Genomic DNA, 71,889 nt, shown 5'->3' on the forward strand with positions numbered 1-71,889 from the left:
ACTGGGCGTGGCTTCAACCGATTTCGCCCTTTTTCACAGGAATAAGTTATCGTCCCAGAAACTAACCCCTACCAAATTTCCCAAGGATTGCTAAATTTTTGTTCGACTTATGGCATTAAAAGTATCCTAGACAAATTAAATGAAAAAGGACGGAGCCACGCCCATTTTGAAAATTTCTTTTATTTTTGCATTTTGTTGCACCATATCATTACTGGAGTTGAATGTTGACATAATTTACTTATATACTGTAAAGATATTAAATTTTTTGTTAAAATTTGACTTAAAAAAAAAAATTTTTTTTAAAGTGGGCGTGGTCGTTCCCCGATTTTGATAATTTTTTTTAAGCATATATATAGTAATAGGAGTAACGTTCCTGCCAAATTTCATAATGATGTCTTCAACGTCTGCCAAATTACAGCTTGCAAAACTTTTAAATTACCTTCTTTTAAAAGTGGGCGGTGCCACGCCCATTGTCCAAAATTTTACTGATTTTCTATTCTGCGTCATAAGTTCAACGCACCTAGCAAGTTTCATCGCTTTATCCGTCTTTCGTAATGAATTATCGCACTTTTCGGTTTTTCGAAATTTTCGATATCGAAAAAGTGGGCGTGGTTATAGTCCGATATTGTTCATTTTAAATAGCGATCTCAGATAAGTGCTCAGGAACCTACATACCAAATTTTATCAAGATACCTCAAAATTTACTCAAGTTATCGTGTTAACGGGCGGACGGACGGACGGACATGGCTCAATCAAATGTTTTTTCGATCCTGATGATTTTGATATATGGAAGTCTATATCTATCTCGATTCCTTTATACCTGTATAACCAACCGTTATCCAATCAAAGTTAATATACTCTGTGAGCTCTGCTCAACTGAGTATACAAATTTTAAGCATACCAGTACAACAATCAGACGTGCCGTTGAGACTATAGCCCCGTTAACTTGCAAGCGTCTGTCCTACAATTTTTTGTAGAGACAATTTTTAATCAAACTACGTTTTTATTTTTTTATAACGTTTTATTATAGACATATGTTTGCACGTTAAACTGTATTCAATTGAGTAATATGAGTATAAATCAGCAATTCAGTAAAAAACAACAACGACAACAACATTAAATACATACATCTAGATATAAAAAGTCAAATTGAGCGATTTTACCATGGTGGTCAATAGTGAGGGACGTGGGTACTTTTAACTACCCGTTTATAATTTTCTGGGTTTGTCTCCCGTATTATTGTCTAGCAATAATCTCCCATAATTTCTTCATTCCAAAAACCCTGGTAACGCTTTTCAAAAATCATGAGGTCTTGGTGAAACCTTTCACCTTATTCATCACTTTCAGCACCTAGGTTTGCGGGAAAATTATCCAAATGTGAATGCAAAAAATGCATTTTTAGGGACATGTTGCATTTCATAGCACTGTAGTTTTTCAACAAGGCCTTGACCATCTCTCTATAGTTGGGATATTTGTTGTTGCCAAGAAATCCACTAACGAATTGCTTAAAGCTGTCCCAAGCTGCTGCTTCTACTGATGATAAATGATTCGCAAAATTTTCGTCTTTCAGCAACTTTCTAATTTGTGGACCAACAAATATACCTTCTTTTAATTTGGCTTAAGTTAGTTTGGGGAAAAATTTCGTTAGATACTGGAAGGATGGCGCGTCCTTATTTAAAGCCTTTACAAAATTTTTCATTAATCCTAATTTGATGTGAAGTGCTGGCAAAATAACTCGTTCGGGATTTACTAAAGGCGGGTTTGCGATATTGAAGGCGCCTGGTTCGTACTCAGCTCTTGGTGGCCAGTTTTCCCGAATATAAGGGGTTTCTCTAGCACGGCTGTCCCAAAGATAGAGAAAACAGCAATAATTAGTGAAACCTCCTTGAAGTCCGAGAATTATAGCTACAACCTGGGATGTATTTCATATACTATTTATTTTAAATTGTACCACCAAAACTGCTTACCTTTAAGTCCGCACAAATTTTCCAATTAAATTGTTTATATTGAATGAGCTGAAGTAAATTGGATATGCTTAAATAAGTTTCTTTAGTATTCTCAGAATGTGCCACTGGTATTGACGGTAACGAATTTCCTTTATGGAGTAATGCTGCTTTTAAACTATGCTTTGAACTGTCAATAAACAAGCGCCAATCATCCACTTTATTTTCTAATTTTAGTGCTTCAAATAAACCTTAAACATCATTACAGTAGCTAATATTTTCACTTTTAGTAAAAAAATAAGAGAAAGTCTTGTGTCTATTTAGAAATTTGGAAGTACTTGCCGAAGGGCCCAGGCTGCCCCATTGCTGCAAACGAGATCCTAGAACTTCGCTATCAAATTTCGATAATTTCAAATCCCTGGCCAAGTCATTAAGTTCGGCTTGTGAGACTCGATGTGGGATCTCTCCTTCTTGTTCACTGTCTGAATTATCTGCTTCGGAGTCACTTTCGCTTGAGGCTTCAAAACTTATAGGCGGCCTAGGTATGGGTAAGGTATGGTCATGTAGTTTTGGTTTTTTAGCTGATGCCACATTTGGATAACTTATTAATTTCCTCTTTTTTCTCCTTTTACCTTTAAGGTCTATTACGCAAAAATAGCATTGGTCGTTGTCAAAGGGTTCAGTCCACATCATTGGAACACTAAACTTCATTTTATGACCTTTACCCGATACCCATCTCATTAAAGTTAATCTACAGGAGGCGCAAATAAAATGAGGTGTCCAAGATTTATCGAGATTTTTTACACGGAAACCGAAATTATGAAAGTATGCATCTTGGACAGAATTAGTTATTTCCCGAGCTGAGTTTCCGAAGATATAATGTCCGCAAATAAAGCAAAAATCATCCGGATTATTTTTACATTTAAAATCTCTTTTGCAACAAGCCATTTCGTAAACAAATCTACCGATATAGTATGTATAAATTTGCACTACAATTTGCAAAACAAAATTCACAACAAACGGTAGTGACAATTAAATACTTGATATCTTTTTAAATTTATTAGACCCTAAGGTAGAGTGACCAAATGAAATGTCTCGCCAATTTTATCAAAGTAATACTAAAATTTTAGGATAGACGCTTGCAAGTTGACGGGGCTATAGTCTCAACGGTACGTCTGATTGTTGTACTGGTATGCTTAAAATGTTCGCGTTAAATTACCTAGAACATAGGAGGGTTAGCTTTTTTTCGTCCATAGAATTTTTCCGATTTTAAAGTGGTTAAATCTGAAATTTTGTAAAAAATTTCTTTTTTTTCTCAAAATTTTATCAACGTTTTTTGGCATAGTGACTGAAGAACTGAAAGGAGGTGAAGGCAAGAAATGTTTATGGGAATTAGTATAATGTATAATTCAACAGCTTAAAACGAAAAAATGAAAACTACAAATTTTTGCCCTGCCTATATAAAGTAGTGCTCTGCAAAAATGGGAAATGGGCCGATATCTCGGAAACTAGATCTGCCACAGGAAAATGGAAGCCAAATTCGGAATCAGGAGAAAATTTTACTTTAAGAAAGGCCTATTTTATTTTTGGAAATTTTTTTTGTCGAGTAGTGTAATTTGAAAAGTCCTTTTCCTTAAAATTTAAGAACAAATATTTCATTTGGCAGCTGGCTCAAAACCATTCAGGTTCCGCATCCGATTCGACTATTGATAATGATTTTTTGCCTGGGCCTTCGAACAGTGAGGAGACAATAAAAACATCAAACAAAAATGTATGTTTACATGAATCCGAAATCGTAAAGTTTCGTGGTGACACTGATGACACTTCAAAAGGTCTTCCAACAATACCACCAACTCTGTATCAAAGTCCAGATTATTTAAAAGACTTCGACATCGGTACCGTGAATAACGAGTTTTTGCGATCTGAAGATGTCAACGAAATAATTCGTCGAGGTCATCAAAAGTGTCCTGTTATTTGTCCACGTGCCAGAGCAATACTTTTTATTGCTTACCATGCCGTCTGTTAAGCGCCAATACTTTAAATCGACCTAAAATTTGTTGTCCTGTCGGATATTCGAAATTGCAGGTGTGGAAGAAGCTATACGATAAACTGCCAGCACAAGAAAATACCCAAGATCACATTAAATGTTATATTCATTGGCGATCTTTACAAAATTTAATTCAAAAGGAGGAGGCACCAGCTAATCACTGAAACTCAAAAGTGGAAAAAAATTTTATATAGAATTTTGGACGCTTTTTTTTTTTTGGTGAAAGAGGCCTAGCTTTCAGAGGCGAAAGTATATATCTTGGTGAACGAAACAATGGAAATTTTTTGGGCATCTTAGAACTCATAAGCCATTATGATCCGATACTTAGAGATCATTTGGAGAAAGTTAGGATTTCACAACAGCAGCACAAATGTTTACAAGTTCACTATCTTTCCCCAGACATTTAGAACGAGTTTATAGAAATTTGTGCAACACACGTGAAGGAAACTATATTAGATCAACGCAAGAAAGCCAAGAATTTTGCTAATATCGTTGATGCTACGCCCGATCCTGGTCACGTTGAACAGCCTACGTTGATTTTGCGCTACCTTCATTTCAGTTCGAAAGCAACAAATTTTACAATTCAAGAACGGGTTTTGGCTTTAGTGGATTGTATCCAAAAAACTGGTCAGGAAATCGCTGATTTAATTTGCCATACTTTAGGTAAACATGAAATCCCATTAAAAGATTGTCGTGCACAAGGGTACGATAAAATGTTTTACTATTTTCAGCAGCAGTCCACAACGACAGGACATCCTCAAAAAAATGTACCGAGCTCTCTTCCCAGTCTTTCAGACACTAGGTCTAGGTCGGCTAGAATTGAGGCAATTAGACCATTCGCAAACCATGTTCCAAGATTAAAACAAGCACTAAACGCATTATTTAAGCTAAATTTGACTGCACAAGAATACGGAGTTATTACCGGCATTCTCAAGTACATCAACAAGTTCGAATGTATCTTGCTATCCTCAATTTTGTTCAAAATACTGACTACCATTAATGAAAGAAACGTCGTACTCCAAGCTAGAGACGCCACCATAGATGTTGAGGTCCGACATCTGGTTCCCCCCATAAATTCAGAAAACAAAAATTCGGAAACACATTTTTTCAGAAAACATTAGTCAGAACCCTTTTTTCAGAAAGCCAAAATTCAGAAGTCAAAAATCTGGAAACAAAAATTTAGACATCAATATTCAGAAGTCAAATTTCATAAGTCAAAATTAAGATGATGTAGTTCATTTTTTTTTTGGTAATTGAATTAGTCAGTTCGTTAGTGTGCACAATTTTTTTTTGTATGGCCTACTTGTGTAGACTCACTGGTGTTACCCTTCTTTCTTGAATCCCACGGCAATGGCTGAAACTCCGGGCTGAACAACGAGCAAGGTGCACACGGTGGGGTAACACTGAGAAGGTGGATGTCTGTAGAGGAGCTTTCCAAGCTGCACAGGAGGGATCCATTACAAACATTTTTTTTTGCTGTCTGATTTCTTTCAGAATTTTGACTTCTGAAATTTTTTTCAGCCTGGAACACAGCAACGTCGAAAGAAGGCGTCATATCTCCCCCAGCGGGTTAGGGGGGGTCAGAATATACCCGCGGTAGGTATGCCTGTCGTAAGAGGCGACTAAAATACCAGATTCAAGGGGCTGTGTAGCGCAACCCTGCAGGTTGCCAGCGCAACATATAGCTTCTCCAAACCCAATTGTCAACCTCACCTATCAGCGGCGAATCCTGTTTCACTAACAGACGAGGCTCTGGCGACCCTAAGCTCCTTATGGAACTTGGGGTTGGGGAGGGAGGGGATGGCCTGAAGGTTTAATGTGGCCACATAAATCGTTCCCGAGATGGTCGGGCCAGCACCTTAATGGTGCTGTGGTACCGGAGCGTACCGGATCTGTATCCGGCAAAGGACCATCACATCGATAACACTCCCCAAAGCCTTCGGGGAGCAACCTTATCGCTACAACAACAACAACAACAACAAGGCGTCATATCCAATCGAATGCTATCTAAAGGTGGCACAACGTCATTAGAAGTGCGTTTGGGAGACACCCTAACATATTTAATTTCATAAATTAAATAAAAAACGAACATGCAATAACAGAATCAAAACTGCAACAATTTTCAGCTGGAGGCGAGCCATATCGGAAACGCAAGATAAAATATAAGGACTTCGCTTTTTATAATATTGTAAATTGATTTGAAAAAGATAAACGCGAAAAGATTTAATTAATTACATGCTTGCTATTGCACACAATATAAGATTTTCCGATTTTTTTATATGTACCTAATTCCTTCCAAATAAATAAACGTTTCTGAATTTTGAGAAAAATTTAATGTTTTTTCTGTCGTCTGATTACTTTCTGAATTTTTCACTTCTGAAATTTGACTTCTGAAATTTGACTTCTATGTTTTGACTTCTGAATTTTGTCTTTCTGAAAATGGGTTCTGACTAATGTTTTCTGAAAGAATGTGTTTCTGAATTTTTGTTTTCTGATTTTATGGGGGGCACCGCGACATCTAGATGCCTTATAAGCTGATTTGAAGTTGATCAGGAAGCAATTGGAGACAAACGAATGCAAAACAGTTGCTATTAAATTGAACATCTCGACAAAGTTTCCGGACGGTAAGAGAAACCCCAAAAGACGATTTGAAGATAATGAAAATGAGATGATTACGGATGATCCAGAGTCTGATTTCAAAAACAGTACATTCCTGGTGATCGTTGATTCGGTAATCACTGGCATTACTGAACGATTTGCAGCTATGAGAAATTTGAGCGAGACGTGTTGCTTTTTGTGGCAATTTGAAGACATGGATGACACAAGTCGGACATTTCTCAAAGCTTAAAATGCAAAATAATTCACTTGGAAGTCAATTACGAAGCAAATTTTGATAAAAGTCTGTCACCATTGTAATTGCTAAATGCACCTATGTTCAAAATCTGTATACAATTTTCCCCAACATTTGTGTTGCTTTACGTATCTTTTGCACAATACCTGTCACTGTAGCTAGTGCAGAACGTTCTTTCAGTGTCCTTGCAAGAATCAAAAACTTTCATGTATCGTGTTCATCTCAAGAGCGAGTTTCAGGACTTCCCACGCTTTGTGTTGAATCCGTTTTGGCCAGACAGTTAAATTTTGATATTATTATACAAATTTTGCAGCGAAAAAAGCAAGTAAAGCCACTCTTTGATATCCGAACCTTCTATATTGAATAATTAAAATTTATAATCATCATTATATTTATCAGAAATGTTCTAAAATAATACCAAATACATAACTAGAAAAGTTTATTTGAAACAGTATGTCGTTGTTAAAATAGAATTTTATTTCTACGTTACAATAAAACAGTATAAATTGTAAATATTCTGTGTTAATTTTATTTTCAGCTCTTAGTCCAAAAATCATTTAATTTATGTGGCAAACTTTTTTTTTTGATGTAATCCATCAATATTGATTCATGAATGAGACGTCATTAATTCAAATTAATCAAATGTATTAGTGGTTTTTTTATAGGGGGCCCGTTAATTGTTTAGTCCCGGGCCCGGATTTTATCTCAACGGTCCTGTCTGTGTGCAAAGCATTTTGACTGTTCAAACACTTGTGCCTACTGGCCGCTAGATGCCAGTACCGGTTTCTTATGCATACACCGATATTTAATTGTGTAGAGCAAGGATTTGTATTCCATAGCACAATTTTGCTCACATTGCTCTGCCTTTTAAATTTTTGGAGTCCCCTGGCGTAGAGAAAGCTCTACCTTATCCGAGTTGACTCTGATATCAATCAGATTGTCCAGAAATTATAACCTTACTGTCATTAGAATGTACTGCTCAGCTTGTTGGTGCTTATGGATATCTTTCAACTTCTTTCCCACCAAAGTCGGACTTGTGCTTGCTAATGAAAAACTCGTCAGCAGCAATTTCGTACCTATATCCTTATCATTTCCTACATATGCATGTTTCAATTTATCCTCAATAGGGATAATGTGCCACCTTTTTAAAAAATTTGCAAAAAAAATATCAAATTTATATTAAAATTTCCATATTATCAAAATAAAGCTTAGTACTTAAATAGAAGAAAATCCTTACCTGTGGTTATTTTTCCATGCTAATACATTAGAAAAACCTTTTACACAAAATACACATAACACACTCACAAATGCGCACAAGCTCTCTGTCATATTAACGCGAATCACTAAGCGCTTCTAGCGCTCTTGTGCAGCCGCTCCAAAGTAAACACTTCTTTTACCACACAATGCTAAATAATCTTACCTGTAGTGAAATCAAATAGTTGTTAACAACCACATAGCTGGGTTGAAAGATCACTTACACCGTTTAAACGTGGTTGGCCATCTAAAAATGTGTTCTATTTTTTTTTTTTGCCTTCTGTCACCACTCTTGCTTCCTATTCTGAACTTGGTCTTTCCAATGAAGTGGAGCCTCCCACTTCCGCTGCTTTCAGAGGCGGATTTCAATAAGAATAGCTTATGGCCAGGGCATCTTCATCCATGACCTCGCTAAAGCAGCCGGTCTCCCTAGATTCGCTGAACTATGTCAGTTCTGAGTAAATTAATCTTTCTGAGCGGATGCAATGAAAACACGTAAGAACTGAACTTCCCTCACCGCGGTCCAACGCAAAGAGGCGCTGCTAATAGTTTCGGTTTACCCGGTCTCTGCTGAAGCTATCTTGGTCGTTGTGGGAGCCATACCGATATATCTTCTCCCTGAGGAAATAAAAGGAAACGGGTAGTGCTGCTGTTACCATTCAGTCACGAGAAGAATTGATTTGACGCTGGCAATAAAAGTGTCATCAATAAGATGACCTGCTGAAGCGACAGATGGGATACGCCTCGACTATTAGCGTGAGAGTAGCCGTGGTGCTCATGGAACACGCACCCGTACCCAAAATAATTCCAAACTCGGTCCCAGGTACGAGGATTGCACGGGTCGTGGGAGCTTAGGTTTTAGTGGGTAGCCCTTCATGGAAGAAGAAATCCCCACACTCGGAGAATCTCACAGTGAGGCTTTCATATCTCGGTCAACATAAAGCATTTTCTCCTTCCACGAAACACAAACAAAAAAATTTTTTTTTTTAATTTTTCTGTCCGTACTATTCATACCGCTGCATCATCTAACGAAAATAAAATTAAATTAAATTATATTCAAATAAATTAAATTAAACTAAATAAATAAATATAAGCACAAAACTAACAGGACGGAAATCGAAGCAGCCCATCCAAAATCGAAACCGAAACTGTATCCACACCCGATATCGGAGCGCAAGTCGAATTGAAGCCAAAATAAGACAATTAAAATCGATTAGGTTCCATGTAAGCATTAATGAGAGCCGGGAACTATGCTTTATATAATACTGATTTAACGCTCAATCTGACATTATTCCGCTATCACAGACAGAACCCCTCTCCTCAGTAAAATTCGGAATACAGGGTGGTTTTAAAATAAATCTAAGATATAGTTAGATCGTAAGTAAGTAAGTTAGATCGTTTTCGAACCTGCAGCTGAGATAAGGTGACCTTCTACTTAGCCGACGATGTAGTACATAATAAGGCAGTTTTAGTTCTAAATATACTGTGGCGAACTTTAGCATCACGAAGCTGTTAGTAAATAAAGGCACAACAACAAAAACATTAAGCAAGCTGCCACTCTTGTGTACATGAACACATCAATTTAATCATTATTTACACACATACATGGCAAGCGACGAGAAGTATATGCACACACATAACCAGCAGCTCGAAGTGAAGAGATATCTCACACACACACACATGTAGTCATCAGCCGAAGTTCTTACTCACACATACACACGCATATATGCGGACGAGGCAGCAGAGAGTATAAAAGCAGCGCAAGCTGGGGAATGGCTAATCAGTTTGATTTAAAACACGCTATTGTGAAGTGAAGTATAATTGTTCTACTCTCAAAGTAGTCTAATAAAGCCCATTTGCAATACTGAATATTGGAGTTATTTATTCGACAGTTCAGCGATGCGAACGTTAGCAGAAGGTGCATAATAACCAGGATTTCCCTAAATTCGTTACAATACTTTTCCAAAAACATTGCTGTGAGTGTTTTCGGTGGTGAATTTCCTTGGAGGCATGCTGAAACGTGTAGACGAGTAGATCAATCAAACAAACTCTATACAGACTCAAGATAGGAGCATCCCACAAAACTTTGAATTTGTGGATGTTACTAGTCTCGTTTCCTTTGGACTACTTCGATTTCGCTTAGAAGGCTTTAGTAATAAACTGAAATTTGGTTGAGTATTATCCACCTCTTCACTAATCGCATGTCCTACTGGGATGTAAGCATACATATATGCTCGTCTAAGAGGACTATACAAAGCAGGACACTTTGTCATATAACAACCAATCAAGTTAGACAATAACTGTATCTTTATTTTTATACACATATGCATATACTTATATATAAATATGACTGTATCATATGTAGAAGGGATACTTTGGTCATCTAGCGCATGAGATATTCCATGATTTCCTAGTACCAAGATTTCCGAATGCTGCCATACTTTTCGTTCAACGACACCCAAACTTCACTTCAACGTTGTAATACTTTCCGCTTTTCTATGAAGTAGTCGCTGGTTTTTTTTTGCGAGATGTGCATAAAATGTCTTCTATACATTTTCGTGAGGTATTTGTGTTTATTTTTATACTCACAAAGTATATTAACTTTGATTGGATAACGGTTGGTTGTACAGGTATAAAGGAATCGAGATAGATATAGACTTCCATATATCAAAATCATCAGTATCGAAAAAAAATTTGATTGAGCCATGTCCGTCCGTCCATCCGTCTGCCCTTCTGTCCGTCTGCCCGTTAACACGATAAATTGAGTAAATATTGAGATATCTTCACCAAATTTGGTACACGAGCTTATCTGGACGCAGAATAGATAGGTATTGAAAATGAGCGAAATCGGATGATAACCACATCCACTTTTTATATATATAACATTTTGGAAAACACAAAAACCTGATTATTTAGTAAATAATACACCTAGAATATTAAAATTCGACGTGTAGACTGATATTGAGACTCTTGATAAAAATAAAAAAATAAAATTTTAAATGGGCGTGGTACCGCCCACTTGTGATAAAATCAAATTTTACAAATATTATTAAACATAATTCAAAAATCGTTAAACCTATCGTAAAAAAAATTCGGCAGAGGTTGCCTTTAATATAAGGAATGCGTTGAACAAAAATTAACGAAATCGGTTAAGGACCACGCCCACTTTTATATAAAAGATTTTTAAAAGGGTCGTGGACGAAAATAATACGCTATATCTTAGCGAAAAGGAGCTTTGTATCAATAGAATTTTACTTTCTAAATTGAATTATAACATAAATTGGAAAACCCTCCTTTCATGACTTAGCAATTTTCTATGTTTCGGGAGCCATAACTCGAAGAAAAATTAACGAATCGTAATAAAATTGGGTACACAAATTTTCCCTATAGAACAAAATATTTCTAGTAATAAAATAATTTAAAAAATTTTTTTAAGTTAAACCGTTTTATTGAAAATAATACTTACATGAAATAATAATAATACTAAAAGCTTGAAAATAATTAGGTAGGTCCTAGGTAGTAGTCATCACACTCCTCATCAATCTAGGACGTTGATCAGACAATTAAATAAAAGCGTTGGGTGCGTGATTGACGAGGTTTGTGATTACCTAGGACCTACCTAATTATTTTCTAGCTTTTAGTATTATTATTACTTCATGTAAGTATTGTTTTCAATAAAACCGTTTAACTTAAAAATTTTTTTTAAATTATTTTATTCTGAAGTTTTTAGTCTTTATTTAATTGCCAATTATTTCTCATTATATTTAGTTCATTTAGTGACTCATTATTACAAGGACTCTTTCCTGACAATTTGTTACAATCTAAGTCTTCAACACATAATCCTTCCAAAGACTTTGTTCGACTCTGCGCCACGTATGCTTGTCCCTCCTCCAACTCCAAAATATTTTGATGTCACTTCTACCGGACTGTATGTAATATTTCTTCCAAATACGGACCAAATCGGATCACAAATACGATTTTTGTGAATATCTCGATCCTTGCGCCACCTAGCGATGATTTTTTTTTTTGTTTTATTGCATTGTCATCGGGTTCTGAACTATATTCAAAGTTTCAAGCTTGTAGCTTATCGGGAAGTTACTTAAATTTTAATTACAAAATTCGTTCAAAGCGGCCGGCCGTGCAGCCTGTAAAGTCAACCTAAATAAAGCCGTTTATAAAATGGACGGGGTCGGTTAAAGACCACGGTAACTTAGATGTAAAACAAGTTTAAAAGGGTCGTAGACTAGAATAATAAGCTATAACTTAGCAAAAAATAGTTTTAAATCAATGATATTTCACTTATCAAGTTTTATTGTAAGAGGAAATGGGGAGACATTTTTTTTAACGGGCGGTGCCACGTCTGAAATGAAATGTACAATTGAAGGTCACGCTGAGTATATAATGTTCGGTTACACCCGAACTTAGACACCTTTACTTGTTCCGACTGTATTTAATTAATTAATTAATTCTCTTTCCAAAAATCATAGTTGCACAAGGTGCCTACACCGCATGGATAAATGGGAGACAATTCAAAAAACTCCCTCATAGAAAACATTCGGCATCAATTTTTTGATTTCCAGCGATATACTCGCCACTCGAAGCAAACTGGCTCTTATTATAATTTATCCTCTTTGATATAAGTATCTACGAGGACGCAGATGGGTCCCGACAGTCAGGGCTAACAAACTGGCTCGGGATTGTTTGCCCTTTCATCTGACATAATACACGTGACTAGGCCGTATATATGTGCATGTGATTGCTTATATCTGAACTGAAATAATGAAACTGCTGAAGGATAATATTCAATTTGTCCTGCGTGAATTTTTACGCGATTTATTTTGTATTATTTGTATTTTTTGTTTCTTTTTTGCATTATCATCCTTTGGCAATGGCCAAGGAAGGCTTACACAAATAAGGCAAAGTCTAACGTTCAAAAGTATCCGGTTTAATATTGCCCTAGGCCAATGTATTCAGATACAATTTCGTATAATTGGCATAAGCTTTATTTTGTAAATCCATATAGCAAATAAATTGCTTCCGTTTCTTGGAAAGGTAATATTCCTTAAGTACTTACTTGATAGATTGATTGTTGTGAGGTAATGCACTGCAACCTATAGGTCCATTACGCTCTCATTCTCTTCATATCACCTCATTCAAGCCAAGCTGCCTGAGGAAATCGAAGATGGGGCTGGGCTTTAGAGAGTGTGTATGCTTCTTTTCCAGTTTTAGCGAGCCAAGGATACTTAGTCTTCTACTAGCGACGGCATCACATGCAAGGAAGTTGTGTTCCACCGTCTCATACTCGTTTTCGCAGAACCGACAGAGATTTTTAGACCATATACCTATTTTGTGCATGTAACTATTTTGTCTGCAGTGACCTGTGAGCATGCCTGTCAAAATTTTAAGGCTAATTTTTTGGCGGTAAGTCATAGATTTATATCCTATCAGTGCCTTTGCCGGTCGGAGTCCTGGAATTTCACGTTAGTGCCGTTCCTTGAGGCAGGATGGAGGCCTGAATTATTCCCTTATAGGGAAGGCCTCTTCGTCATGATGGGCTCAGGCTCTATAGGTCGTGTGGAAGCCGCCTTTCTGGCCAAGCCATGCTCACTTGAAATTTGGCACCGTGAAAATGAACCCATATACACGTCAGACACTTTATTGTAATTGTATTGTCAGAATTCTCTAGTGCACGTGACTAACAAGCTCGTGCCTTGGCTATTTTACGCACGATATCACACGGTTACAATCCGAAGGTAAAAGCTCCTTTCTTTGATGGTTCTGTTAATTTGGAGGTCTTTAAGCTATAGTTTGAGGAGACCGAAGCTGTTAGTAACAGGAACGTAGGCGAAAAAGTCGAATCCCCGAAGAAGAACGGAAAAACTATGAAACATTGATGCCCGCTTTAGGGAGACATTGTAGCGAGCATAGGAAGCAGATATACCAAATAGAGTTATAGAACCGCTACCAAAAACATAATAAGACTTTTGCAAAAATTTCCAAGAGAAATGGAAAGGTAAGCCTATCTAATAAAGCGGATGCACCTGTGGAATACATCCCTAGTCCTAGCATGTGAAGTCCCAACTGGTAGTGTCACGGCACTACAAAATTATCTGGTGACAGGATTGTCGATGAAATCGTAATGGGAGTGCTTAACAGATCAAAGCAGCAATGCTGGAACATGCCAAAGCGGGAAGTTGTGAGCCAAACCATAGAGGAAATGAGTGATAACAGCGTAATCAGACCATCGGCTAATGCATGGAGCTCATCGGAAGTACTCGTAAAAAATAAGTTTTTGTGTGGACTATCGAAAGTTGAGCGACGTAACGAAAAAGAACGAATTGACCACACTCTCTACTCACTATTTGGTACGAAATGGTTTTCCACATGCCTTACGGAGGTTTCCAAGAACTCGAGGAAGTTCTCGAGAGAATAGTTGTTGCTATGAGAAATAAAGTTCCGAAAAGTGTTCACTGCTTAAAAACGAAGTAAGTTTTTAGGTCATAAAGCAACCACGGAGGACATCTGCACCGCCAACGAAGCCAATAACGTTCATGAGCTTCCTAGGAAAAATAAACCTTGAAAGAGCTTTTGTGCTCGGTCCCCTCGGCATATTCTACTCCATGATCTGAATTTATTCTGGATACATATGCGACTGGATATGCACTGTTAACACAACAACAACAGTGGATACGCTAAATAAGCCGTTTTACGCCGGTTGTCAATTAGAAGGAGAATACAGTAGCCTACTACAGCCGACCAACTGAATAACCTGAAATCCAAACATCTAGAAAATTTACCAACCAGTGGGAAAAATAATTTCACTTGCAAAATGTGCCAACACTCGCCAAAGCAAATGTCAAATTCTTCTTCTTATGATTTGCTTGGAACAAAATTGGGGAGTTGGCTACTTTTTAATATCAGATGGCGCCAGTGTCACTCATTCTACCATTCTACATAAAAATACGTGCAATCTACTCATAATGCATAAGCATGTGTTAAACTCATCTATATGAAAAACTGCTTATGTGGCGGATCTATAAAGCAGTTCAAAAATCCTAAACTGTGCGTTCAGTAAGTGATCAGTTAATTGCTGATAAACAGTTGTGTGTACTGAAAGCGCCTTAATGCACTGCATTACTCTCAGGCGACTGTATTGCCTACATTTCAACTTACAGCGGTTTATGACTCTCTTGTTCTTTTCTCCAACGTCAGCTTGTGAATTGTTTTGCAAATACAGAATTTCTTAGTTTTTGCAATTAAATAATCTAAAAATTAAACAAAATGTCACATATGGTAAAAATGGAGAATGGGCAAAGCCAAACCATACAAGAAATGTTGGGCTGCATTGAACGGTAAGAAAGCGAAATGTTTACACTTGTGCGGGCGTACATAACCTATAAACGTTTTCTAATGGTATTCCAAAAACAGGTACAATCCCGACCATTTAAAGACTTTGGAAGCATACGTGGAGGATCAAGCCAAAAGTAACACCTACGACTTGGAAGCAAATTTGGCTGTGCTAAAACTGTATCAATTCAATCCACATATGCTCAACTTTGATATTACCTACACAATATTGCTGAAATGTTTAACAAATTTGCCGCATACAGATTTTGTTATGGCCAAGTGTTTATTGCTGCCACAACAAATGAAAGATGAGAATGTTCAAACTATTATTGATTTGGCTGATATTTTAGAGCGCACGGATTTCACATTATTTTGGGCACGTGCTGAAGTGAATCGTAGCATGTTTCGCCATATTTCAGGCTTTCATGATTCCATACGCAAGTTTGTGTGTCATGTTGTGGGTATTACTTTCCAAACAATTAGAAAAGATTTGTTGAAAGATCTTTTGGGTGGTATTGAAGGTATGCAGTTGTAACTAAACCTATTGTTTGTACATTTATTAATAATAATCTTCGATTTGATATTTTCAGATTCAACGCTTGAACAGTGGATGAGAAAATATGGCTGGAAACATCAGGGCAAACTCGTTATTATTGCTGTACAAGATGAGAAGATTAAAACAAAAAATATTACTGAGAAAATTGAGTTCGACAACTTGGGTGGTTTGATGGCACAATGCTTGTAATTTAACTTAAGAAGTTTATTTTCCTTGCATCTACTGATAAAACTTTACAAATAAAAAGTTGAAGAAATTTTTTTTAAACATTTCTGTATGTTAAATTATTGATATACAATTGAACTATAAGTATTGTATTCCGCTTGTAAAGGGATTTTGCATACAAAAAAGGAGGCTCTTTCGATTCGAAAGCTGTGAAAATACATAAATTTATATATTTGCTTTTTTACATCCGAAAAAAAATTTCTTTTGTAACGACTTTCATAATAAGGCCAAGTTGTCGCTCTGCTCACAGTTTTTTATATTGCAATTTCCTCAGGTTTCGGAGTGAATCTCCGCATTCATTACAAGCTCGTAATTCTTCCATATAGGACTAAGCTAAACTATTCTGCTATCAATAATTTTTAATCTTCATAAAATACACGGATGAAGCCAGATAGAATTCAGCGCCTAGCTCGTGTCCTTAAGCAGAGTCCCTAATACCATACGTCGTGTAACGCAAGGTCAATAAATGATGATGGTAATTTTTGAAAATACACAAAAACTACCATATATATTAAATTACTCCAATTATTAAGAATTTATGATAAATCAAGCATATTGATTCGCATAATTTATAATTCCTAAATACAATTTATTAGATGTCGTACAAAACTATTATACAAAACATATGTGTATACACCTTAGGCATAAAGCGTACATCTATTGAATTTAACAACTTATATTTAAAAGTAAACTAACAGTTAAACACATACTCCTTCACACACATAGAAACACCTTTAGATTCTCTGAAATAGCTACCAAATTGCGCAAAAAGCAGTAAGCTGTGGATATGTAGAAAACAATTTCTTGCGGGATGTATTATACTAAAGAACATTCAATTTCAGTGTGCATTTTTAAAGTTTTTAATAAAAATAACACTACAGCAAGTAAAGCTTGTCACGATATGAATCATAGTGACGTTAAGATTGCTTCTTAAACTTTTTAAGTATAGGAAATATTTTATCAAAAGCTTCATATATTTCCTGACGCACCTTTGCACCTGTCAGCACCACTTTACCAGACACGAAAATAAGCAGGACAATACGTGGACGCACCATACGATAAATAAGACCAGGAAAAAGTTCTGGTTCATAAGAACTGAAATTACAATGTGTAAGTACTAGGCCTTCGAGACGAATGGGAAATTTTACATCGCAAGAGCCAACCATATTTTGTATTTTAAAATCACGAAATTTTGCCTGGAAACAAATTTGGAAAGTTGTCCATTTTATTTTATACGGTTTGCAACCAAATACCTACCTGAAATCCTAACTTTTGTATAATGCGCGCATATTTACGCGCTGCCAATCGCGAGTCATCCTCACTTTTTGCACCAGTACAAACCATTTTACCAGAAGAGAATATCAATGCTGTTGTTCGAGGCTCACGAATTCTCATAATCACAGCAGCAAAACGTTTAGGATTATATTCAGCATTACGTGCGTGTAGTGCTATTTTCTTTAAATCTAATTTACAGCATAAATTAACTGTTGATACAATATTCCTAAAAAGTTAAGTTGTTTAATTATTTATCCACACAATTTTAAAATTCAAATTAAAATATTGCAGAAAACTTACTGTAATTGTGGCACTATACCGGGATCCGCTGAGCCTGGTGTCATTGGCGTCATTGGTGTGGCAGGACCCATTGTTTGATGTATATTACTTAGGTTATCTGTACGTTCGCTCATTGGCACCATTGGCGACATAAGACTTTGCTGTAAAAAAAAAAAATTGTGAAGGAACTATTCGAGCTTTGCTTCGGTGGTCGACGAAGAGGCAGCGAAAGACTATTGCTTCCCAATATGTTTTTATGTGTTTAAGCAGTCGCTGTGACCTATATTTTGTAATTAAGTCTAAACTTACAGGTGTTTGGGGTTGCATTTGATTTTGTGGCGCCACGCCATTTGTCATTGCTGATGCGTTGGAACTTTGGTATGATTGATGCATTTGTTTGTGCGCCATTGGCAATGACGGATTATGCGTATTTCCACTCATATTAATATTATTCCCCGCTGTTGCTGGTGATGTACCACTATTTAGTAATGATGGCATTCCCATGTGGTTAAGATCATGCGTATCTGCTGCGGGGTGATAAACCGGATTCGGGACTATCTGTTGATCAGCGTCCATCTGGTGCAAAGGTGTTGCACCAATACTGGGAATCGAGAATCCAGGACTCAGCATTTGATCCATTGTTTTGTTTTTGATACTGTGTATTGTTAGGCTCTTTACTTTTGCTTATATTAATTATTTTTAAAAAATTAGCGCTAATTATCTTTGCACAAAAACATATATTCCGCTATAACTGAATAATGCAGTTGCTGTGAATGTCTTTCTAATGCTATGGGCAGGGTGACTCGAATAACGCTTTTAGCGAAAAAAATATTTTTTTGAAACGTTGCAAACATGTTTTCGTCAGTTGAACGAAAGCAAATTGTGTTTCCTGAACGGTAGTTGAGCAAAATGCCAAATTGAATAATTACTTTTTAATAAAAAATACCCATAAATTTTTTTTCTATACTTTACTATAATAAATAAATTATTTTTCACCCTTTAATAAATTTAAAAAAGTAATCACTCATATTTAAGTTAAGGGCCCGGCGCGGGTGAAATAAGAGTTGATCTTAGTTTTGGCCCCGACCACTAAAAACTTGTTAAAAGCCTATTTCGAGGGCAGGGTCTTGATGCGATAAGGTGAGTTTCGAAATGCCGAACTGATGTAGTCGATTTATAGACGTTCAACTCTAAGCGTCGTTATTGAGTCTATCCCCAGATACAAAGGAATCAAACGTAATTGACCTATGAGCAAAGTAAGTTTTTTACACTAATAGGGGCCGTTTTTACCATCTTGAGCCAGTCACTTATCTGTAAGTTAGCGCTATAAGTTATTTCCCACTGGAACCCACAATCGGTCAAATAGCCTAACAACAAAATATCGAAATTTTCGTTTTCTTTATGCTCTAAAAGTGTAAACAAAAGTCAGCTGTTTGGCTGGTTTTCATAATAGATTTTTCTTATTTCTTCTACAAAATATTCACAATTATCGATTTAACCAGAGGTTGGTCTCCTTGTGCTGGAGAAAACAAAAATATCGGATAAAGCTATCTGGTAGATTACTTTCCTCCATTTAAAATCTTACTTAACTAAAGATGGTGACAACTCTAACACGAAAAGCATAAGAAAAAATGCTAACTGAAGCAAAGAGGATAAATCTAATAAAAGCCACCAGTCTGCTACGACTGGCGAGTAACTCGCTGGAAATTAAAAAAATAATGCCTAATGTTTTCTATGAGGGATATTTTCAATTGTTTCGCATTTATCCATGTCGTGTAGGCACCTTATGCAAATGTGATTTTCGGAAAGAGAATTAATTAATTAATTAAATACAGCCGGAAAAATAAACACAAATACCCCAGGAAAATGTATTAAGACATTTATGCACATCTCGCCCAAAAAAAAAAAAACTGCTATTATCCTAACCAAAAACATTATGCAAAGTAACGAGTGACGTCTCTTATTATATTTATCCTCTTTGACTGAATCATCAAATGCCATTCAAGGGCCAATTAATGGTGACTTATAACCATAAAACCATAATCAGATAAAACAGCTCATCGAACCTACCTTATGGAAATCAATGTAATCGATTAATGGTGCCATACCATACCGCTAACGCCATAACCATACCATAGCCAATCAATTGGTTTTTGGTTTCTCGCCATATCCATAACCTAAAAATATTTGAGTTGGTGGATTTAATAACTTTTTGTAGATTTTATTCATTGTTTTGGATACTTTATGACAAAGAAACTTATTTTTTTATGTTTGTGATTTTTTGTTTTTTTTATTTTTATGAAATTTTCAGGATTTTTAGGTTACGGCACTATTAATCATTCACATTGGAGATGGTTATGCATATGGGTATGGTTACGACTTTGGCGTTAGGGTTAAGGAAGTTTAAGTGTTAGGAAAAATTTGCTGTTGTGTTAGCTTTCGTATATTCGCAGTAGATTTTTCCGATTTGTTCTACAAAGTATTCACAATCATTGATGGTAGTCACCCTGTGTTTGTTAAAAAGGAAATTTCATGTGAAGCTATCTGAAGAAATGCTATCCCTTTTGATGCGTTCTGCTGTACATAAGCAGGCCTTATAATTTCAAAACACGATCGACATCCTGTATCTGATTCCATTGTGACTGGCATAAGTATATTGTAAACACGTTCTTGCAAAAGAAGAAGCTAGTTACAAAAAATCGCAGACATAGTGTATAAGTACAAGTGTGTTGACTTATCTGTCAAGCGATCTGACAGGCACTCGCTGGATTCGGAATGACAGCGAATTCAAAATGGATACCATTACCGAATGCTCCGAATGATTGAAAAATTGAAAAAGTCGATACGATTGGTAGTCAAAAATGTTGTCGTTGAGACCAAAAATGCGACTCTAGACCTGAGATTTCCATCAGGTGAGCGAGGCTGTTTGTAGTTTTGACGTTTATCGCTTAGTGAACACACTTGGTATAGGTACACTATGATCGCAGATGTCAATCGAATTTTTACATTGGCTGTGAGTGAAATACCAAAAAAAGTCTAATTAATAAAACCATTTGTAAAGTGATCTGCTAAAAACTACATACAAAATGGGTTCCGAAGATAAAGAGACTAGTGTTGGAGAAAGAATACAGAAGGGCTTTCAAATTAACTATATGATCTTGCGTGACGCCGATTCGGGCAAGGTAATTTGGCAAGAAAACAAGGATTTCTCCTCCGCAGATGTAGAGCATGAAGCGCGTGTGCCAATACAAATATTGGATTTGCGTGCGGTGTCCCGTGAAATTAACTTTAGTACCATTGAACCGATGGAAAACTTCCGATTAGATCAAAAGGTACTATTCAAAGGACGCATTATGGAGGAATGGTTTTTCGAAATGGGTTGGGTTGGTGCGAACACCACAAATACATGGCAATCAACTATTGAAGCAGCACCGGAATCACAAATGATGCCAGCTAAGGTGTTAAATGGAAATGTGACAATTCAAACGAGTTTCTATGACAACGATACACTTATTACCAAATCGGTTGTACGCCTCTATTATATTTAAAACAATGAGTAATTAACCACTAGACAATGTTTCATATAAATCACAGATGCGCCCACACCCACATCTTGTATGCAAACAAGCTGTCACGTTGTCGTGCAACTAGATTTCCAAATTCATTAACAAATAACTTTTGGTGACGCATTTAAGAAATTTTCGGGGCCAAGGCTGTTCAACTTAACTAATTATTGATTAATTTAATAATTGGCGATTATTTGGGGCCTCAAACCATTAAGTTGTTCATGAGCGTTTGACTGTTGCATTTGTTATTGACAATTAAGTTGTAGATATAAATGACCTATTAAAACATTTCAATACTAATTTTTAAAGTACAGAATAATTTAAGTTAAGAAATGTATTTCTTTACAGCGCATACAAAATTTTATATGTATTAGAAGTTGACGGCATTTTATTTATAAAATATTAAATGTTTTGATTATGTCAGACTAAAACAAAATCGCTCTAAGTATGTATACGTAAGTTGATCTAAACAATCACCCACAAATACTTAGTAAATATATATACGTATTTATATTTAGATATTAATATAAATTTAGGCTACAACAAGTTTTTAGTATATAATGCTGTCGAAAATTTATTTAAATCAATAACAAGTATTTATTTTAATTGTAACTAATAAAAAGTAAAAATGTATAACTTTTATTTTCAATACAAATGTATAGTCTAGAGCAAACTTGTTACTTATCCCACACGAAATAGAAAGGCATACAATAGCTGCAAAACTCAATCACGCTATCATGATCGACGCACCTATTGAAAATACCCGCACGATTCAAAGCACATAGTTTCATGCATTATAACTAAACCCAAAGGTATTGTATGAGTTACTCAAACTTTGTGACTCCCAAGGTAATGGTATATGGGGTCCGGAAAGACACGGCATCACATCTGCCCTAGAACGACAGTTTACTAGCATTCATTGAAGGTTGGGAAAGTTTGGTTCACATAACATAACAACATTAACAAACTAAAATATTTTATTTGCTTGGATGAAAAAAAACAACCACGATAAAGACACTCTCCCAAAGCTTTAGTGTTATCGGTTTTTATGGTTCCTTTGCCGGATATAGATCCGGTACGTTTCGGTTAAAAGCACCATTAGGGTATAAGACCGGACATCTCGGGATCTGTTTAATGCGACCACACTGACTTTTAGACATCCCGCCCCCTACCCACTAGTTCCATGAGGAACTTCTAAAAAATGGTTAGCTAAGGCTGAAAATTTGGCTGGCAACCTCTTAAAGAGTTGCGCTACACAACCCCTTAGATCATTTGGGTATTTTAGTCGCCTTTTACGACAGGCATACCTTCCTCGGAATATTTAGCACTGGCCTAATTTTTCTTGCAGGGTGGCATATGAGCCGCTCACAATATTTATTAAGGGCCAGTTAAACTTCCTTAAGGGTCGTAACCATATCCATAACCATCTCCAATGTGGTCGATTAATGACCCTTTACCTAAAATCGTGAAAATTTCATAAAAAGGAAGAAAACGCAAAAAATTGCGAACATATTCCACGAAAAATAAGTCTCTCAGTCATAACGTATCCAAAACAATGGATAAAATCTACAAAAAGTTACTAAATTCACCAACTCAAATATTTTTTGGTAATGGATATGGCGAATAACCAAAAACCAATTGGTTGGCTATGATATGGTTATGGCACCATTAATCGATTATATTTCCGTAAGGTTGGTTCGATCAGCTGTTTTATCTGGTTATGGATAAGTCACCATTAATTGGCCCTTTTACTTATTGCCTGTAGGAAATAGCCAGCAATATTTTTTTTCGGTTTTGGGAACTGAATCTTCCAATTCCATTTGGTGGCAATAGGACTTAAGCGGGAGTCATTGGTGCCGTATGTCGTATCGCTGTAGTCGTATCCCTAACGTAATCATCTGTTTATCGTTACGACGGTTAACCAAAAACCAATTGGTTGGCTACGATACGGTTACGACCTTAGCGGCAACAATAATCGATTGCATTGATTCCCATAAGGTTGGTCGAATCAGCTGTTATAAGGTTACCGATACGGTTACCGATAAAGCACCAATGTCTGCAGCTTAAGATTGCCTCTAGTTATAGCGCCAGCTTAACAAACGTATAAGGGTAATATGCTTGCAACCTTTAGAGGTGCCTAAGGAGCTAACACATACAAAAACCGGTGGCACAATATTTTTCCTTTTTATTATGGTCAAGGGATGCTTGCAAATCCGTTAAAATACCAGCGAAAGTTGCAAGCAATATTTGCGAAGAAACTTCCAAGTTACCCATTGACTATCAAAACAGAACCATGGGGTTACCTATTTTAATTTCTTTCGACTTTACGTCAAATTACTGATCATACATTTTTACGCTTCATAAGCTTAATGCTTTTATTAAGCTTTTTCGCAGTTCTTCGACTTTTCAAAGTTTTGCTTATGAAACATTTTCTAATATTATGGTGAAGTGTCTTACATATCTTTCAAAGTACCGCTAATCAATAGTCAAGTTAGAACTTATCTTAAGGATAACAGTCTTTCATATACAACATTTTCACGAACGCAGAAAAGGAGAGCTTCGATAGCTAATAGATATGTAAGTGACCACGAGCATAAGTGGTGGTGTGTACTATATGCTCCAAATGAAAGCAATTCAGTACCCGTTTTACGTTTTATGATCAGTTACTGAAAATCATTTTTACTCAAATGATAACTATGCAACTGTCAAACTATTTTTTAAAAAATATAACGTCTTATGGATCATGTAAGTACTGTTTGTGGTTATTCTATGCGAAGGCATGACACTCTTAATACATGTCCAAAAATATCGACCGGTGTATTTAAAAGACGGGTTTTGGATCCAGGATCGCGAATCCGAAAACGGAAGACAAAAATTTAGAGTATATCAAATGATATTAACGAAAAACCGAAAAATTACCACGGAGTGCTCCGAAACTGGTAGTGGGATCCACAGTTTGTTTACGCAGAACAACTGCATTAGCGGTCTTCGGCCGGGCTTACAAAAATTGCCCTGGGTGGGTCCAAAACACTTGTTCTCACAACTTTTTTGTGGATGCAACAAAATCATAAAATTACAACACCTACATGAAAATTTCTTATTTCTTTTCCAATATCTCTTGACAGACAAAAAATTGTTCACCTCCGTTTCTAAATTTGCAATCCTGTATCCAAATCGCGCCTTTTGATAACCCTCTTCATATTTTATCTCTGTCCAGAGATATTTGCAGTTGAAGTTGGCGATTTTCATGTGGTTGTTGTAATGTTGGTGTACCCACAAAAAAACATAACATGGTGAACAAGTGTTTTGCGCGGATATAGTTTTGGTATCGAAACCGGTGTTAGACCCACCCAGGGTAATTTTTTATAAACGCGGCCGAAGGCCGCTAACGCAGAAAGGTGTTCTGCACAAAAATACTAAGGATACCACCCCCGGTTTCGTAAGGACCAGCGGGTAATTTTTCAGGTTTTCGTTAATATCTTTTGAACGAGTTAAAACTTTTATTTTCCGCCTTCGGATTATTAATGGTGATGTCAAGAGCCGTCGTTTGACACCTCTCTCAATAGATTTGGTGGCATATTAGCAGTCGACCCTTCAACTAGACTTTACCGAATAACCCTATTTTCGCTAGTTCACATATGTGCTTAATTCGATCGACAATTCCAGAGCTATAATGATTTGAAAAAGAAGTTTCTATCACGGATTGTAAAACGTAATTTGGGCCCAGTTCGACACATCAATCAGCTGCTGAAAAAGACAAACGTCAACTGTGAGCCTTTTCCAATAGGGGCAAGTTAAATGAATGTAATCGTGAATTGATCGGTGCATAAGAAGAAGCACTACATTTATAAAATTTTGTAAATAAAAACCAAATACGATAAACAATGATAATTTATGGCGTTTATATAGTAAGCAAATCTGGTGGACTCATCTATAATCTGGATAGTAATGTGCCACGCATTGAACAAGAACGTTCATTCACTTATCCATTAGATTTGATGTTGGAATATGATGCAAAGAAAGTGTCTGTGGTGTTTAACAAAAAGGAAGGTATTAATGGTGGGTACAACTTGCAATGCATTATATTTAACACTCATTTAATTTAAAAACGCAATGCTTCACACCTTAGTGGGACATGTTTTAATGGCAGTCAATGGTATGCCCGTAAATGGCAGCATACTGGAAGATGGACGTGATGTTAAAGCGGTACTAGAGAATGCGGACAACTATCCACTCAATCTAAAATTCTGCAGACCAAAATTAACAACAAATGAAAAAATTGTACAAGCGAGCACATTCTATCCACTATATGCTTTTGCTAGTCAACTTAGTCCTGAGCCAAAAAGTTCTGGCATTGAAGTGTTGGAAGCGGATACATTTACGTTACATTGCTTTCAAACGCTAACTGGTGTTAAATTTATTATTATATCTGAGACTGGCCTAAGTGGTATCGATATGTTACTGCGTAAAATATATGAACTATATTCAGATTATGTGTTGAAAAATCCATTCTATGCACTGGAAATGCCTATACGTTGTGAATTGTTTGAGATCAAATTAAAAGCATTACTGGAAATGGTGGAAAAAACGGGTATTAATAATTTAGATAAGTAAAGCTATTGTTATACTCCATATTAGTTTTAATTATGAAATAAAAAAAAATTTACTTGAAAAAGTTGTAGTCAATGTGTCTTAAAAAAAGTCAAACACATTTTCAACTAGGGTGCGTGGTTTATTTTAATTTTATTTTGATTTAAAGCTTGCTGGATTATAAAATGTATGTAGGTATACAATGCTTTTTAGTTTCTTATATTTAGGATTGCACATTAAAAATTTAAAATCTGATAACAAATAGAACAAAGGAATATAAATGCAAAATTTATGTACGTAAAAAATATATAAATAAGTATTAATTATAAACATATCAACATTTTTCAAAACTCGCTTAACTCTCGACAAGCAAATGAATACAAAACGGCTGCTTTCATTCAAGGCCTATGTGATTTTTCGGTATATTTCAAGCAATAGCCTTGAGATTTCGCCAAGCTTAAGCTAATAAAGTTCGCTGAACCCGCTGCTCTTACAACTGCCGCCTTATTGCCAAAAAATTTCCATAGGCCTTTCAGGTTTTAACAAACTTTCATGTAAATTTTTCTTATGTACTTCTTCTATGAGGCTGTGTCCAAAATATACGGAATTTAATTTTTCAAAAGTTATTCTCCAGGCAGATCGGTTATATATATATTACGTTTCGTGTGAAAGTGGATATCACAATGAAGTCTGAGAACAGATTACAAAACCACAAGCAGATGCGCCGATAAGAGATCGATTTGAAGTAATAACAAAATAACGTGCAAATATCCATGTCGACTGCGCTTTTCCCTTTAAGGTATTCATCGCACACGTCATGGCGTGCTCTTTGGTAGGATCTCGTAACATAAAAATAAAACCAAGTAAACTTAATCCTATAAAAATTATACTATTCAAAATGCATACCATGTACTGTGCAGTATAGTTTCTGAAGATGTGCCCTGTATTACATCAGATTACTTATTTACTAATCCTCGTGCTTTTGGATAGGCAGAAGCCGGTTTTTTAGGCACCACACGTCCAGTAGGTGGACGTCTATTCGAATCCATTGCTGATCCCGGTGATGGCACACCACGATTGGACTTAATATTACGTACGCCCGTTATACCAGGAACTGTTGACACGCCAATACCGTTTGGTGTTGTAGGACTATTATTAGTAGTTGCTGTTGCAGTCAAACCCGCTGTAGCATTTGCACTAGCATTTATAATATTTTCAAGACGGCTACGTATGGATGAGGTATGCGAATCAACAATATCAATATCATCACCTGTTTTCATAGCTTGCGCTAAAACTGCTTGTAGTGAAGCAGATACTTTAGGTGAACGATACTCTTGTGTAGTGCGACATGGCATTTCTAGTTCATACGAGACAATATTCTCGTTTTTAAAACGTAAAGAGGATGTAGTATTAGTTTTAGCTTCCAAAAGGGCATACTCAGAGATGGGACGTCGACGTTGAGGATGTGATACCGGACGTTTGGATGAAAAGCTAGCATCAGCCATTAATGGGGTAGTTGAAAATTTCCACTCCTCTTGCTCTTCATCATATTTTGCTTGTGTGTAGAGACGCTGCTTTACTTCGACAGGCACAAAATTATCTATAATCAAAAGTTGCCGTTTTAGCTCTTTGACAAGTTCATTTTGAGCCATTTCTAATTCACGCAAGTCTTGATTATGCTCGTATTTGCAATCGTTCAGTTCTTGTTGCAGTGCTAAGTATTTAGCATAGCATTTCGACAATTTCCTCTTCTTTAATTCTACTTCCTGCTCCAATGATGTGACAGTCTCGCGTATTTCAAGTGTGGTTTCCTCTTGTAACTCTAATTGCTGTTGTATTTCTATTTCACGCTTTTTACGTTCTGCAATCTCTACAAGCTTCTTTTCTAACTCAAGCTGACGTTCGCTATATGTGTCTAGTAGATTTTTACCGCCCTGTACTAGCTGCGATTCGAGTTCTGATAATTTAGCAGCAAGTTTAGCGGTCTCAATACGTTCACGCTCAAACTCCTCTTGCGACTTTGCCACCTCTGTTTCGTTTTCTTTATCCGATTCAGGCTCCTCCTCACTCGTCCCCACTTCCAGTTGTGGCTGTACAACTTCATTGCTGATCACTTTTTCTTTCTTTGGTTTACGCGGACGTTTCTTTACTACTTTCTCTGTACGCTTATGTTGTTGCCATGTTATAAGTTGCTTCAACCTTTCAATTTCTTCTTGATACTCCTTAAGCTTAGCATCCTGTGGATCTTCATTTTTCACAGGTTTATTTTGTATTGTTTTAGCGCGTGAAGCGTAACGCAAAGTTGTCAATGTTTCATTATAATTATAATAGGATGGACCTATGTTGGCTATCATGATAGTTTTTGAATTTCCCCCCAGCGAATCTTGCAATAGACGTGTTAGCTTTGAATCACGATAGGGCACATGTGGTGAATTTTCAGCCAACGCAGAGATAACGTTACCTAATGAGGATAATGCTAGATTAATTTTGCTTGCCTCTTTTAAACGTTCTGCTGAAGCTCCTGTCTTCGACTGACGCTCACTACCCGCCAAATCGATTAAATTCAGTTTACCTACTTTTATGGTATTCGTCTCAATGTCGCACATTTCAATGCGTATCATAAATATAGCATGCGACCGCGAACTGTGCTCGTTCATATTAGTGAAGCCGACAGTACGATTTTTATTGCCAATATGCATAACATTCAACATATCATCCACACTTTTACAATGAACTGCATGTAAATTGGGTACATAAACTCCTGAGCCACGTTCGCGCACTTCCAAATGTTTGGAATTCGGTTTGAGTAAGTCACGCAACTCCTCCATGTAAATTTCCAAATAACTAACATCCACAAGAAATTGAAAGTTTTCCGTACGATTGATGTGCAACCATATTTGTTCAAATGTTCTTGGTATTATACCCATAAGCTCTGTGTGACCACGCACACCTTCCATTGTATGTGTTTTACCTGTACCAGTTTGCCCGTATGCGAATATGCAGCCATTAAATCCTTCAAGCACTGAACTTACTAATGGGAACACTACTTCATTGTAAATATTAATTTGTGATGCACTTGCATTGTATGCGGCATCATATGTAAACATTTTTGTCTGTTCTTTATTTGCATCTGTTAGGTTTGTAATCTCGACGACGCCACGATTTGGATAAACAGCGACGACTGCTTCTGATCCTTCATTGCGTTCATGATTGCTCATGGGACGACAACGTACTACCACTTGTACGCACTCATTGGGTGTTTGGCTTCCAGCCGTACCCGGACGTCGTGATCGTGCACTCATTTTGTTGTGCTCTACAACTTCAAAAGACTTGGTAGAATCAACTAATGTATAATATATTCGATTTTCTCTAGTGGAGTCAGGTGTTCGACCTTCTCTGGTGGAGTGAAAAGTTTGTTGTATTGAACTTTACCTAGGAAACGAAAAGTAGAAAGAAACGAAAAAAAATCAATATCACTCGTATCATCGTAAGCAGGCTTAAAAATATTTGCACAGTAAACTATTAAGTATTGTCTATGCACAAATATTTCCTAATACTTGCCGTGTTATCAAAGTATATCTCAATTTAAAAATATAAATAAAAGCATTTATTTTTACCAATTTTTTCGCTGCTATTTATTTTTTCTTCTCAAATTATTCGCTAGTTGCAAATAAATTGACTGTCAACCAAAAAAAATTGATGAAAGCTAACACAGGGCAAAGTATGTGCGTAAAAACTCAATCATATCGGCATTGGACAATTTTTTAATCAACTTTAAAAGAGTTGAATATTAGCTGTGTTTTTTACATCTTTAGACGTTTACGCTTAGACTTTATATGGACTACTAAGCGTCAAACTTTAAATACACCTCTGACAAGGTATAATCTAACAGCTGTCGCCGTGTTCGTCCTGTTGTTGTTGTTGTTGTTATAGCGATAAGGTTGCTCCCCGAAGGTTTTAGGGAGTGTTATCGATGTAATGGGCCTTTGCCGGATACAGATCCGGTACCACAGCACCATTAAGATGCTAGCCCGACCATCTCGGGAACGATTTATGTGGCCACATTAAACCTTCAGGCCATTCCCTCCCTCCCCACCCCCAAGTTCCATGAGGAGCTTGGGGTCGCCAGTGCCTCGTCTGTTAGTGAAAACGGATTTGCCGCGGATAGGTGAGGTTGACAATTGGGTTTGGAGAAGCTATATAATGCGCTGGAAACCTGAAGGGTTGCGCTACACAGCCCCTTGAATCTGGTATTTTAGTCGCCTCTTACGACAGGCATACCTACCGCGGGAATATTCTGACCCCCTAACACACTGGGGTCCGTGTTCGTCCTGATGTCACGTTGTTTAAATTTTTCCCAAATTATTAAATAAATTATTTTTTTATTTTCAAAAAGGAAACAACGCCTAATAATATTAGGAAATAGAGTCCGCGGACATAGGCTACCGGGAATAAGGCTACCGGGCTCTGTTTCCATTTTTCGGACGAGGCTGCAAATGAGCACATGCCTTTCTAATACCTATATGACACTACTTTATTTTCATGCATTTTTTTTTTTAATTTTTTTTCGCCCTCCTCCTAATGCGACTTCAGTATTAACGTAAGTGTGTAAACTATATTCCAAAAAACTAACGAAATACAAGAAATATACAATTTAGTTCATTAAAAGCAAACGAACCAGCTTGTATTTCGTTAGGTTTTTTGACATCCCGCTTTTATTTTTTTATTTTTTTCTGACAAATGTAAATTTTGTTTTTAGTTTGAAAATCTTGTGCACAAATATACAAATAAAATCAACATTTCTGTGAAATATGTGAACTAGGAGGGCGCAATATAATGTTCCTGTGTTATTTGCATTGTTTCTAAGGTAAAAAAATGTTTGAAAATTAAAATTCTAAAGGTAAAGGCGGCCACCGTGGTGTGATGGTAGCGTGCTCCGCCGTCCACACCGTATGCTCTGGGTTCACACCCCGGGCAAAGCAACATCAAATATTTAGAAATTAGGTTTTCCAATTAGAAGAATTTTTTTCTAAGCGGGGTCGCCCCTCGGCAGTGTTTGGCAAGCGCTCCGGGTGTATTTCTGCCATGAAAAGCTCTCAGTGAAAACTCATCTGCCTTGCAGATGCCGTTCGGAGTCGGCATAAAACATGTAGGTCCCGTCCGGCCAATTTGTAGGGAAAATCAAGAGGAGCACGACGCAACTTGGAAGAGAAGCTCGGCCTTAGATCTCTTCGGAGGTTATCGCGCTTACATTTACCTTTTTTTAAGGTAAACAATAACGTGCTAAAATAATTAATTTTGGGGGAATATTCGTCTCGCTTTCTCTTGTGCAATATTGCTCCTGTAATTTGACGCTCTGACAAAGTTTCGTCAGTTTTTTCAGTTTGAAATCGAAGACAAAATAAAGTAGTGTCATATTGTTATAAGGGAAAAAGGACGGCCTAATATTTTTATTGCTTTTGGTTGTAATTTTTACCGGCACCCTGTTGTATGGTTCCAACCACTTTTTTACATGCAAAAAAGAAGACAACACACATAAAAATATGAAAATCGCAGAGAAAAATTCTCAGTTACATTTCGGAGCGCAAAAGAAGAGGAAGTCAAATTCCAATTGGAGGAAGTAAAGTTGTTGTTTATGCAAAAATAAAAGTTGTGCAAATAAAAGTGTAAATAATAACAAACTCCAATGCAAATCAAACAATTTATAATGAAAAATAATAAATAGATAAGGAAAATCAATAATAACTAAGATTTTTCAATAAAGAAATGCGAAAATGTGTATAATTTGCAAAGCAAAGGCGACTGAAAAGAAAGTCTTCAAAAGCACGATTCCAATTAAATTATAAACTGGATTTTTGCTGCTACAAGAAATAAAGAGCAGAGGGTGGAAGTGATAGTGGCAGTGAAGGTGGTATACAACCACTGAAGCCAACATCGTGCCAGCCGGAGCACTAACAAATAACAGAACCTAAGCGCAGGGGGCGGTGTAGAAGATCGAGCATTGCTCGCACGCTGGGCCGGTTATTTGTGTTATGTTGTTGGTGTTGCTCGTTGCTCGGCTTTTAACGTAACGGACGGTGGTGGCACGGTTTTGCTACGGTAATTTTTTTTTGTTCAGTGGTGTTTGGTCGCTTGGCCGGTTTTGCCCCTTTGTTTGATGGCAGCTGCGCGGCACGAAACGCATTGTGCGAGTCGTGAGTTCATTGTTTTTTTTTTTTTTGCTGCTTTCTTTGTACCAACACTTTTAACTTTGTATCTACTGTGCGTGTGTTTTTTCTTTGGTTTGGATTGCTGGCTAAAGAAAAATCAAGTTAACATGCAATGGCAATGATTGTTTTGTTGGTAATGCTTGATTCGCGCGATGGATATCACAGGTTAAATATACTACATACATACATAAATATATAAGCATGTATATGTATACAAATAACAAAAACCACAACTTCGCCACCAACAACAACGAAACTTACAACGTGAATACTTCAGGCTGAGTTTAGACGAGTAGGTTGTTCGCCTGATTTGCTTGGCTTCGTGCTGCTTGGGTGATTCAGCCTAGATATTGAGACTAGCATAGGCAACTGCGGGTAACAACCAACGCAACAGCAGTAATAAAACAAAAACAAAAAATAATAACTGGCGTTGAAAATCACGAGCACATAGACGGTGGTAGCATCAGCAACGACGACGACGGCAAAAGCAAAATTAGCTATGCACACGGCTTAAAATAAGAAATCGTGATCGTAGAAAAAGATTTTGTCGGGTTTTGATCGAGTGCAGTGAATCGCGCTTCATACCATTTGATCGGTAGCTGTATAATAGTGAAGCGGTTGTTGGTAAGAATCATTCTGCAAATAGTTTTTTTTTAACATATGTAAATAGGGTAGATGTACCAGTAGCCGGACAACCCCCAATAACCGGACATTTTTCACTTTAATCGTTTGAAATAAGCAAACCGTTGACTTAATTTAAAATTCGAAAAATTCATTGGAAGAAGCCACTCATTTACAACGGTTTCGCAATTTACCTTTTGCTTTATTTTCAAAAGAAGCTTTGTTCTTTCACTTTTAGTTTACGTGTGTGAAGTGAAGTGTTAAAACGTGCTACTTTTCAATCTTTTTGCTAATTGTACTTCAATTCTATCAGGTGAGTTTTTACTAATAATTTGGTGACAAAAGTGTTTCAAATGACTGTTACTCTATAAATAATTGATAAAAATACGTGATAACAGTTAGTGAAAATATGTATATATTTTTGTAAATGCACCTGTCCGGATACTGGAATAAAAATAATAGTATTTTCCAGAATCCGGACAAAGTGCCCGGTTACTAGAAAAAGTTAACAACCGCACAATTCTAGTATCCGGACATGTGTTTCTTTAGCTCTTTTTTTAATAATATTTGTTTATACTAAAATTAATTATAGTATGTGTGATAATCCCAATTAGACTGGGCGAGATTAAGTGAAGGCGAGAGGTGCACATGATCGACCAAGCAGGAAAGGCGTGGGTTCAAGCGCGGGGATGTAAAGTGTTGAAGATTATGTGTAGGTCTTACAACCTTAGACTAACAAAGTTGCTTCTATCGTTAAAAAGAGAGGACTGTAGACTCATGACGGGTTTTCTGACGGCGTCATATGCCTTTAAATTAGGCTTGGTCAGTGATAGCAGATGGAGCAAGTGCGGGTTGGCGGAGGAAACGATCGAGCACGTTCTGTGCTCGTGCCCTGCTCTTGCCAGGCTAAGAATCCAGCTATTAGGAGTGATACATCTGTCAGATATAGAAGCAGCAAGTGGCTTAAGTCCTAGTATTTGCCAAGAGGACGGAGTTATTTTATCGTTAAAAACAAACTTCTGGTAAGACTACGTACTAATTAAGTCTATGTGAGGTCCTTATGGACCGGCCAGTTTAACCCAACCTAACCTATGTGTGATAATCCCTAATCCAGGGTGTTATGCGGACCGTGCCTATTGAACGATTTGCAGCCAGGGTATATATTCGGCTGTCATTGAACGGAGCCTTCCCGCCTCGGGATGTAATGATGGCCTTACCACAGCAAGGGGCGCTCTTGTGGTGGACGGTTTTTATCCCCATTTTTAACGTTAGACCGCTGAGCTCGCCTTGTGGGCAGCTGGTCGTACGACCAAGATGAACTCAAAAACTTTAAGAGAAAGTAAGGTTGCGAAGGAAAAGGCGATGGCGTCACAAGCCGGGAAAGAGGAAATCGCTAACAGCGATGACTCGGACGCACCCCCAGCTGGTTAGGGGATCAGAATATACTCGCGGTAGGTATGCCTATCGTAAGAGGCGACTAAAATACCAGATTCAAGGGGCTGTGTAGCGCAACCCTTCAGGTTGCCAGCGCAATATATAGTTTCTCCAAACCCAATTGTCAACCTCACCTACCCGCGACGAATCCTGTTTCACTAAGAGACGAGACTCTGGCGACCCCAAGCTCCTCATGGAATTTGGGGGTAGGGAGGGAGGGAATGGCCTGAAGGTTTAATGTGGCCACATAAATCGTTCCCGAGATGGTCGGGCTAGCACCTTAATGGTGCTATGGTACCGGAGCGTACCGGATTTGTATCCGGAAAAGGACCATCACATCGATGACACTCCCCAAAACCTTCGGGGAGCAACCTTATCGCTACAACAACAACAACAACAACATGACTCGGACGCGGATAGCGATGATAGTGTGCAGTGAGTGCGCTCGGTAAAGGAGCGGCATACTATTCCGGACAAAGAATTAAGGTTAGAACGGGAACAACGAGATACGGAGCTTAAGGGAACCCTCTCAAAATATATGACTGCATTAAGAATTATGCAGCGCTTGGGCCCAGTGGTTCACCCAACCAACGATGAGAGCGATCGCTTGGCATGGGCCGGTAAGACAGTGGAAAAATGTCTGAAAACAATTCACAGACGAAAGCTTTGCCGCGAACAACCCAAAATTTTGCAACCGCATCGAAGAAGAAGAAGCCCCCAGCGGGTTAGGGGGTCAGAATATGCCCGCAGTAGGTATGCCTGTCGTAAGAGGCGACTAAAATACCAGATTCAAGGGGCTGTGTAGCACAACCCTTCAGGTTGCCAGCGCAATATACAGCTTCTCCAAACCCAATTGTCAACCTCACCTGTTTCACTAACAGACGAGGCTCTGGCAACCCCAAGCTCCTAATGGAACTTGGGAGTGGGGAGGGAGGGATGGCCTGATGGTTTAATGTGGCCATATAAATCGTTCCCGAGATGCTCGGGCTAGCACCTTAATGGTGCTGTGTTACCGGAGCGTAACGGATCTGTATCCGGCAAAGGACCATCACTTCTATAACACTCCCCAAAGCCTTCGGGGAGCAACCTTATCGCTACAACAAGAAGAAGCCCCTAGAAGCAAGAGGCAGCGATCGGATGAACCTGACACGCATGCTTTTAAGAGGCATAAGGGCGAGGGTAAACGCTCCAGTCCAACAACCAGGAGGCGAGAAAGCCGCAATGACAGGAACTAAACCTTAAAATCTGCAAAGCGGAGTGAAGAAGGAAATATAAGTACTGGAAGGCCATGTACCTCGAAAGCTGTACAGGAAGAAGAAGACAATAATGGCTTGAGAAGCAAAGGCACAAGGAAGATAACAATCAGCCTCCAGCGTAATCGATGATACTGAAGGGAGCTAACGCTGAGACACCGGTCTTCACCGAGAAGAAGATGAGCGAAAATGCGAAGCAGTCTCTGGCTGTGACATTTGTATAATGTTTAATTACTATGTAGGTATGTTTTGAGCTAAAATGTATTGAAATTAATGAAATATTTATATTTAAATTTTTTATTTATTGGAGTTTTGTGTGTTTCTTTTTTATCTAAGTATATTTTAACAGAAAATGAAAAAAATGTTTTCGTTTATTTTTCTTAATGTTAAAATAATAAGTACCTATGCAAGATCAATGAAATTAATGACGTATGTGCAAAAGTTTATTTTTTGTTGTTGCATTTATTTATTTATTTGGTTTAAATCTATATATATAAAAGAAAGTGGTGTTAGTTACACTATTTATAACTCAATAACGGATAACCGATTTGGCTGAAAATTGGTGGAGAAGTAGCTTAGAACCAGGAGACGGACATAGGATACTTTTTGTCCCATTCTGGCTAGGGTCTTGAGATCAAAACGTGCACCTGGGTAATCCTGGGATGTGTTTGTACAATATGGGTATCAAATGGAAGCTGTTTATGAGTGCTTTGATACGGGGTATTTTTCGTACCCACGGGTACCCCTAGAATGTATTTATAGAATATGGATAGCAAATGAAAGCTGTTGATGAGTGCTTTAGTACAGAGTAATTTTCATATCTATTTGTGACTAGGGTCTCGAGGTATAGGCCAAAACGTGGACCAGTAACACTAGGATGTGTTTTTACATTATTGGTATCAAATTGAAGCTGTTGATGTGTGCTTTAGTACAGAGTAATTTATACCGCTGGGTGACTAGGGTCTCGAGATATAGGGAAAAACGTGGACCCGGACACCCCTAGAATGTGGGTGTAATATGGATGTCATATGAAAGCTGTTGCTGAGAGCTTTAAAGTAATTTTCATTGTGATATTCGATTTAGGGCTGGAAATGGGATTACGACTAGGACTGGGACTGAGACGCGGAGTGGTACTGGGACTGGGACTCGGAAAGGGAATGGAACAAAATACATACCACCCTCTGGGACTGGCAATAATGGATGAAGAGGAATGGAGAACTTGCACTTGAGAGAAGAGAAAAGAGAGAAGAAGACTGAGAAAGTGATAGAATGAAACGAAGAATAGAGATATATGAAGCGAAAGAGACGGAGAAAGAAGTGAATAAAATGGTAAGAAAAAGTGAGAGGCGGGGGGGGGGGGGGCAGAGTAAGACGGAAAAAGATTATTAGAATATATGCAGATAGACCAAATTTAGGGCAGAACAACGTCTGCCGGGTCTGCTAGTATTACATAAAAATGAAAAGGACGTTATAAAACGTTGTAAAACGTTACAAACAATTATTTTTATTTTATATCATAAGCGTCCGGTAACTGGAATTTTACTGTCTGGATTCTGGAAAAACTGTCCGGTTACTGGAAAATTGTGACTTGTATCAAAACAATAATTTTTACAAAAAAATAGTTTTCTATTGAAGTGGCTAATTTTATTAAATTTATAATTAAGCAATAGTCAATTGAAAATTCAAAGTTTTTTAATATCACTTGTAAAATGTAACCAAGAAGAGTTCAAAAGCAAAAAAAAAGTTAAGTGTCCGGTTACTGGTACATCTACCCTATACACATACATACATATTATATGTGTGGCTAGTGGTATTTAAAACTTTTTATAAACTGATAACTTATCTGAAATCAGGCTTATAAAAGAGGAACTACATATATTTAAAATCCCGATCCGGCCCTTTCCAAACGATATTACTATAGTAAGGGAGGGCACACATTCTTCTCACTGCTAAATAACTGGGGAATGTTGAGGTAGGTCATGCTGCATCGGAAATAATGACGCTACCTATTGGACCACGCTGTAAAACTCGTGGCGAATGGGAGCATTATCGTTACGGGAAGAATGGTAGCTCATGCTTAGAACAAAGAAACGTAAAGCAGAACGGCATGAGTGTGTACAGCTCAGGAAAGGTGCTCGAAAATTCCACCAAAAACTCCAACGTCCATAAAGTGCCTAGGCACTTTTCAGTATCTCTGCCAAAGAATAACAAGCTGCGGATCTGTTCAACCCCCAAGGAGAATAGAAACACATAAGGTCCCAGCTACCGTACCGCATAGGTCGTATCTACCGCATAAGCTCCTATCGACCGTATTGTTCGGAAGATCTTATCAGTGCGGCTTCAGACCTTGTAAATCTACTTTCGCCCAGTAATGAGGAGAACCTTTCCGAGAATAAATAATCTAAGCAGCAGATCTGCAAAGCGCTGGTACAATCTACTAACACAATATCAGCTCTGAAATCAAACAAAGAATATGTCTCCTTAACAAGTGCTGGTTTGGACTGAGTAGGCAATTGGAAAGTGAAGCCCTGTCTCGCTAACAAAAATTTTTGCTTTATAATATCTCACCATACCTGTGTGATGTATGGCCCGGAATCATGGATGGTGTAGAAAAGAGATCTCCGGAAGATGTATGGTACTGTTACGCAGACATGTACATAGTGCAACGAGAGACTCTGGATCAAAAGGTATTCCAATTCGTACCCTCTGTGACCACCACTGAGTTTGGAGGGCAAGTAAAGGGAGTCTTGAACTCTTTTGATCCTCCCAATTGGCGTGAATTGCTCGGAAACAGAAATAGTTTAAGTGATTTGTCGAAAACCCCTAAGTAGCTAAACGCCATGATGATGAAGATAGAGTAAACTCATTCTTGGTTGGAGGGGGGTGAGGTGATATCCCGAAGTTTTGATGAATTGAGTGACAAGTTCCCACTATGGAGCAGTTCGCTTTTACGTGGCAATAAATTCACTGGTGGATAATATGTGCTAAATTATCCGTGAAACTAAAAAAGCACGAATATATTTTAGAAAATATCATGTGGCACGCCAACTTCATATGATGGTAGCGTGCCACACGATATTTTCCAAGATATAGTACCTAGTCGAAAAAGTGCTACTATTGTTGGCAAGAGGTATTCTCCGTTGAATATGAATCCTAATAGTGTCCTCAGTGTTAGTACTGTTTCCCAAAGTAGACATTTTATATCCCTCAACGGTGGAGTACCTGCCACGACGTGAATGTGCCAAGGCTTTTTTATTTTTATATATCGTTTGATTATTAAATACATTCGCATAATTGTTTACGACCGATTGCACCCCAAAATGCCCCTTCAGCGCAAGGCGATGGGCATTTTAAAGATTATTTCAGCGCAATGTGCGTCTTTACAACTACTGAGCCTCTCCAATCCAATTATGAATTTCATCTACACGCGAATCCTGTTGGAATTTTGAATGTATACGTACACATATTTGGCTGGCGAGGCTCTGATATCCACAAATTCAAAAACGGAAGGAGGAGGTAGATAGAAGATTTGACGTAGTCGTTACCTAGATAATTAGGCTAGTGCCAGAACGTAGAAAATCGAATAACACCAATCAATAATGCGGCAAATTCCTAAAAAGACTACTTCGCAGTTGGTGCTGTATGAGGTCATAAAATTAGTGGACAGAGGCACGCCGCAGTTCGGGGTATTATCACTAACACTGTGGACGCTGAATATCAACCAACTGCTCAGCCGTTTCGATCAAGGGAACGTGCCTTCCAGCAACTGCTTGATGGATCTGGCAGTTTGGGATACACATACCTGGGCATTAAATGTCGGGTTGAGCGTCAACGAGAACGGATATGATTCTGTTCACTAAGAACTGAACTCGGCCTTAGAAAGGAAAAAAGGAACTAACATAAAAAATTATAGGGGTTGTGCAGGCTATCAATGTTTAGCAAAACGGAAGCCCTGAAAACAACCCCAATGGCTGCGCTGTATGCCATTCTGCAAATCCCACCTGTAGACCTTGTGGCGAAGACCATAGCGTTTACAACTGCACCGCCCAGTGCATCGGCGCAGCTTGAGCGCAGACCATACGGTCATAGTAGGTATCGAGTTTAGCTTAATTAAATTTTTTACTACCTAACTCCGTACCTGCCTGCGCTGAGGATCTTAGCGCCACAATAGAAGTGGAAGGTTGACGCAACGGAGCCCAAATGGCAGACGAGGCTATACACGTGTACAATGATGGTTTCAAAGTAATGGAAGGAGTAGGGTCTGCGCAGGTATTAATCAGATTCTACCAGTATCCAAATCATTGTAGTGTTTATTCCAGGTGGAAGCCGTGACCAAAGCAGTCATTTAAGGGGTTGTGTAGCGTAATATACAGCTTCTCTAACCCAATTGTCAGCCTCACCATCGAGCGGCGAGTCCCGTTTCACTAACAGACGAGGCTCCGTAGCTTGGGGTGGGGAGGGAGGGATGGCCTGAAGGTTTAATGTGGCCATATAAATCGTTCCCGAGATGGTCGGGCTAGTTCCTTAATGGCGCTGTGTTGCCGGAGCGTACCGGATCTGTATCCGGCAAAGGACCATCACATCGATAACACTCCCCTAAGCTTTCGGGGAGTAACCTAATCGCTACAACAACACCAAAGCACTAGAAACAATATATATAACGGTATATTATCGTCCGACTCATCGGATGAGCTTTCAGGCCCGGCTGCACTAAAGTTGGGCAGATGGAAAATTATTTACGCCAAAAGCTTCCTCAGGACCAAAATCTTCGTCGTTTGCATTAACTGGAGGAAACAAAACCACTTCATCGATGTCGCCAGTGTCGTCTTCACCATCTTCCATCAAAACAAGAACATCATGAAGCGAGAGACCCCTGCAAAAAATAGTTCTTGTAGACACCTATCTTCGTAATGTCCTATATTTAGGACACTAGCATTTGCTCATTTTTACTACTAACTAATTTTCAATATATTTAACTATAATTGTACACATTTGAAAACTCATTTATCTATATATATAAAAAGAAGTGTACATTTTGATTGTCACTCCATAACTCGAGAACGGCTCGACAGATTGCCATGAAATTTTTAAGAAAGATACAGGAAGGAGAGATGATGGTTAGTTGATTTTGAAATCCCAAATCGGTTTAGCCATATATATATAAAAATCAAATTATGTGTGTGTGTGTGTTTGCTATGGAAACGTATTTCCCACACATCAATCATCACCAAATTTTGGTTATGGGTTCCTTCGATCAACGGGAAGGTTTTAGGCTAAAAATAATTTCGATATATAAAAGGGGCGTGGCACCTCCCATACAAATGGAATCTTTGGTACTGCATACCTTTGAAGCTATACATGCCAGAACATTGAAATTCAATGAGGAGTTATATGAGGTCAATCCCTAACACCACCAAGAAAATGCGGAATTTGGAGAAAGGGGGCGTGGCACCTCCCATACAAATGCAATCTTTAGTAATGCATAACTTTGAAGGTATACATGCCAGAACATTGAAATTCAGTAAGGAGTTATATGAGGTCAATCCCTAACACCACCAAGAAAATGCGGACTTGGGAAAAAGGGGGCGTGGAACCTCCCATACAAATAAAATATATTATACTGCATATATCTGGATGTCGTAATGGTAGGATAATTAAAATTGGTAAGGAGCTATGTAACGTTAAGTCCTAAAACCTCCAGTAAAATGTGGAATGGGGAAAAACTATGACTGCCGTACACACTTAAGTTATTTTAATACCTAAAGTTTGACTGCATTGTTCAGTTTAGCTGTTATGCCTTTTGGACGTTTAGTAAACTGCCGCTGTTAAAAAAATTGTTTAGCTTCAGTCTATCTACATCTTCTATAAAAATCAAATTCTGTGTGTGTGTTCCCTATGAAAACGTGTTTGCTATACTTCGATCATCACCAAATTTTGGCTCGAGGTTCCTTCTAACAAGACGAAAGTTTTTCATATTTCAGAATTAAGAATTTTAAATTTAAATGTTTTTGTTTTTTGGTTATGCGAAACAACTATTTTAGCTCCCAAAAATGATCATGTTAACAAAATCAATGATCGCTTTCGAAATCAATTTCCTGGTGAAGTGACGAAATATAAATCGATCAACACAATTACAGATGAAGATAAAATTGTGAATTATCCAAATGAATTTCTATACTTCTTAGAACCAAAAGGAATGCCTGCGCATATATCAACTTTGAAAATTGGCTCACCAGTCATGCTTCTTCAGAATGTAATCAAAGCAACAATCATCAGCGGTAAAAGCAATACAATAATATAAAATAAGATACAATAAGATACAAGAATAAAATGTTTTAACAGAAAATTTCACCAAATATGCGTACAAAATTCAATTCAATTTACAGAACAATAAATTAAATTATCAACAAACAAAACAGAAAAAATAACGCAACATCCATTCGATCTCGGGCGTTACAACGTGCGCCTGGTAAAGCTAGTTTCTCTATAATTTTTTAATAAAAAAAATATATTTGTTAAATTTTATGATATAAATTTTAACTCACTTTTGAAATTGTATGTTATAATTTTGCATTTTTCAAAATTAGTAATTTTCTGAATAAGACAATGAGCACGTCTCTCACTTAGGGACTGTAAACACTTACTAACGCTGTTACGCAATTTCTACTGCATGCAAAAATACATTCCCATTATTTTCTGGCCATCGGGCGCGTGCGTAAGTCGACATGAAATTGGTGTCCTACATATAGGACATTAGGGTTATCTGGGTTAAACTGCAGCCGCGTCAACTTGTATATTGCATTCAAATGCTTTTAAATTATTGCACAGCTATCAGATCTAAAAGCAGCAAGTAGCATATGCCCTTAAAATCTTCAAACATTGCCAAGAGGACGAAGTTATTTTATAACATAGCTCCTGGTTGTTTGGTAGTGTTTTTCAGTTTGGTCGTTGAGCAACTTTCTGGTAACACTATGGACTCATTCAGTCTATGTGAGGTCTTTACAGACCGACCATTTAAACCTAACCTCCCAGGTTTAGATTTTCCTTTGAAGCCTAGACCAATTTCAATTCAAAATTATATGCAACACATTTATTAAGGTATGTGATACTATTAGTAATAATTTGAATTTAATTTATTTTTAACTTACCACTTCGTTGTCTAGCTAATCGGCTGAACATTTTCTTCCACAAATGCGAATAATACACGAAAACTACCAAAATGGAAATACTCATGAAATTGAAATGTTCACCGTCTACGCCATCGCACGGTAACAACTCAACCACACTCAAAGTCGTTGACCATCATCATCAACTCACGCAACAACATGCTGCTTTACCACCACAACCGCCATCGGCGTCGGCAACAGCGCCGACAGCGCCGCCTTCACTTGTTCGTTTGCCAACACAAACAAACCAAAATTACAATTCATCATCCACAATGCCATCAATGGCTTTACATGCAATGCCACGTTTGCCAACAACAGCAAGACCTTGTATGAATTATACAAAGCCTATGGAGTGTTGTAATGCTGTCGTCAATCAACAGGAAGTTGAACTATACGATTTACAATGGAGAGAGCAACAAGGACGACGTGGTGTTACGTATGAGGTGACAATGCAACGACCGCCACCACCAAATTGTTGTGCGAATATATCAGACGGTAATTTATACGAAGCACCCACTTCTTGTTGTAGTAGTGCATGTCAACTGCCAGGATGTGGTGCAACGCCACCTATGGCCGCTCTACCACCAGCCCTGCCGCCGGCCCAAACCCAACCACCGCCACTTTTACACCAAACACCACCTGCGCTTCAACCGCCACCTTTAGCGTATCCTATGACTTCCGCAGAAGATACTTACGATAGCAGCGGAATTCCGGCAGACTATAATACACATTACGAATATCAGGAACCAGAGGAAAATTTCGTCTCAATTGAGGATTCAAATATTAAAAGTCTTCTAATGAAAATTGGGCGTGAATATGCCGAAGAAAAGAAACAGAAAGAGCACGCTGCTGCCATTGAACGTAGAAAGAGACGTGTAGATAATGTAAGGGTGATGCAAAAAAATCAACCCGTAGTTTTTGAAATTATTGAATTGGATGATGAAGATGATCGTCAAAGGGTGCAACAAAGAAACAGGGATGAAGCAGAAAACATCCAAAAAACCATCGATGAACAACGCACGCTTGAACACGATGGACTAAAAATTATGAAAGCTCCGGCAGGTGGATGTGGAAAGCCTAAAAATACTAGAATGAAATCTCCCAGCATTAGTCTAATTCCAAAAAGTCCGTCACCTAAACCGGCATATGAACCAATTCCCCCTCAGCAGCAAGAAAAAAAGAAGGAACGTATTATCGCACATATCGAGTTATCCGATAGCAGTGATGCTGAAGTAGAGCAAAGTGCTGAGAAAAGTAGTAATTACAAGAATCAAAGTCAAGCAATTGTATTAGGAAGTGCTACCGATGATGTTGATGATGATAGTGAAGAGATGGTCTACGCTGCAGCAGCTGTGAGTTGTGAATTGGAATGTGTAGATGACGATAATGTTGGTGTTGTAGGCAATTCGAATATGACGCGATCTAATGCTGATAATGATGTTGTAATTTTAAATTCCGATGATGAAAATTCTGAATACATTGTACCACATGGAAAAGCTGTAGAACGTCATTGGGATGATTCTGAGCGACGGGAAAAATGTCGACAATTTTTTGAATGCTATTTATGTGGTAAAAAGGTGCAATCAAGTTATAATTTGAGGAGACATATGATGATACATACTGGTAAGTACAATTGTTGTTGTTAATGTAGTTACTACGTTAGAGGGCCCAGCGCGTTAGGGGGTCAGAATATACCCGCGGTAGGTATGCCTGTCGTAAGAGGCGAGTAAAATACCAGATTCAAGGGGCCCTTTCAGGTTGCCAGCGCAGTATATAGCTTCTCCAAACTCAATTGTCAACCTCACCTATCCGTGGCGAATCCTGTTTCACTAACAGACGAGGCTCTGGCGACCCCAAGTTCCTCATAGACCTAGGGAGTGGGGGGAAGGGATAGCCCTTAAGGTTTAATGTGGTCATACTAAATCGTTCAAGAGATGGCCGGCCTAGTACCTTAATGGTGCTTGTTATTGTTATTGTTTTTAACGCCAATTGATGATGAACATAATCTCAACAACCGGCTGTTCGAAGTTGGGCCATGATGATGCATCTTTCCTTCGAGAGTCTGGTTTTCTCTTCTGTAAGTTTTGGTAAATGTTTCTTTAATAACGGGACTCACTGGGAGTGAATCAGCAAACGGGTTAAACAGCTCTGTTGGGATGATGTTACTTAGGTATGTTGCGGCGGCGTTTATCATAGTGCTTACGCCTTGGAGGCTGAGCGGTACCAAGTAATTATCTGCTGCGCTGTTTTGGGTTTGTGGCTGTATCAAGAACTGTGTGCTCAGAATTTCATTATGCTATTTAGCACGGGGGTCGCCGTGAGTTGGTGAAAGATTCCTTCATCTACCACACCGGTTGCCCTTGGTTCAAGTCCCGGGAAAATTTAGAAAGTCGTTTTCAATTAGAAAAAAAATTTGCCTAAGGTTTGACAAACACTTCGAGCATATTTCTGCCACGAAAAGCTTCACATTGTCAATTCATATGCCTTTCTGATGCCGTTAGAAGTCAGCGTCAAGCATTTTAGTCCCGTCCCGTAAATTTTTAGGAAAAATTGGAACAGAAGCTCGTCCTAATTCTCCGCGGAGGTAAATCGCGCTAAGAATTTTTTTTTAATATTAGAGATATTGAGGCGTGATAAGAAGGCATACCATGCCAGCTCTGATTTCAGTGTGCCAACAGGAGTGCACCCTTCTCCAATGGGTTTCACCTAATTTAGACCCCCATACCGGCGATGCGTAACATATTGTAACGAATTTACTTGCAAATCCTCTTATTTGCAATCCTCTGCTAAGTTCGAATCACTAAACTGTTGAATAAATAACTCCAATATTGAATAATGGAAAAATGGCCTTTATTAAAGTACTTCACAATAACACTTATACTTTGCTACTCGCTGGCTTAATAACCAAACTGATTGATAACTCAAATTAAACTCTACTATTGGCCGCCAGATCGCGTGCTTAATCAATAACTCATTGATTGCTCAACTCAAACTGAATTACTTCTTACTCGCTTGCCCCGCTTTTATAGTTTACGCTGCATACTTCTAGGCTCTTCGATTTCCAGAACTTACTAGTTGTTTCGGCTACAAAATCGAAGGCCACAACTACGTGCACAAATTATTGCTCTCTCTTGTGACAACTCAGTATATAGTTCTCATATAGTTTCTACTTGTTTACAATTATCTACTTTTTAGCGCTTCTCAGATGTACATATGTCAGTTTGTAGTTTACAGTCTCCCGCACACACATAAGCGTATAAGTAAATTCATCTGTGTGTGACATCTCATCTCTCGCTGCCTTGTATGTAAATGTTGCTCGTCGGAATGTGTACATATGTGTAGACGCAATTACTGATTCGTTTATGTAGATACATAATGATTGAATTATTGATGTGAATTCACGTCACTGCTTAGCATCGGCCTGGAGATGGCAGCACTCCTTAGTTTTGCTAATATTCGTAACAATATGTATGTTCACCGGGCCAATTGCCTAGCATGACGTAAGCAATGTTCCTTTATCTTTCTCGATCGCCAATGTCTCGCACGGCTTAATTTTTGTAAGTGTACATTCATATTTGTACCAGGATATCCTTTTTGTAGATGGGCTTGATAATTGGGTTGAGAAAACTTATTGAATGTAAAGTTATGTATTGCGCTGGGGCGCTGACCGTCGAAAGCGTAAGGCCATTGACGTGGTTGTCCAATTATTGTGTCATCTGCTTGCTCCGCGTCGTAGGGCTTATTGGCGACAGTGCCAAGTATTTCGTAGACGATGCTTACTCCTTCTTGTGGGTAAAGGGGTTTCGATATGTAGAAATTAAAAACAAAATTGGGAAAAGGGCATGTTGTTGTTGTAGCAGGGCTTCGCCCCATCCAATAGGTGCGGCCAATCACAAATTGTCATCAATGTCCTCTAACGGGAGTCCAAGGAAACTTGCTGTTTCAACACCGCCTCCATTTCCGCTTTCGCGAACTTTTCTGTGGACTATATATCCAGAGCAGGTCTGCAGAGCAGATCTTGCTGTGTGTTTGGTATCTTGAATCGCAGCAATGCGGATGTTATGCCGCTTCATGAAATCAACTATCCTTTACAGTTTAACTGCAGAGTTCTGAAGTGCAACGTGGTAGACGTCGTTAATCTAGGGGTAAGTGACGGGTGACTACGCCTGAGTTGAGGGAGGCCAGGACGCAATTGCTGTAGTGGCCCTGGGACTGGACGTCCCTGGGTAAGCATTGGGGTACCCGGTGTAATTGGGTTTGCGGCTTGGCAACATGGCGAAATGAAGCCCGTCGCGGAGACCAGAACATCTAGGAAAGTGGCACCGTCCAAGACAGGAGCTGCATTGGGCAGATGTCGCAAACATAAACATATATTCTGTACTGGCAAACGGTGCAAAAGATGGTAGGGCTAAGAGGCTGTTTCCCTGACCTACTTGATTGCTAGTGCCGGTAAGAGAAGAAGAGGACGGGGCGGGGGCTGATGCTCGGCATTGCTACGGACTCTACTACGGAGATTGTAGCTATGAGTAGGAGCGGCCGTATGAGCAGGTGGCGCCATGGGAAAAGAGCATCACTTCCTGTTATATAATTTGCCCTTCACATCTTTAGCCTTGGGAAAGTGTATAGAGAGCATAACTCCATGGTTAAACTTATCAAAAGATTTTGACATCTCGAACAGCTAGCCCACTGTACTGTGTTTGCGGTTCTGGTTGAAATCGTACTTTACCTGAGTATTTATGAAGGTGCTATGCATTTTACGGAAGCTGTGCTGAACTTTGACTATCCGAATGTTTGTGGTCAAAGTTGTTGTGGCTGTTGTGGCTGAAAATAGAACATCGGACGATGTTGAACTCTTTGATTATCTGATTTCATAGATTCAAGCATTTGCCTGTTATAATTTCACAGCAATGACAAAAGTAGATAGTGGAAAACATGAGTTCTTCGTCTGTTCGCATAGCATGATCTAACAAGCTTTTGTTAATATCTGTGCAAAACTAATCATTAAGTTTCTTTCGAAATACCCTTCACGGGAAAGACCATAAATCTTCAGAAGAACTTTTCTCTTTAATACTCGAAAGTTCCTGCAATCTTCTTTCAACACAATCCACGATTCAAAGTCATACCTGATGTATGGTCTGGTATGACAAGACAACTCACGCTCGCGGGGAAAGATCCTTATTTCTCAATTGCTTACACAGTTCAAAGTAGCAGTAGCTGGCAAGAGCAAATATCGGTCCCCCAGCGGGTTAGGGGGATAGAATATACCCGTGGAAGGTATGCCTGTCGTAAGAGGCGACTAAAATACCGGATTCAAGGGGTTTGTATAGGTCAGCCCTTTCAGGTTGCCAGCGCAATATATAGCTTTTCCAAACCCAATTGTCAACCTCACCTATCCGTGGCGAATCCTGTTCCATTAACAGCCGAGGCTCTGGCGACCCCGACCTCCTAATGGATCTAGGGGGTGGGAGGGCGGCTAGGCCGAGAAGGTCGCATCTGGTCATAACAAATCGTTCCCGAGATGATCGGCCTTGGTACCGGAAAGTACCGGATTTGCATCCGGCAAAGGACCATCACATCGATAACACTCCCCAAAGCCTTCGGGGAGTAACCTTATCGCTACAACAACAATAACAACAGTAAATATCGGTTGTTTCTGGAGGTCCATAAGCTCCTCCTTCCTCGCACTAAGGTGGTAAGGCATTGGGTGTTCACATCAGCCTGTGGATTTTAAAGACAGGCATAGCTTAACGCAAGAAATTTTTAAGCTCCTTAATCTTCTGGGCCTACGTGGAAGCAAGCGAAGTCAAACCCCCCAAAAGTGCTAAATCATTTACATGTAGTTTTCTTGCCATGATTATTGATGCTAATATAATTATTTTTCTTACGTTTAGGTGAACGTCCATTTGCCTGCGATATGTGTGATCGACGTTTTCGAGAGTTTAGTGACCTAAAGAAACATCGTCGCCGCCATGCAAACGAACCAAACTTCGTATGTATGGTTTGTCGTGTTAAAACGCCTACGCTATATGATCCGACACGTTGCAATGACTGTGATTCAAAGGCGAGTGCATTGATAGCATCAATGCCACCACAACATACAGCTTCGCCAGCAACTTCGACACCAGACAAAATACAAACTCCACCAATGGCTGCAGGCACAGCAAGACAAACGCCGCCGGCTCAACTTACAACAAAACCAATACTAGTAACTAGTGTACGTGATATGAATGTGACAATGGTTAAAACAACACTTTCTGAGAACACAACGAAAAACAATAACAATAGAATGGGAACTCTTTCAAGCCCTGCACCATTCATACAACAATCTACCGTTAAATCAAACGCATCACCAAAACGGCCGCCCAGTTCTAATACAACATTACAAAGTACAGATATGCCATCTTTGGTACCGATTAATTCAACAATAACGGTTAATAAAACAGTAAATAAAAATACTCAATTATTACTCGATAATGTGCCAGCACTTCAGCGTTCCAATTATGCTCAATCACTGGGTATTATAGCACGTAAAGAATTTGCTTGTACATTATGTCAACGCGCATTTGGTACACGTCACAATCTCAAACGTCACTTTATGATTCATACCGGGGAGAAACCGTTTTCATGTGATAAATGTCGTAAACCCTTTCGTGAATATTCAACATTAAAAAAGCATATGGTCACACATCAACGTGAGCGTTATTATAAATGTTCGCGTTGTCCACGACAATATAGTGATTATTTAGAGTATTGCGAACATAAAAAAATTCATGCCAACGAGGATGATGATGGTAATCAGAACGAATATGCTGATGCCGATGACGACGACGATGATGATGATGAAGGAAATTTTGATCAACAACGCTTGAGTTCATCCAGCAGCACTTCCAGCCCACAAAAACGTGCAAAAATACATTATGATAGTAGTGGTGAAGATAACTCATCAATGGAAGATTGTTTTCTGGAGTGTTGTGAGTGTAAGCAAAGATATACGGACATCGAATCGTATACAAAACATTTGAAGGAACACGATCCTAACGCATATGTGTACGAATGTTACATTTGCAAGAAAACTTTTGAAAAACGTGATGAATTAGTTGAACATGTTAGTGCTTGTAAAGAGGAATTACGCGAAACTGCTCTCTCACAACGTGCAAAGTGTTTCAATTAGAATATGCAATACTTATTTTCAAAAAAAAAATAAAAATTTTAACTCTCCGTGAAATCCAACCACACAAGTTGATGTCACATATTCATTGTAAGATACATATATGTAACACAAATATTATATAAAATGTACGTACTTAAGCTTTCCATGATCTGTTATAATTATTGTTTAGTGTTGTTAGTATTACTTAATTAGCGTAGTATGAGCGAACATTCATATACTCAAAACATATTTAGATTATAATTTGTAATTTAATGTTTCATACAATATATCCTTTTTCGTAAGGTAAAGTCTAAGGAAAAAGTGTGGAGAGAAGGATGAAGAGATTGAGAGTAGGAAAAAGATACTTAGAGAGAAGCGAAGAGAAGGGAATGAGAGATAAACTAAGATACTTTTCTTCACCTCAGATGATATTATTTTAGAGGAACAAAACAACTTCTTACAATACCCCATGATGCTAGGTTAGGTTAGAGTGGCCACCGGTGGGAGCACCAGTGCACTTAGGCCCAAAACGTCACATTGTGATACCACGTGGATCTCTCCCCTACTCAAACAAACAGGTCGATTCAGCAAAATTCAGGAATTTCTTAGGTTCCAACTTAGCCAGATCACAAAGATCGTCAAAGAAGGCAGATCCCAGAGATTCCTTCCGCTTGTGCCAAAGCGCAGGACAGTCGCACAGAAAATGCTTGACTGTTTTTATCTCCTCTTCGTCTTTGCAGCTCCTGCAGTAATCATTATAAGGAGCACCCAGCCGTTGTGCATGCTTCCCGATTGCTATGTGGCCGGTTATAAGTCCAACCACCAGAGATATGTCCCCCCTTCGAAGAAGGAGACTTCTTGTACGTCTTGCGTCCCATTCAGGCCACATGAGTTTAGTGTGGTAGCAGGATACGAGATTGCTCCATCTCACACCCGCTTCTCTAAGGATAATTTCTTTCAAAGTGAGCTTACAGGTAGCGAGCGGCATGATCAATCCCTTCCAGGACGGCGAAAGCGGAACGGATGTGTCCCCTCTTGCAAGTTCGTCAGCCATCTCATTGCCCGGTATTTCCGAGTATCCAGGCACCCATACCAGACTGAGGGAAGTTTGCTCAGCGGTCTCGTTAAGAGATTTACGGCATTTCTCCACTGTCCTGGACTTACATGTGACCCGACCCAATCGCTTTTAGTGCAGCGGTCAGAGTAAATACAAATTTTATTATAGCCGTGAACAGAATTCCTCAGGTGATCAACGGCCTCATTAATAGCAGCCACCCCCGCCTGGAAGATGCTGCAATGATCGGGTGGGCTAAAGGATAGACTCCACACTAGTTGAGGTGCAAAGAACCCGATGCCCACCTTTTTACACAGTTTGGAGACGTCAGTATAAATCTGCAGCCTATCGCTCAGGTCCGGCGGCTCCTTCGACCAATAATCCCTATCCAGGATAACAACCTCATACTTCATATCGAAAAATGCAGTCGGAGCGAAATAGTCCGATGAAGGCGAATCCAGATTCTTAAGAATGGCTGCATGGCCAACCACATTATCTCTTCAGCTGGATAACTCCCGCAGCCGTAGAGCAGAAAAGGCCGCACATTGCTTGGCCATTAAATCTATTGGCAACACATTAAAAAGAGTATCCAGCGCCTCCGCAGGGGTGGTGCGTAGAGGGCCCGCCACGCAGACTAGAGCACTTTTTTGTACCTTCTGGAATACTCGTAGGTTTGATTTTGTATCTAAGTTCGTCCACCAGACCAAAACCCGGATAGAAGGATTGGTATAACCACAGCAGTGTAGAGCCACAGGATAATATCCGGCGATAGTCCCCTTATTCGTGCAACAGCTCCTCTACAGCTGTACAGTGCCACCGTTGCTTTCCTCATACGCTCCTGAGCGTTTTCCCTCCAGGATAGTTTCCTATCCAAAATTACTTCTAGGTATTTGGCAGAGTCCCTCAGCGTCAGGGTCGTACCCGCTAGCACCGGCAGCTGCAACACAGGAATCTTATCAATTGACCGATAGACCTTTACTCCTTGTGCAGTCCTCTACCATGGTGCTAGACTTATTGTGTATTTTTGCCGCTAGAAAATCATACAGGAGTAGGCAGGAAGAGAGGGGGGTGAATAAGTAGGCGAGGAGAGATATAGAGACCCTAAAAACGCTGAAAGTATATTAGTTTTTAGTGTAATCTTGTACGGAGTTCGATCCATTACATCCCAGTGGCATTCCGTTTCGACTTGGCAATATTTTTACATCACATATACATATTTATGTTAGTTGCAGGTTTTTTTTAGTCCGTATGCCTGTTTTGTTTTTGCTTTTCTTTAGGAATAAGGAAAAATTTATAATAACAACCCTAGTATAATACTTTCAGCTCGAAGGTACAGGTTTCCCGATTGTTTTATTTCTAATTTGCCAGCAAGAGGTTGCATACATACATATATGGGACTATCAGCGGAAAATTGGTATAATAACAAATAGGATAAATATAATAAGAGCCACCAGTCTGCTACGAGTGGCGAGTAACTCGCTGGAAATCAAAAAATTTATGCCGAATGTTTTCTAAGAGGGACATTTTTAAATTGTCTCGCATTTATCCATGCGGTGTAGGCACCTTGTGCAAGTGATTTTTTGAAAGAGAATTAATTAATTAATTAAATACAATCAGAAAAATAAACACAAATACCCACGAAACTGTATAGAAGACATTTTTTGCAAATCTCGCCCAAGAAAAAACCAGCGACTACCTCTTAGAAAACATCGAGCAAATGGCTGCGAGTAACGAGTGACGTCTCTTATCATAATTTATCCTCTTTGATTTTGATAATAATTCTTGTACTCCACTTTTTAACCTCTTGGTTTTCTACTGTGCTATTTACACTAAAATTACACTTTTAACTTCATTTATTTATGGATACCTAGAGGTAGCTTATCAACTATTGTGTTGAAAGTATATAGTTTAAAGAAGTACATATTTTATACCATACCCGTTATGAAAGTAAGTTGCGGGTTACTCCACTTTTGCGCTGATAAATTCATTCAAAACCAATCGAAGAGCACATGATATCAATAGAAAGTAAAAGTATTATGAGATTCGGTAATTAAGAGATACTAATAATATATATAATATATGTTAAATACATACAGACCAATTCTAAATATTCTCGCGGATTTTTTTATTCCCGCGGAAATAATCCTCTAATTCTTTTCTCCTAGGGAGAAGAATAATTGGGGAATAGGAAGTTCGAATCTCGAAGTCAACTGTTTTGCCAATTGAAATTTTGTTGCGCATTTCTATTTTTGTTTAGGAAATTGAAAAGTTTAATTATTGCTGCGAGTTTGTTTAAAATTTGGAAATAAAATATGAAAAATACACAATATTGCATTTCATATGGTATTGACTAAAATTAGTAATGAATTGTGGCCACAACAAGATCAACAGAGGAGCATAAGTTATCTTCTTCCATTGAGCAAAGCAGTTTTCTGGCGGCCAAGTCGAGTTGAATTCGTCTTTCGTCATATGCCAGAATCTATTTAAGCCTTCTTAAAAACTCTTTGCACAATTTCTGGATGGCTGCATCAAATATACCAAGAACTCTTCCGTTGCTTGTGATATACTTTTCGACTTAAAATAAAGAATATTGTGGTAGAATGTACATATTTTAGCACATATTTGTACAAATAAGTGTTGCTTCTTAAAAGAACCAATTTACTTTAACTATTTTGATGCATTCCCTTTAATTTAACAAGGGAAAAACTCCTAAGAAATGGCAAAGAAATATCCCTCTCACTCACATTCATAATACTTACTTTTCTCCCATAACCGGTTTCCGCTTTTTCGAACATTGTTCAGAATAGGAGGAAAGGGAGAAGTGAAAAAACCCACAAGGAATTTTTATTTAGAATACGAGGAATGGGAGAATGGAAAAAACTGATAGTATATCAAACAGATTTTATAAATTTTATTTAAATATGCGTAAATAAGATATTTATAAAATTGTTTGTGAAATGTAACCCAATTAAAATATTTATTAAATGTTAGTCGAAACTTATATTAAGAATATTATACTAAAAATGTCGTTTTAAGAGCTCATTTAAATGTTACGTATGAATACTATTTTAGTGCAATAAACCCCGATTCCCAGTCCATTATATTAATTCGCGAAAAAGGGCATTTTCATATACATACATATATAGTATTTATTATGATTTTATTTATTACTAATTAAACCCTCCATTTTCATCTAATTATAATTATGGATATTCCTCCTACTTCTTCTCCCTTTCTCATCTTCATCTCCGTTCATATACCGGTCTCTTCACAGCTCCATATAGATGAAGTACAAACTAATTTAAGGCTTTCCTCGCCCCTACGCTGGATGTCATACAATCACGATGTATGGGTAGCAAAACGAACAGTTACGGCAATTCTTTTTAGTGCGAGCTAAGGTTGGCCTCATTGCAATGCTTCCATTTTGGCCGTTTATACCTACATTTACCGTTCTTCTTAACTCTAAAACTTTAACTGTAGTTGAAACTCTCACTTAAGGGCCTGGGTTGGGTCTTTGTCAACAAAGTCTTGCCAACTTTTCAGCATGTTATAATACCTTGTATCATAAACACAAGAGCACTATTTACAGTTGTGCTCATTTTAAAGTCAGTTGGGTTTTAGAATCCGGATTTAGACAACGTTAATCGGATATAAGAAAAAATATAAAAATCCAATTCATCTTTTCTAAAGCATAAGTTATGCTTTTTAAAACCAACTGAGTATAGTGAAGAATACTCAATTTAATAATAGGGCAATTCTCTCAGTCTAGGAACCGTAGTAAACGTTGAAAATATTCCACGTTTCCTAGACCAAATATTCTACACGCAGAGAACGCACCACTTACCCAAGAAATTTCATCTCGATCTGATCCTGCATTTAACGCCAACAGTTAAATACAAAATGTGTATTTTATGCATTTAAAAAATTTGCAAAACTGCTTCGCACACAAGATTGCAACAATTTTGTAAATGTTTTTGGAAATAACATTAAGTTTTTATAATAAGCGAAGCGTAAACGCTTTCAATATTTAATAAATTTTAGTTTTCTTCGATCATCTTTTTTGTAAGCGTTGAGACCGAATGCTTGTTAATGATTTAGTTTTATATACAAAACTGAAATGTATTGCTTTCTTATAAAATTTTATGTAATCATATATTTTTAAGCTTCTAACCAACGTTCCATTTCGATTATTTTACGTTTTCTATCAAACGTTTCGTAAACTAAAAATTAGCGTTTTGTAAGCTTAATATCTATTTCTATAAACTTTTTAAAAACTTACTTTTCATTTACTTTGCTTGTTGGGAAAATTCAATTTCAATATTCTTGCCACATGAATATATTTCGTAATCGTAATATAAGTTTATAAAAAGTGTTCTCAAATGAACACTAAGGTCCGGTTTGTCAGTAGTTGGTTAAGCTAAGGCCGGGTATGCTTTTTGTGCGGCAACATTTGTTTTTTTATTATCTAGATAATTTGTAGATACGGCAACAGCTGGATTTTGTTTACCCAACAAACATGGAAAAAAATGCTCCAGCGAAATTATATACATATATAGTTCCGGAAGTGATATCCAACATCATTATTTAATTATTCTTAAACCATATAGTTCTCGAATTGATATCCAACTTCATTCTCCAATCACTATCCAATCTTTGAGAAATTTTGTAAAATTAAGTTTTCGAGTTGATCTGAAACGTCATTAATATTTTCCAATTAATATCCTAATTTCGAAAGATATTGAGAAATGTACAGTTCTCAAATGAATATTCAACAAGTTTCTCCAGTTGATATCCTACATTGGATATCGAGTTGAGGTGAAGTTGAAAAAAAGATCTCCTAGGTGGTACCACCAAAGCAAATATTTATTGTGAAAAATAAACACCTAATTGATAGCAGTACCGAGGCGTAAGTCATCAAAAATAAATTATATAGGTGGCCGCCGTGGTATGATGGTAGCGTGCGCCGCCTACCACACCGAAGATCCTAGGTTCATGCCCCGGGCAAAGCAACATCAAAATTTTAGAAACAAGGTTGTTCAATTAGAACCCACTTTTTCTAAGCGGGATTACCCATCGGCAATGTTTTGCAAACACTCCGTTTGTATTTCTGCCATGAAAAGCTCTCAGTGAAAACTAATCTGCCTTGCAGATGTCGTTCGGAGTCGGTATAAAACAAGTAGGTCTCGTCCGGCCAATTTGTAGGAAAAATTAAAAGGAGGACGACGCAAATTGGAAAAGAAGCTCTGCCTAAAATCTCTTCGGACGTAAGCGTGTCACATTTATTTATTTTTAAATTATATATCATTTTATTTTCGTGAAAAACTGTAGTATGGAATCTTACTTTTGAGTCCAGTTAAAGTTGTTAATTAAATTTGTTCAGCTTAAGTAATAGAATGTTTTGCTTTATAAAAAATTACCTCTTTTACTGAGTACGCTATGATTCTTGAGTTGAGCCACTGTTTCGAAACAACTCTTGAGATTTTAGAAGTATGCCTAGTTATCAACATGAGCTCTAATTGTACTCAAGCTCAAATGCTTGTTGGGTATATTCGACGCCATTTCGAACGAACGGAAATGACCGATAGGTTAACTAGAGTTTAACCCAGCCAGATAGGCCGCTTAAGCTCAGCTTAAACTTCAGTTAAAGTATACTGGAAAACTGCAGAATAAGTTTAAGCGTAGTTTAACGGACAAACTGAGTTGAACTTGTACTGAAAAACCGGGTCTAAGCTTAAAAAACGTTGATTTTTTGTTTACAGATAAGCGTAAAATAATCGAAAGGGCTCGTTGCTTTTAAGCTTATAAATGTAAACTTATAAAACGTTTCTAAAGGAAAGCTTTTTATAAATCGTTTCCTAAAGCTTTTTATAAACGATAATTTTTTCTCGCTCATGAGCAAACGTTTATGAAAATATTATGAAATTTTCCAAGTTGAAAAATACTGACAAATAGTTTTCTCGCCTTTGTTTTGTAAACATTTACAATTTACTTTCACAGCTTAATTATTTACTAACATTTGCCCTCAACGCTTATAAAACGTTTTCTGAAAAAAATTAAAATATATTTAATGCTAAAAACGTTTATATATCGTTTAATACAGCAAGTTTACTTTAAGTGACTTTTCAAAACATTTACCGAAATGCCTGTTGGGAAGGTTTTACACAAAAGTATTTTGCTGTTGCGTGTAAAAAACTCCTGACAGAAAATGAAAAACTTTCTACGTTTTCTATGGATTCTAGACGAATACCCCTAATGCTTCAACACCAGTTTTTCGAAACCTGTTCCTTTACAGCTATTTACTCCCTTATACTCCTAATATGCCAAAACTATACACCCTGCATATATAAAAATGCAGCTAGAAATGTTCAGTGCATGGGAAAACGTAAGGAACATTACAGCTATTGAAGTGTCGATAAAAGCTAAAGCTGTTGAAATACCTATTTGCATATTAAAATTGTGTATGCCTTTTTGATTGTTAAGGGAACGAGTTTTAATGAAAAATTAATAACAAAATATCGCTGTTCAAAAAAGAAAATATTTGTTTAGTACCTAAGCAGTTTTTTAACACATTTTGTATTTATAAAACGGAAGGTGTACCTTTCAAAATTCGTTAAACGTTTGATACTATTGAAAGTCATACTATGTTCAAACAGAAAAATAAATTGAGGCAATTTCGATTTAAATTGAGTGGTGTTCATACAACTCAATTTAGCTTACACAATAGTAATTTCATAGCTGGTTGGCTCATCTCTACAGCAACAACATACCTTTGTTCAGACTGTAAAAATGTGCGTGTTGGTATTAGGCGAATGGAATGGAATGAAAACATAAAACTTTGAAATTTTTGTGTGTTGTAAGAAAATGTGTTCAATGTTTTGGTTTAATTTTGAGTTTGCCATCTTCTTTTGAAAATCCCCACTCCAGGGAAATGAAAAAAATAACTTCAGCTGAGATGAGCCAACCATATAGTTGAGCCATGCGTATCTGACGTTTCAATCTACTCAATAAACAAACTTTACAAGGTTGCATTTGCAGTTTGAAACAATTTATTACGCAATTTTTTTTTTAAGAAATTGCCCAAATGGTATAAATTGCCAATTTTGTGTGTGTTTGTACCTAGTATTAGAGAAAACCAACCCCGTAAAATTTTTTAAAAACCCAATTAGGGATTTTTTATATCCAGCTGACGCTCGCTTAAATACAACTGGAAATTATGAAACGGTCTATTTTTTGCTGAGTACAGGATATTCCACTTCTGAATTGTTTATTTATTTTAATGAATTGCCTGAGTTTATATAAATGCCATCTAACTGAAATGTTTTCTCATATCCGGAGGTGTTTTGGAATACAATTGTTGAAGCTATTGGTTTTGAAACCTGTAAATATTTCGTTAAATGACTATGGAATTTTCGCTTTGTTGTCCAAAACAGAAATATTGGACAAAAATAAATATTCAAAACATAATTGTTTGTACTCATTGCAGAAGTATATATTGGCTTTAATCCGCTAATACTCCGAGATGGTTTAATTTCTACTATACTTTTGCTTGCTTTATTTTACAAATATTGACCTTTAGCTTTTATATATTTTTATTGTAAACAAACGTAAACATCACTTGAATACTCTATCAGTCATGAGCTGCAATTCAATTTCGAGCGAATTTAAATAGTCGAAAGTGAATTGCAGCAAATGACTGTATGTTCCTTAAAACAAAATTCACAAATAGTAACCTTAAACTGTGGCTCTATGCTTAAAAAATGTATGTACTATTTGCAAAAAATATTATGTGATTATTTAAATCGTGCTAATTTTTAATTCATTTTTTGTATTTTAATAAATCCCTCATGTGTTTCTAACTTTTTTTTACGTTTTTTGTAATTTTTATGAAACGTTTTTGAATTTTATATACCCGAATATATGTATATTATAAAAGTTATATTTAAGAAAAGATATGTACAGTTGTTAACATCTGTTTCCAAACGTGTTATAGAAAACAAAAAAAAACAAATGTGAAGGTGTTACGACTGTTACAGTAGAAAGTCGCGAAAAACAACTAGGAATGGAGAGCAAAAAAAATTTTTAAAAATAATAACATAACGTTACTTTTGTTTTGAAAAATACGTTAAAATGGTCAATTCTAAGTAAAAAAATTATTTTTTAAATAAATTACATTCAAATTATAAAAATTGTGTTTTTTTTGCTTATTACTTGAAAATATAGGGTTTTTTTTTTGAAAATTTGTTTCTACTAAAACGAATTCGAAAAAGCTGTCTGAATGATAGTTGTTGGAAATGTTCTGAACGTATTTTAGCTGTAAAGAAAAAAAAAATTCCATAAGAAATTTGTTAAAAATGATAATATAATAATAGTTAAAAGTTCATTTTAGGCAAATTTCTCATAATTTAAGCCTGATATCTCTACTAAAATTCAAAAACACTATAGATATTAATACAGATTCTGAAATGTACGTAAAACACGCTTAAAGTAAGCCAAATATGATATTTTTCCTATAATTCTATCAGAAGCTATGGCGATTTTTTTTTTGGCCAAACCCTACATTCATATGGCAAAATATCTATTTTGCAAAAGTCGGGGACTCGAAATCGGACTTAGAGCTATGGTTTCTTCCGCAATTTTTCTTAGAATCATTTGTAGATTACGTTTTTACTATACTCCTGATGAAAAAAAATTTGACCCGCTCTAATGTACATGTATCTTATCCTAAAGTATTTATTAATATAATATATATATATATAATTATACTTGTATACCTTGTTGTGGAAAATTGTACCCAAAAAAATAAAATGCACATATTTTCATTAATTTTTAGCCGTATATATTTTATTAGTTCAAAAAGTTACAATATTTGAAATATAGCATGCTCAAGCATTTTAAAGTTAGACGCTTTCATGCATTTCGAAGATTCAAGGTAAGTATTGTTTTACATAAACTCACTTCGGGAGCACTTCCTATTTAATTATGTAATAAGTATGTTTAAATTGAATTCTAAACTTTAATACATATTATGTAGGGGAAAAATTTATTATTTTTGGCATATTTGAGTTACAATGTTAACGTGAGTAAATACATTTGAAAAAATCAAATATATGTATGACCCTACACCTCCGATCTACTCAAAAGATGATGCTTAGTTTTTTTTTTTTTTTTCATAAGCCGTTTTATAACTATACAACATAAAATAATCACTTAAATTAGTAGACATTTTATATGAATACATTATTTCGCTCGTTTTTTTTAATGTTTCAAGCTTATATCAACTCGCATTGAAGCGGAAAAAAAAAACAGTTTTTTCATCTTATATAGGGGTTGACACTTGCAGCTTGGGTATCATTCCTTAATAACGTAAGCAAAGATAAGTAAAGCGGAGGTTCAAGCTTAAAGGGCTAATTAAACTTCCTTAACCCTAACGCCATAGTCGTTACGACCATGTACCCATATCCATAACCATCTCCCAATGTGATCGATTAATGGTGCCTTAACCTAAAAATCGTGAAAATTTTGTACAAATGAAGAAAATGCAAAAAATTACAAACGTATTCGACAAAAAAATAAGTCTCTTAGTCATAACGTATCCAAAACAATGAATAAAATCTACAAAAAGTTATTAAATTTACCAACTCAAATATTTTTAGGTTATGGATATGGCGAGAAACCAAAAACCAATTGGCCGGCTATAGGGCGAATTAATGGTGACTTATAACCATAATGCCATAACCAGATAAATAAGCTGATCGAACCTACCTTATGGAAAGGAATGTAATCGATTAATGGTGCCATACCATAACGCTAACGCCATAGCCAATCAATTGGTTTTTGGTTTCTCGCCATATCCATAACCTAAAAATATTTGAGTTGGTGAATTTAATAACTTTTTTTAGATTTTCTTCATTGTTTTGGATACGTTATGAATAAGATACTTATTTTTTGTGGAATATGTTTGTAATTTTTTGCGTTTTCATCATTTTTATGAAATTTTCACGATTTTTAGGTTAAGGCACCATTAGTCGATCACATTGAGATGGTTATGGATATGGGTACGGTTACGACTATGGCGTTAGGGTTAAGGAAGTTTAATTGGGCTTTATGGTATGGTTATGGCATTAGCGTTATGGTATCGCACCATTAATCGATTACATCGATTTCCATAAGGTAGGTTCGATCAGCTGTTTTATCTGGTTATGGTTTTATGGTTATACGTCACCATTAATTGGCCTTTAATATCTATGCGTGCTTATCCAATATTAGGGAGGAAAACGGTTTTGAGAAACAACATGTAATGAAGCAAATATCTGACCCGGTCTATGAAAAGGTGGCTTATGACTCAAAAAAGAAATTCCGAGAAACAGCTGTGAACAGCTGTTTTATTTTAGTCATAAGCCACCTTTTCATAGACCGGGTCACATAATAAATTTCTCAAAAACTTGTTTAAAAAACGGTAAAAGCAAAAAATAAAACGGGGGCAGCATATTTGCATGGTCAAGGAAAATGGTAGAAAACGCTTCAAAGTCTACCCAAAATTAGAAAACAAAAGAAAAAGTTCAAAATAAGAAGTGCTGAGCAAAGGTAAACTCTACCAAATGTAAAAAACGCTTGTACTCTCTTCTGCTAAAAAAAATAAAATAAAATCAGAAGCTACCGTTTCTGGTCAAAGAATTTGTAAGCAAGCTACTATATTTGAATATATGTTTTGGTCAACGAGAAAGCGGCGATATATTCTTTGATCGGAGAAAGGAATGTAGATTTATTTAATTGGGATCACGGCAGTCGATTTCCAAAACACGTAACGAAGTGACCCAGAGAATGGAGCATAAGTTTTAGATTGACCACCACCACAGTAGGCAGATCTAAACTCTATTTGAATATTTATGGGGAGAGTTGTGAATGTCAGAAAATCTCTGCCAAATTTTGCCAAAAACTAGTTTGGTAAATAGGCATTTTTGAGCTGTCATACAAAATTAAGTATATTTTAACAATTCCATTAAGAGTATTACGTGAAACTTTCACGCCTAAGTTAATGGTATTTAGTATGGTTAGGAATATGGTTATGACTAACGAATAGTACTATTCTAATACCTTACCTTGCGTAACTATTCGAACAACAATTTTCAAAAAACAAAATAAATATATGTACACACTCGTATGTTGCTACGTACAAGCGACGATTGTGGGGTAAATAGGTATTTTCTGCATATTATTATTCGTATAGCGGTATTCGAATATATGTATTCGAATAGCAAGCTATTGTGACGAATATTAGTATCACTAAGCGATACTATCACCACTAAGCCGATAATAAGCAGTATTTACGTAAACAAATCAATCATATATATGATTGTATATAGCTAATTACAAGCAGTTCTAGCAGGCGAAACGTCTAGACTGTAGTAGAAATATGCGAATGAAGCAGCAGAGAGTACAACAGAGCGCAAGCTGAGCAATCATGAATCAGTTTGATTTAAGCACGCTATTGGTTGCGAAGCATAAGTGTTATTGTGAAGTACTTTCAAAGTAGTCCAATAAAGACCATTTTGCATTATTGAATGTTGGAGTTATTTATTCAACAATTTAGCGATACGAACTTTAGTAGAGGGTGTAAAATAAGTGGAGTTTCACTAAATTCGTTACACTATTATGCGAATTATTATGTTTAGTGTTTGTGTTAACGTACTTCATTATTATCATTTTTATAATTTGACAGTTTCATACATATTTTGTGATCATGCCCCGATTCTTAGCTAACCGACTATAACAAATGTTGCCGGAAAATATATAATTTTTCCTTCGCTTCACTCCAACGTACGTATGTAAACGTTATTATTATCGCCGTTGCATTTGCAAAATCTATCGACCAACTGCAAAACCGTCTATCTGACGGCATTTAAAATTTACAGGAGAGCAGAAAAACTTATTTTACTCTGTTATTTTTTTAGGAATTTATTCCATGATAAATTAAAGTAATCTTTATTTTTAAATATATTAAAACATTTGGTTTGTATACACTCTAAAATACTCTTGTTTTCCTCCGTTGGTAGCTTTATACGAGAATTTCTATTTATATTTTGAGCCTTGGCAAAACAAATTGTTTGCCGGCGCCAGCTGACGTTTTCAATTGAAAGTTTGACGTTTTTAAACATAACCTTCTTCAGAAAATTTTGACATTTGACCACAACTTGTGTTGTTTACAGTAACTTAAAAATTTTATCTCAACGAAAAAATGGAATTAACTTGTGAACAATTTCGTGCGATGATATTTTTCGACTTTCGACGTGGATTATCAAGAACAAATGTGCTTTGAACAACTTACTGCCACTTTTGGTGATGAAGCCAGATCCTTTGCCACTGCGAAAAGCTGGTATAACGAATTCCATCGTGGCCGCTGTTCGCTCAGGGGCGAAAGTCGTGAAGGTCGTCCAAAATCAGTTGTTGTGCAACAAAACATTGACGCTGTGCGCGAACTTATATTGCAAGATCGTCATACGATTTATCGTGAGATTGAGGTATCCCTGGGCCTTAGTATGACGAGCATCAATAAGATATTGCATGAACATTTAGCTGTGAAAAAAATTTGTTCGCATTGGATGCCGCATAATTTGGCAAAAGCTCAAAAACGATGCTCGTGTCAATTGGTGCAAAGAAATGCTCAAGAAATACAATCGCGTTGCATCAAAAGCTTTATACAACATATACACAGGTGATGATATGCGTATGAGCCCGAAACAAAACAGCAATCCACTGTATGGGGCTTCCAAGAGGAGCCAAATCCGACAAAAGTGATTCGTGCGCGAAGCACTTCGAAGCAAATGATCGCCTATTTCTTCGGAATAACTGGACATGTGGCTACCGTGCCATTAGAGCAACGAAGAACGGTGAATTCCGAATGGTACACAACCATTTGTTTGCCAGTAGTGCTTGGTGAAATACGGGAAGAAGAAGCGGCAACGAAGGATCATTCATCATCATCGTGACAATGCCAGCTCTCACACATCGGCTGAAACAACCGTCTGTTTGACTGGACCAAATCGTCGAATTAATGAGTCACTCTCAGTACAGCCCTGATTTGGCGCCAAATGACTTCTTTTTATTTCCGCAAATAAGAATAAATTGCGTGGCCAACGTTTTTCGGCGCCTGAAGATACCGTTGATGCATTCAAAAACCATGTTTTGGAGATGCCTCAATCGGAGTAGAAAAAGTGCTACAAAAATTGTTTTGAACGCATACAGAAGTCTATTGATTATCATGGAGAATACTTTGAAAAACAATAAAGCCATTTTCGATAATAAATTACTGTCCTTTCATTATTAGGCTCAAAATATAAATAGCAACCCTCGTATAACTGCTATTTTGCAAAATTGATATTGAAATATAATAGTTATGATATTTTTGCATGCAATTTAACAACTTCCCCGTCCCCATACAAAAAAGCGCTTTGAGAATGCCCCACGCCCATTATTTTTTTGTATTGCTTAATTGAATAATATGAATATATATTATAAAATATAATTTTTTAAATAATTTCGACATATATTTACCTCATTTTGGCTATTTTATTTTTTGAGTCAAATGTGACTCCTGAACGTGGCAAAAACAATTTTGTTTACCACGTTCAATGAGTCACATGTGAACATATAGGACCATAAGAAATAATTTAAGTTTTCGAATCACCATAACGGTAAAATGATATATAAATGTCAAAAGCGTGTATTAGTGTGCTTTTTTGTTTAATTGAAGTTAGAAGTATTTACAAAAATTGAAGAAAATGAGAAAAAGGTATCAGAAAAAAATTTCGAAATTTTCTTTCATTTTCCTAAGGTTTAGGTATTTTGATATACGCTCACATAGAATTCACAAATATACAACGACACGTTCATACCAAGAAAGCGGCTTTAAGTTTTATAAAGAAATGAGTCACATGTGACTCATGAAGTTATTTCAATACGCTCTTGTGAGTCATATATGACTCATTGGCCAGGGAAGTTGTTAAGTAATAGAGTTGAACGAAATTAAGATTAATTAAATTATTATTGTGATATAGTGGTAATTAATAAATATTTTTTTTATAAACTAAAGCTAATATACATAAAAGTATCAAACAAAATATAAAACAAGTTTTTTCTGCGATCAGAAATGATTTTTTTTATACATAAATTATATATAAACTGCAACATACATACATATTGACCTATAGGTAACACAATAATTACTAGGAATATATGACATTTTTTTTAATGAAAGTGTTTAAAAAATACACATACTGTTCATAATTAGCATGACAAATAAAAATTAATACATTAAATGCCTTAATTATGATTACATGAAAATGTTGTGATGACAACTAAACTCTACAAAAATGAGTTTGTTATAACAATAAGCGATGGCGGCGTGAAATTATACACAAATGGGTCACATCCCATGTCAAATGGAGCAATGATTGGTTGGTATTGTTTTTTTTTTTCGTTTTAGAAGCGCTTCTGTTAAAACTTTTTTTCGAGGTTTTATAAAAATAGAACTGAGTTTTTTGCTTATTTTAAATTTTACTTTTGACAAGCTCGTTTTCAGCATATCTCAAAAACTATTTTAGAACCAAGGTACTTATCTGGGTAGGAACATTTTCGTAAAAAAATTGGATTAAGCTGAAACCGTCTTTGTTTGTTGGGCAACTGATTCCTTTTTGTTGTTCCGAATAACGATTCTGAAAATTCTTAATTAATTTAAAATTCATTGGTACAAGGCTTTCGAAATGAAAGCGGAAATTCATTGACTTTAGTAAAAGAAAAACAAAAACAAATGTAAGGCGGGGAATTTTTTGAATTTGAAAAGCAGTACTAGCCGATGTTGAAGATATAGAAATTTGTAAATTTCTATGGGCAAACTTTTTTGCCCCAAAAACTAAAATATAAATTTGAAATCTTTTTTGGATAAAAAGTGGCTATGCGTCGGAAAAAAAATTTTACCATGCAGAATGAAGAAATACAAAAAAAAAAAAAATAAATAAAAATGAAGACACGAAAAAAAATTCTGAAATTTGTGTACTAAGTTTACAGGGCGAATAAGGGCAGCCAAGAAAAAACCTGAAGCGCGTATCACTGAAAAGTTGAAAAAGTGTACACCGTTTTCAAATACTAACTCCGTGGATTTAAAAAAAAATTTTAACAAATTATTCTGAAGCACCCTGTAAAACAGCGAAATTAGTTTTTTCTATATAACTTATTCATTTCATCAGCGCACAATTCGTGCAAAGAAGTCCTTAGCCTATCGATTTTAGTAAAAAAAAAACAAATGTAAGGCGGGGAATTTTCTGAAATTGAAAAGCAGTCCTAGCTCATGTTAAAGATATAGAAATTCAAAAATTTCTATGGGCAAACTTTTTGGCCCCAAAGAGTAAAATATAAATTTGAAAACTATTTTTGATAAAAACTGGTTATGCGTCCGAAAAAAATTGTAACATGCAGAATGAAGAAATACAAAAAAAAATAATTAAAAATAAAGACACGAAAAAAATTCCGAAATCTTTGTACTAAGTTTACCGGGCGAATAAGGACAGCCAAGTAAAAAAAATAATCCGAATAACGATTTTGAAAATTGTTAATTACTTTAAAATTCATTGGTACAAGGCTTTCGAAATGAAACCGGAAATTCATTGACTTTAGTAAAAAAAAAAAAAAACAAATGTAACCCGGGGAATTTTTTGAATTTGAAAAGCAGTACTAGCCGATGTTGAAGATATAGAAATTCGTAAAATTCTATGGGCAAACTTTTTTGCCCCAAAGACTAAAATATAAATTTGAAAACTATTTTTGATAAAAAGTGGCTATGCGTCGGAAAAAAAATTTTACCATGCAGAATGAAGAAATACAAAAAATAAATAAAAATGAAGACACGAAAAAAATTCTGAAATTTGTGTACTAAGTTTACAGGGAGAATAAGGGCAGCCAAGGAAAAAAATGAAGCGCGTATCACTGAAAAGTTGAAAAAGTGCACACCGTTTTCAAATGCTAACTCCGTGGATTTAAAAAAATTTTTAACAAATTATTCTGAAGCACCCTGTATAACAGCGAAATTAGTTTTTTCTATATAACTTATTCATTTGATCAGCGCACAATTCGTGCAAAGAAGTCCTTAGCCTATCGATTTTAGTAAAAAAAACAAATGTAAGGCGGGGAATTTTCTGAAATTGAAAAGCAGTCCTAGCTCATGTTAAAGATATAGAAATTCAAAAATTTCTATGGGCAAACTTGTTGGCCCCAAAGAGTAAAATATAAATTTGAAAACTATTTTTGATAAAAAGTGGTTATGCGTTCGAAAAAAAATTGTAACATGCAGAATGAAGAAATACAAAAAAAAAAAAATAATTAAAAATAAAGACACGAAAAAAATTCTGAAATTTGTGTACCAAGTTTACCGGGCGAATAAGGGCAGCCAAGTAAAAAAATAATCCAAATAACGATTTTGAAACGATTTTAAAATTCATTGGTACAAGGCTTTCGAAATGAAACCGGAAATTCATTGACTTTAGTAAAAAAAAAAACAAAAGTAAGGCGGGGAATTTTTTGAATTTGAAAAGCAGTAGGTACTAGCCGATGTTGAAGATATAGAAATTCGTAAAATTCTATGGGTAAACTTTTTTGCCCCAAAGACTAAAATATAAATTTGAAAACTATTTTTGATAAAAAGTGGCTATGCGTCGGAAAAAAAATTTTACCATGCAGAATGAATACAAAAAAAAAAAAATTTATAAAAATGAAGACACGAAAAAAAATTCTGAAATTTGTGTACTAAGTTTACAGGGGGAATAAAGGCAGCCAAGGAAAAAAATTAAGCTCGTATCACTAAAAAGTTGAAAACGTGCACACCGTTTTCAAATACTAACTCCGTGGATTTAAAAAAAAAGTTTAACAACTTTTTCTGAAGCACCCTGTAAAACAGCGAAATTAGTTTTTTCTATATAACTTATTCATTTGATCAGTGCACAATTAGTGCAAAGAAGTCCTTAGCCTATCTGGCCACGATCAGCTTTTGTCGACGTTTTAAACGGTAAGCTGTATACGAGGCAAACATAAAAAAGGTTTTAAAAATTAAGAATATATGTATTTAGTAGATATCACTCGTATGTCATTATCTGCGTGAATCAATTATTACCTTTTTAGTATTTTCCACAGTGCAAAAGTAAAAACCGAAAGCTAAATAGAGAAAACCTCGATTTCGGAGCATTTACAGGGTGCTAAAAAATGTTGTTTTTTAAATATTTTTTGAACTCCTCATAACGGCGGCATATTTCCAACATTTTTTCACTCCATGTAACACGATGTATCAATGGATTTTATTTCTGGAGATATATATATATTTTTTTTTGGAAATAAGTGTTATTTTTTAAATACAAACTCGCTTACGAATTTCGGAATCTTTTTACTAGGAGCCACTTTCTGATTTTTAAAAGCTGGTCTAATTTTCTAAAACTGTTATTTTTTAAATACAAACACCCACATTCTAGCGGCAATTTTCAGCGTGTGTGTACGTGTTTCCTCAATTGGAGGTTTTTCTGATCTGAAATATTTGTACAAGTTCATATAACAGAAGTGCCATTTTTCAAAGCCTCTTTAGTGGTTTTAAATAGTTTTTGTGATCTGATACTAAAATTAACGACAACTGCAATTTTTTACCAAATTTTTCAACAATCTGAGTTAGTATTTTGCTGATTTGTAGTGTTCGACATTTCTTTTTTGCATATAAGTAGTGCGCGTTACTTTTGTGACTGCCTGCAGCGGCCAAAAAAACTAAGGCCGCTATGGCGTCTTCGACTCCTGGGTCGACGACGCCAACGGCCAATGAGGCATCATTCGAAATCCTCTCTAACGTCACCCTTGCCAAAGGCATGAGGATTAAACGTGAAACTGAGGCGAAAATAATGAATGCACTAAAAAATGCGAATTTTAATTTAAACACGGGAGGTTCAAAAAAATAAAAAATAAAAAGTGACGGTTTTAATGATTCTGGTGAAAACCTTAATATGAATGTTGATGCGTATGGTGCGGACATGGACATGGACACATGCATACAGACCCTAATATTTCCAACGCTTCAGGTACAGTCGATAACGCCATTTTGTATCCAGCAGGGATGCACCTTAACGTTAAGCTAATCGTTTATCAAAAAATTTCCACCGTTTCCGTTGAAACACTTCGAAATATTATCGATAAAGAAATTATCAAGATAAATTGTATATCGTTTTTAACCGAAACGAAAAGCTTTGGTTTACGTTAAAAACGTTAACAAAAACGTGATACTTTATGTTTGAATTGTGCTGGCAATGCTATAGCCATGGTGAAGCCGTAAGGTGGTAACAAAGAACGCTCATACACACACAAACTCCATGTAATTTGTTTGTGTAATTCGTTGGTGGTAATGTCAAAAATACTCTGATAAATGTTCGTACTGTCAAAATTCATGAGAAAAGTTGCAATCAGCTTGGCTAATGCTTTCACCTTTAATGACTCCGCCATCAATCAGCTTTGCCAGCATAGTTTGAAATTAATAATCAACATAAACGATTTGATTTCGTTTTGATATGGCAGAAAACGAAACGAAATCATTTCGTTAATTTGACGCTTTTAACGTTAATAAACGAAACGAAATGACTTTGTTTCGTTTATTAACGTTAATTATCGTAACGAAATGATATCGGTTCGTTGGTTAAGCATGCCTGGTATCCAGCTAATTTTAAAGGCATTTTCTTCGTTTTAGTTGATTCTTCCTCATGTGATCAACTAAAAAATGAAAGAATCAAGAATGGTTTGGCTTTGCACAAACTTATTAAAAATTTCAAAGTTAATGACATTGACCTAATTCAGCTAGTAGGTAGAATTCTTTTTAAGGCAACCATTAAAAATTTGGCTTCTGCAAACAATTTTGTCTTAAACGAAAAAGTTAAGGAAAAGGGACTAGAATGTTTTATCCCACGTACTGCTCTTGAGTCCTTTGGAGTTATTAGGAGCATCCCCTTAGAATTTTCTGAAAATTACATTAAAGAAAATGCTATCTCTACTATTCCCATAAATTCCGTAATGCGCTTCACAAAAAAAAAAATTACAATGGCAATTTCGAACCCACTACGTCCATAAAAATTGGTTTCCTTGGCAAAGATATTTCAAAATCACTTACATTTGAATACACGTTCTTAAAGGTAGAATTCTTTATCCCGCCCTTAAGGCAATGCAAAAATTGTGGAAGACTTGGACATACACAATTTTCGTGTAAATCAAACAACGCTGTCTAAAATGTGGTAGACAAGACTGTCAATGTTATCAATGCTGTCTTCTTTGTGGCGATGCTGATCATTCGGCAGAGGCCAAAAACAAATGCCGTATCTGGGAAAAAGAAAAAGAAATTAACTGCGTTAAGGCAGTCCGCATACTATCCAGGAGAGAAGTCCTGGACACGTATTTCAATAATAACCGATTTAGTATTTTGCCGTCTGATGATCCTTCTGCTCTCCCTTTTGAGGCCGATAATAGCAGAGATAGAGTTAAAGAAGTGAACAGCAAAATGCGTAAGGTAAGATACAATAATGTTGCCAAAAGAGCAATTAGGGATGATGCTTGTTCTGTCCCAAACAACATCCCATCATACGTAAAAAAAAAGTCATCAGTCCACTTCTGTGCTGGATTCCCCAGCATATCTTAAAAACAAAGTCTCAGAATTAGAAAAAATTGTATCTGAACTTTTCAAAGTTTTTTCTAGTAACATTTCCAATTCACAAATAGGGTCTATTTAAGACCGTATTAGTGCAATTAAACAACAATATCAGATGACGTTGATCGAAGATGACGTCAGACTTATTAACGAGAACAGCCCTCAGCCCTCCTTAGCATCAGTATGAAGGTGCTCCAATTCAATTGTCAATCTTTAAAATCCAACTGTAATTATATAGAGTTTTATCTAAATAATTATAATTTTGATATAGCTTGTTTCAGTGAAGTTTTTACTTCCCGTGAACAACAACATAGAAACATCATAAATTTCAACATTGTAGAAAAAAAACCGTGATGATGGCTACGGCGGTGTAGCCATTTCTATAAAAAAAATATCAAATTTCAAAAAGTCTCCTTTTTTCCAGCTATGATGTATTAATCATACGTATAACAAATATTCGTCCTATACCTGTTTGCGCCACATATTTCCCACCGAACTTACCTGTTGGTAGGTTCAATGATGAAATAGAGCGTATTCTTTCTTTCCTAGAAAACTGCATGTCTTGTTGTTGGGTGATTTTAACGCCAGGGCAAGGGCATGAGGAGATCGGCTTAATTCAAGCAGAGGGAATAATCTTGTGAGAATAATCCAAAATCACAATGTCAGGCCTCTCAATGACGGCTCCATCACATATAAGAGAGAGCTTAATTCAAATGAAGGATATGTTTTGGATCTATCGTTTACAAACTCTTCCTTATCATTTAAATGGAAAGTTGACCCTTGTAGGTTAGGTGGCAGTCATCATTTCCCGATTATCATAGAGTCGGTAAATGTTGAAATCCCTTTAACTAGTAAATTTCTTTCTCAAAAAAAACTTCTAAATAATCTCCAAAATTTAGAACTTGAACCAGATATAAATGAGATACACCTAAAAATAGATGATGAAATTAACTCAGCTACTCATGCTATCAGTCACAATAGGCAGTCAAAATCATGGTGGAATGATGACTTATCCAAAACCTTTAGATTTCTTAGAATTGCTTACCACAAGTGTAGGATCACCCCATCACCCGAAAACTTTGAAGAACTTATCAACATTAAGAATAATTGGAAAAAGAAAATTAAAGATGCCAAAAGGAAAAACTATGAAGATAGAATTACACTGTTAAATGAATAACCCTCCAGTAAACAAGCGTGGTAATTTGTCAAAGCTTTAAAGGGTCACTTCAAACTAAATGGACATGGTATGTGGTCGAATGACAACGATCAAAATTTTCTGGAATTGATTAAAAGTGAACTACCTAGCAATAAGGCACAATGGAGCATTAATCGACATATTAACAATAACAATGATCTTGAGA

General features: G+C 36.8%; 6 protein-coding genes across 14 annotated transcripts; 4 read left to right on the forward strand and 2 right to left on the reverse strand.

Moving 5' to 3' along the window:
* Positions 1–15,264: 15,264 nt before the first annotated feature.
* eIF3k (eukaryotic translation initiation factor 3 subunit k) lies at positions 15,265–16,265 on the forward strand. Its single transcript, XM_067767542.1, has 3 exons — positions 15,265–15,447; positions 15,524–15,963; positions 16,033–16,265. Exons 1-3 carry the CDS (start codon positions 15,377–15,379, stop codon positions 16,185–16,187), a joined length of 666 nt encoding a protein of 221 aa, XP_067623643.1. The 5' UTR covers positions 15,265–15,376; the 3' UTR covers positions 16,188–16,265.
* A 469-nt stretch (positions 16,266–16,734) lies between these two features.
* Positions 16,735–18,549, reverse strand: Tbp (TATA binding protein). Its single transcript, XM_067767541.1, has 4 exons — positions 18,087–18,549; positions 17,799–17,938; positions 17,481–17,724; positions 16,735–17,419 (listed from the first exon to the last, which is right to left on the reverse strand). Exons 1-4 carry the CDS (start codon positions 18,414–18,416, stop codon positions 17,141–17,143), a joined length of 993 nt encoding a protein of 330 aa, XP_067623642.1. The 5' UTR covers positions 18,417–18,549; the 3' UTR covers positions 16,735–17,140.
* Positions 18,550–20,738: 2,189 nt separating this feature from the next.
* PrBP (Prenyl-binding protein) lies at positions 20,739–21,972 on the forward strand. The gene has a single exon (XM_067769957.1). It carries the CDS (start codon positions 20,864–20,866, stop codon positions 21,323–21,325), a length of 462 nt encoding a protein of 153 aa, XP_067626058.1. The 5' UTR covers positions 20,739–20,863; the 3' UTR covers positions 21,326–21,972.
* Positions 21,973–25,158: 3,186 nt separating this feature from the next.
* Trs23 (trafficking protein particle complex subunit 4-like protein Trs23) lies at positions 25,159–26,022 on the forward strand. The gene is made up of 2 exons (XM_067767544.1): positions 25,159–25,402; positions 25,473–26,022. The coding sequence occupies exons 1-2, from the start codon at positions 25,228–25,230 to the stop codon at positions 25,955–25,957; spliced, it is 660 nt and encodes a 219-aa protein (XP_067623645.1). The 5' UTR covers positions 25,159–25,227; the 3' UTR covers positions 25,958–26,022.
* A 40-nt stretch (positions 26,023–26,062) lies between these two features.
* On the reverse strand, positions 26,063–29,663 carry Klp68D (kinesin-like protein 68D). Of its 3 annotated transcripts, none has more exons than XR_010949832.1 (3): positions 29,551–29,663; positions 26,840–29,365; positions 26,063–26,772 (listed from the first exon to the last, which is right to left on the reverse strand). XR_010949832.1 is itself a non-coding variant. In XM_067767543.1 (2 exons), exon 2 carries the CDS (start codon positions 29,233–29,235, stop codon positions 26,890–26,892), a length of 2,346 nt encoding a protein of 781 aa, XP_067623644.1. In that variant the 5' UTR covers positions 29,236–29,365; positions 29,495–29,613; the 3' UTR covers positions 26,063–26,889. The 3 variants fall into 3 exon arrangements, 1 of the variants encoding a protein (XP_067623644.1); XR_010949833.1 differs by having other exon boundaries at positions 26,063–26,519; positions 26,592–29,365; XM_067767543.1 differs by having other exon boundaries at positions 26,063–29,365; positions 29,495–29,613.
* A 1,031-nt stretch (positions 29,664–30,694) lies between these two features.
* On the forward strand, positions 30,695–59,912 carry LOC137240796 (uncharacterized). Of its 7 annotated transcripts, none has more exons than XM_067767552.1 (4): positions 30,695–30,800; positions 32,308–32,766; positions 42,614–44,239; positions 48,508–59,912. In XM_067767552.1, exons 3-4 carry the CDS (start codon positions 42,670–42,672, stop codon positions 49,785–49,787), a joined length of 2,850 nt encoding a protein of 949 aa, XP_067623653.1. In that variant the 5' UTR covers positions 30,695–30,800; positions 32,308–32,766; positions 42,614–42,669; the 3' UTR covers positions 49,788–59,912. The 7 variants fall into 7 exon arrangements, with proteins under 7 accessions (XP_067623653.1, XP_067623647.1, XP_067623648.1 ...); XM_067767546.1 differs by lacking the exon at positions 30,695–30,800 and adding an exon at positions 31,533–32,127; XM_067767547.1 differs by lacking the exon at positions 30,695–30,800 and adding an exon at positions 31,533–32,032.
* Positions 59,913–71,889: the final 11,977 nt, after the last annotated feature.

Source organism: Eurosta solidaginis, chromosome 2, assembly GCF_040869045.1.
Source record: "Eurosta solidaginis isolate ZX-2024a chromosome 2, ASM4086904v1, whole genome shotgun sequence".
Taxonomy (NCBI): Eukaryota; Metazoa; Arthropoda; class Insecta; order Diptera; family Tephritidae; genus Eurosta; species Eurosta solidaginis.

Bases quoted from the DNA above. Each gene is read 5' to 3' on its own strand.
- Klp68D (XM_067767543.1), bottom strand. From the start codon at position 29,235: ATGAGTGCACGATCACGACGTCCGGGTACGGCTGGAAGCCAAACACCC.
- eIF3k (XM_067767542.1), top strand. From the start codon at position 15,377: ATGTCACATATGGTAAAAATGGAGAATGGGCAAAGCCAAACCATACAA. The intron at 15,448-15,523 runs GTAAGAAAGCGA...TTCCAAAAACAG, and splicing joins ATGTTGGGCTGCATTGAACG to GTACAATCCCGACCATTTAA. The intron at 15,964-16,032 runs GTATGCAGTTGT...TGATATTTTCAG, and splicing joins TCTTTTGGGTGGTATTGAAG to ATTCAACGCTTGAACAGTGG.
- Tbp (XM_067767541.1), bottom strand. From the start codon at position 18,416: ATGGATCAAATGCTGAGTCCTGGATTCTCGATTCCCAGTATTGGTGCA. The intron at 17,939-18,086 runs GTAAGTTTAGAC...TTTTTTTTACAG, and splicing joins AAATGCAACCCCAAACACCT to CAAAGTCTTATGTCGCCAAT. The intron at 17,420-17,480 runs GTAGGTATTTGG...ATTTGTTTCCAG, and splicing joins TACAAAAGTTAGGATTTCAG to GCAAAATTTCGTGATTTTAA.
- PrBP (XM_067769957.1), top strand. From the start codon at position 20,864: ATGGGTTCCGAAGATAAAGAGACTAGTGTTGGAGAAAGAATACAGAAG.
- LOC137240796 (XM_067767552.1), top strand. From the start codon at position 42,670: ATGGAAATACTCATGAAATTGAAATGTTCACCGTCTACGCCATCGCAC. The intron at 44,240-48,507 runs GTAAGTACAATT...TCTTACGTTTAG, and splicing joins ACATATGATGATACATACTG to GTGAACGTCCATTTGCCTGC.
- Trs23 (XM_067767544.1), top strand. From the start codon at position 25,228: ATGATAATTTATGGCGTTTATATAGTAAGCAAATCTGGTGGACTCATC. The intron at 25,403-25,472 runs GTGGGTACAACT...TTCACACCTTAG, and splicing joins CAAAAAGGAAGGTATTAATG to TGGGACATGTTTTAATGGCA.